Source organism: Toxorhynchites rutilus, chromosome 3 (assembly GCF_029784135.1).
Source record: "Toxorhynchites rutilus septentrionalis strain SRP chromosome 3, ASM2978413v1, whole genome shotgun sequence".
In the NCBI taxonomy this organism is placed as follows: domain Eukaryota; kingdom Metazoa; phylum Arthropoda; class Insecta; order Diptera; family Culicidae; genus Toxorhynchites; species Toxorhynchites rutilus.
In genome coordinates this window covers 27,523,432-27,595,520 of record NC_073746.1, presented here as the reverse complement: position 1 = coordinate 27,595,520, position 72,089 = coordinate 27,523,432, and the positions used below count along the sequence as shown (strand labels likewise).

The 72,089-nt window shown below is 40.3% G+C and overlaps 1 protein-coding gene and 1 pseudogene across 2 annotated transcripts in view; one reads left to right on the top strand and one right to left on the bottom strand.

Annotated features, from left to right (window-relative positions):
• Positions 1-19,092, top strand: part of LOC129776192 (protein bowel) — a 131,363-nt gene extending 112,271 nt beyond the window's left edge. For both annotated transcript variants that reach the window (XM_055781686.1, XM_055781685.1), the window contains one exon: positions 12,770-19,092. In XM_055781686.1, the coding sequence (XP_055637661.1) occupies positions 12,770-14,159 (1,390 nt within the window). In that variant the 3' untranslated portion in view covers positions 14,160-19,092. The remainder of the gene's footprint in view (positions 1-12,769) is intronic.
• Positions 19,093-54,093: 35,001 nt separating this feature from the next.
• Positions 54,094-54,218, bottom strand: LOC129780737 (U4 spliceosomal RNA; annotated as a pseudogene).
• Positions 54,219-72,089: the final 17,871 nt, after the last annotated feature.

The window sequence follows — 72,089 nt, the reverse complement described above, 5'->3', positions numbered from 1 at the left end:
TGAACCTTCTTTCGATATATGTATGATTTTGATGGCTGTAAATTACAAAGCCCGTGCATTTTCATATAATTTTTGTTCAGAATTTAAAAAAAAACATAGTTTTGAAAAAAAAATCAATTTACAAAATAAGTTTGTTTAATTTTTATTTTTTATTTTGATGTTCTTGATTGAAAATCTAAGTAATTCTCTGCATTTCATTATTTGACCAACACCACCAACAAGGTCTTATAGTTTTTGAGTTAAGATTATTCAAATAAAAGTTGTAAAAAACTCAAAATTTAAAAAAAAAATCTCTCAAGCTAAATGAATTGCAAACTGTTTTAAAAAATAAAAATCCATTTTTTTAAATATATTGTTTTAAATTCTAAATAAAACGTACATGAATAGCCCATACAATTACCAACAAGTTACCCATACATCGGAAGAAAGGCACTGCTACTAGGAAAATGTTTTCCTAACCACAACTTTTTTCTAGTTTTCTTTGAAAAATTACTACTAATGTTCAACTCGCAAAATTTTTATTTGTAAATTATCGAAAAAAAAAGAATTTTCCGTGTAAATGTGTCGACTTTCTGATGTGCGAATGTAAATTGTAACGGCTTTCCATATTTTTTTTAAGGATTTAAAAAAAAATTGTTTTGAAAAAAAAAATGGATTTAAATTTTTGAAATAACTTTTCTTTCCGTGTATTTTTTTTCGTATTTTTTCGTATTTTTTTTTTCAAGCAATTCCCTACAATTCATTTCTCGACCAAAATTTTATCGGAAAACTATAATCAGTTAAAAACTATAATCAGTTTTAAATTTTTGTAAAAATTTAAGAAAAAAAGTTTGGTTTTTTTCAAAAGGTAGTCTATTTTTTTATATTTTAAGTATGCAAAGTTGCTCTTCACATTCCAATGTCTTCACATTCAAAACATTTCACTGTAATCTTAGATATTCCTGCCTAATAGATCATTACCAATTTTTTTCGACGTGGAACTACATCTTTCAGTAATGGTGCCAAATCAGAAAACAAGACATGTTTCTATCAGATAGAAATAGCAAATGTAGCGTTCGTTCTACGGACAATGTGCGTGGAGAAATTGTTCCTATTTAAGCACTTGTTTTCAATTTATTGCGTATTAACAAGCTATTCGGGATTTACGATTCATCAGTCATTCAGCTAAAGACCAAACGGCATTGAGGCTTTCCAAATGGCCTTTCTCAAGGCCGAGAGCTTATTTTAGATTCACAAATTGGCCTTCTTCGAGGCCCATTCCAAATGAACTGAGAAATTTTAAAGCCTTTATAATTCAAACCACGATACTCAAGTCACAATCTCGCTCCAGCTAGCAGACAGCGGTTGATACAAAAAAAGAATGGAAAATAGATATTGTTCGCGACCGCATGGCGAAAAAGGAGAAAGTATCCATGAAAATTGCTTTCCTTTTCCATTCCTTTCCTTTTTCCCATCCAAGCCTCTCCCTCCAATCCGAAATGCAGTGTGTGATGCATACCACAAATACAGACAGCAGCATATCCTTATGACGAACAGAAGCCGAACACATACGAGAAAATGTGTACATAATGATGATCACTACCTATGTCATAGTCATTCCGAATCCAACCTTTGTAAGTGAAGCATCGCGAATAAATCTGTTAGCGTTTAGGCGGTTCCCGAAGTGTCTTAATTCTCCACCCAAGTAAAATTCAATTGGGCCTCCATAAGACCAAAGTGCGAAATTGTTCCGAATTCATCTCGCTTAAAGGTGTGATCCACCGGATATCGCGAACAGCGGCGCAATTTTTGAGTGCTTCTGTATTTCTGCACCACATCATTGCTGCATCCGTACAGAAGTGTATGGTAAAAATATCGAAAACGAGAACGTTATGATTGTGGTGCAAGGATTTGAGTGAAACCCTTTTTTTGCTGGCCGAACGAACGATCCCTTTCGAAAGACAAAAGGTGTATGAGTGATGTTTGTTACATACTGACCAAAAAAAAATAGTTTCCATAGCTCAAAAATTGCTTTGAAAAAAACTATCAAAATTTTAAAAAATCTGTAAATATGCTTGAAAAAAATCGAAATCAAGATTGGTCAGCGATTGATGCATGTCGTCGGATGGCCGTGAAAGCACCATAAATATTGTGCTCGCCCTGGTTTTTTTGCTACCGTATTGAACAAACGTGCAAATTTCCCCGCCTCAGAATGCATTCTCAAAATATGAGCAATGTAAGCATAGTGCAAAGCTGACGGGGAGAAACACAGTAGAAGAAAACTATTAAACAGAATGAGGTTTGTTTGTTTCTTTGTTTTTAAGAGGCTTTAAACTTTGCAGTTCATTCGCCTCCAAATACAGAATGAGGTTAGTTTTCAGACCCTTATGTAGAGATTGGTTGTGTATGACTGAATCGCCTGAACGATTTGTTCATTATATGCGTTATCCAATAGATAACGGTACTGGGTGAATAAATATAAAATCACCTCAGGCCGCACTATGTCTAGCACGACGAGAAGAATATTTGCGATGCGTATTAAGTTTGCTACGTGCATTGTCAATAAGAGCACAAATCTTTTGGCTTGTTCCCGCGAGAAAGATATGAATCATGAATCATCTGTCTCCAACTGCTTGTTCAAAACCACACAAACCCATCGGTCCTTTTCATGACTACCAATATATTCGACTCTAGAGTTATTTTAAAAATTTCGATGCATTTCAAAACAATTTCCGAAATAAAGGGTGTGTCACATCAAATTGCATCACGGAAAAAACGCTGTAGAAATTCGCCCAGTAGACCGATCCTTTTGAAAATTTTAGACAGTAAAATAAAAACTATTAAACAACTTTTGGCATTTTCTTTTTATTCATACTTCGAGCCCGAGCCCGTATGCTCGCACCTTCCTCTTTACCCCGTCCATAAGGTTCTGTACAACGTCAGGTTGTAGTTTTGTTTGAACAGAAATCCATTTTCTCTTGAAGTCCGCCTCCGATTTGACAACTTTTGGGTTCTTCCGGAGGGCCTGCTTCATAATCGCCCAATATTTCTCTATTGGGCGAAGCTCCGGCGCGTTGGGCGGGTTCATTTTCTTTGGCACGAAGGTGACCCCGTTGGCTTCGTACCACTCCAACACGTCCTTTGAATAGTGGCACGAAGCGAGATCCGGCCAGAAGATGGTCGGGCCCTCGTGCTGCTTCAATAGTGGTAGTAAGCGCTTCTGTAGGCACTCCTTAAGGTAAACCTGCCCGTTTACCGTGCCGGTCATCACGAAGGGGGCGCTCTGCTTTCCGCAAGAGCAGATCGCTTGCCACACCATGTACTTTTTGGCAAACTTGGATAGTTTCTGCTTGCGAATCTCCTCCGGAACGCAGAATTTGTCCACTGCGGAGAAGAACAACAGGCCCGGCAGCTGACGAAAGTCCGCTTTGACGTAGGTTTCGTCGTCCATTACCAGGCAATGCGACTTCGTCAGCATTTCGGTGTACAGCTTCCGGGCTCGCGTCTTCCCCACCATGTTTTGCCTTTCGTCGCGGTTAGGAGCCTTCTGAACCTTGTATGTACGCAGGCCCTCTCGCTGCATGGTCCGCTGGACGAATGAACTTGACAAATTCAGCTTATTGGCGACATCCCGGACCGAACTTCTCGGATCACGTCTAAACTGCTTAACTACGCGCTTATGATCTTTTTCACTGACGGAGCATCCATTTTTGCCGTTCTTCACCTTCCGGTCGATGGTTAGGTTCTCGAAGTATCGTTTTAGTACTCTGCTGCCGTGGATTGGACGATTCCCAGCATCTTACCGATGTCCCGATGTGACAACTCCGGATTCTCGAAATGAGTGCACAGGATTAATTCACGACGCTCTTTTTCGTTCGTCGACATTTTTCTAAATTTACGAAAAATTGACAGTGAAGCATGGCCAACGTGATCTATACACTCTTATCTGATTTTAAAGCGAAAGCTGAAGATATAATTCCTAAAAATTAAATTTCTACAGCGTTTTTTCCGTGATGCAATTTGATGTGACACACCCTTTATTCAGAAGCAATTTCTGTAATTTTTTGCTGGAGCTTCTGTGAATGTAGAAGTGTGTTCGAACCTATTGGTGTAACGATGATGTTTTGAGTGATAAAGGCTTCCCAAACTCTCAGACTTTCTCAGTCCATTCGCCTCAGACCTATTCTGAAAACTAAACTGTACACTAGGTCTTGAGGAAGGCCATTTGGGAAGCCTCGCTGCCGGTTCCATCTGCTCGCTAGCAGGTTAACTGATAAATCGTGAATGACTAATTGGAGACGTTTTCCGATCGATCAATTAATTTTCGTGAATTCAAGCATTGCTTCCGGGTTAAAAGTGACGTCAGGTGTATGGGGTGCAGTGCAGCGCCATTCAAGCCAGATTCGAAGAAGACCAGCGTTCTTCAGAGGAAAATTGGTGGTGACAATTTGCTCCACAGCAGTTGCTGTTGACACCGAAATCCTAACGCACACCTGATTCGGTCCGGATTTTCTGAATTCTGAGAGTTAGTTTGAAAATCTGCTCAAATTGGATTGTTATTGCTTCGCGAAACGTTCGCGCCTCCCACTCAGTGAAAGCATTCATTTATCGGTTCTTATCAGTGCTACCAGATGTGTTTACCAAAGTGTTCAATTCTTGGAATTCTATAATCTTTGTTTTTCACCGGTCATAATTTCGTAGTACTATGTTAACAATGCGATCGTGTCTGGAACAGGGTGGCCTTTATTATTTGTTGTGACCCGCGACATCATGACTAACACGTATTGGTGGATCCTCTGGAAAAATTGTTCAATATCGCTGGGCTAGAAGGTTTCCTGCATTGATACATAAATTTCATTATGAGAGTGAAGTTGAGTGAGATTGTTGATATCGTAAATAACTCAAAAGAACGTTACATGAGCCTTTATCTACTAAAACATTTTCAAGCACGATGGGTTCTCGAGAAATATTTCTGCAACAGATTCACAGACTCTAGGAACCCAACGTCCAATACATCTTCATGTTGCTCCGATGTTCTAGATTTTTCAAAACATTTTTAAGTTTTGATCTTATGATGTTTTCAATCAAAAACGAAAGTCATTTTCATAAGCGGCAGAACAAGTTGGTAGGCGAATATTTTCTTTAGATCTAACATCTCTGGTTCGCACACATCATATATGTGTATCTGTTTGTTCCAATAAATTCTTCACCGGAACTTTCATTTCAGCAATGAATATCGATGCCCGCTCGATTACAGAGAAATCAAAACGTAACCATTCTCACCGCAAAGAGAAAACAGAGCTCCATCATAAGGAATAATTTGTCGACGGGATGCCAAATTTCTCACCATAATGCCAATAGCCGACCAAAATAAAATTTATTGCGGTTTACTTCCCAGAATGGAATCCTATCTCTGCTAAAATCGTTGGATCACACCTATGCGAGTTTTATTGGGAGTTTCGTACCTCCCTACCAAACCTGCACTGAAAAATTATATGCATTTTTTTTTGTGCTGCATTTCTGATCGGAACGTGGAAATTAAGAACGAAGATCCAACCATCGATACAACGACGAAAAAGTTGGTTCAAAAATATAAGACTGACAGAATCACGCAACACGACGTGGCTTGGGTCGCGGGATCCCAAATCGCCACTAAATCAACCCATCTTCTCCGACAGCGCTGCTGCTGCTGGGAGACTGGGAGGGGAACGCAAAGTCCAAAATATGATTTTCCCTCATCGCAACATCGAGGGAGAAATAGTATTCGTGCGGTAGCTAATAAATGCAAATAACGTTAATAGTTTGTTTCCTGTCATTTTTTAAAAAAGGTTTTGTCATCGTTTTGTCTCGCTCTCGAACCACCTCTATCGAGAGCCAATAGAGGTGGCAACAAGTGTGGGAAAAGCACGGGACGGAAAAATATGTCCGAAATGATATTTGCATAAATGTGCATATATCGGCCTGAGAAGGGGACAATGCCGGCCGACAGACATTTGGGGCCATTCAACAAGAAATACAAATAAACGAGAGAGAAAAAAAAAATAGCGTTGACCTATGTGGATGAGGCGGACACGATCAGGTGCCATCGATGATCGTTGTTTGTTTCTACGAATGTTTTATTTAAATTGGTAATTTGGAAATTTATCTTTTTTTAATTTTCAGACGTGCTGGCTGGTGAAAATGGGATGGGCTTCCTCTGCCGCGGGTTTCTTTTTTTTTGTAATTTGATTCAGCAGATTAGATATAGTGAGGGACAGCGATCTTGTAGCTCTTGGATGATCACATGGAATTGTTAGCGATTTTTAATGAATAAATTGATTAGCTATTAAGATTTTAAAGATATGATATACGCAAATGATTCTATCGAATGTGATATGATGACATCATTAGCTTGCTATCAAGTGATCAAAACTATCAAATCTGCTTCAATAATGCACGGTTTACAATCAGTCCATACCCTCAAAGTTAATTTTTAGCACATGTTATGGCGTCCCGATTTATTACATTAAATGAGCTGAAAAATAACAGAAAATGTTCTACTCCCCAATACATGTATATCATTTGTATAATATATATGCTAGAGCCTATATGAGCGAGCGGAACTGGAGACACATTTAAATGAAAGCATATGAAAGCTTTTCGTATAGTTTGTCAAATACACGGCCCAAACAGAGAAAGATATATTCTCGTTCATGTTCTTTTTTATCCTCTAAGAAAACACTTTCCAACTTCATTTTATGATGAGGTGTAATATTATCACGCTTCTATATAATAGCACTGGCAGCTATTTGGATAGCGTGGTTGTGTGAAACAGCTTTGCATTCCAGCCGGCCTTAGTTCGATCCCCTTTGACGTCGTGTGGACTATTTTTTTTTTTTGACACAAACCCCAAATAAAATGAGAAAAAAAACAGAAATAGATGTCTGCTCGCATACATACAAACCATTTTTAAGCTTTTCAAACAGCTCATTATTTGCGCATTTGACCCTCCAGCACACGAAATGGCATCATTTCTGCCAAAGATGAAATGTTTTCAGCCAACGCTAGTTTGGGTGTAGCGATGGCAATATTCTGAATGATTGTTTTGTAGTCATTTTTTCACAATAAGGTTTCATTTTCATTGAAGAAAACAGCGTGAGCTCCTGCGAGCAAACACTTGACATGAACTTAAGAATTGTACATACACTATACATAAAGTGAATGACAGATCACGTACATACACCACGTTGGTATAGATCAAGCTCAAAGTATTTTGGGCAAGAGCCCCCTTTTCCTGAATGCCGTAAAGTCGTCCCCTGTAGACAAAATGCTATAAAAAAAATTCTTTATTTCATTCGTACAAAATACTAATTCTGAAATTTTGCGGTTAATTAAGTGAGTAAACTTGACATCATTTTCTCATAAATCAATATACTTAAAATTGAGTGAATATAAATTATATTTAATAATTATTAATTCAAACAATAATACTTTCTACTAAAATATTAGTCATTCTTATAAAAAGTTAACTCGCGTAACACTACATATACAGTATCTTGAAAGTTTCAAATAACTTGTTTAATTTGTGTTAATTAATAGGGGTCGATTTTTAGACCTGGTCGACCACCAAAATCAGTTTTCGTTTATGTCGACCCCCGGTAAACCGACATCGACCACATTGAGAACCCCTGGTATAGATCAACGTGATTTGACATATAATACAGGTGGGCTGAATTTTATGTATCGTACACGAAAATTTAAAAAAATTATAATTTTTGTTAATTCAAATCTCCTCCTTTTTTTTCTCTCGCAAAATTGAACTCGAGCAAAACAACTAAATAAAAAGTCACAGAAGGGTTGTGTCCGAGACATGACCGCATAGTTGACGTAGGATTCCGTTAGGCTATCTGTTGAAATGGATATGTTTGAAGAATTACATCGTTAAACTCATTGATAATGATTTGGTGGCCCTGAAAAATGCCGTTTTGTTTGGTTGTTGGGTTATTCACTCCACCAGTGTTTACCGAGTGATGACCATCCTTGCCATCCTTCGTAAACAGTCGTTGGATGGTACGTATCAGATAAAAGATACCAAAGTGGAACGAGATATGATGAAAACCGCCCTCTGTGATCCTAGACGAGATGCCTCCTGTGTTATGTATGAATAAAATAAAGAAAAAAAAACACCAGTACCGAACACAATTATCAATTTTTCTCATCAGTAAAAACATGTTACTTTAATATAGAGAAAACATATTTGAAATGGAAAAAGCAATTTTGTTTTATAATTTTTACTTTCTGAGTGTTTATTCAACCCAATGCGAATTTTAATTGGACCATCAACGTCTAATATAGAGCATATGGGAAAGCACTTTTTCTAATATTTCTTCACTTTTCAAATTTTTCTCGCCATATAAACTTTCTTTGGGTGAAAATGAACACAACAAAACAGACAGCTTGAACCAAACGACCCGTTCTCGAGCGGGAACACACCTTGGTTTTTATTTATGAAAATTTAAATAAATCGTTTCATAGAGCAAGTAATTTTCAACACAACTGCTACCATATACAATTTTACACTTACACTAATTAAATTTAAATAAATTAATAAATTTTTCACAATACACGATCGGTCATTGATATGAATATCCACGAAGCAACATTCCGGTGGGAGCAAAAGCTTCCCCTACTTTCATGTATTTGCAATGACGATTTCCCCCAGGCAGCTTGGTTTTGATGTCTCTGCTAGGGATCCGCCGCATGTGTCGTCGATTTCGACCAATCAGTGGGTATTTCCGTTAGGATAGGGGTTGAAATTTTTCAATTGTTCTATAGTTAGTTTCCTGACATATGTTATTTTCTTCAATATAAAAAAATGTTATGGAGTGCCGAAATCGATTGACGCAAAAATTTCATCAATCCATCATGAAATGACTGAGCAATAAGCGTTTAAAATTGGACAATTTTCACGATATGCTCGATTTTCGATTTTCAATTTGTACCCCAATATGTTCCCGAAAGACGTAATCCTACGTCAAAAGTCATAACTTTTTCCGTGTTTTAGTTAAGAAAGCGAGTGAATTTTGATCATCAAAAATGTCGAGCAAATCCTCCTGGAAAGCAATTAACAAAAAGTTACATGAAAGATTACTACTGATGATTTCCAGGATACTACGAGCCAAGGGACGGAAGACATCTTTTGGAACCTATGCGTTGTTGCAGCTGAACGTTCTTCATCGGATGAATCCGAGGACATAATATGCTGTTGCAATTTATATGTGAATTTCGAGTACATTGTTTTTTTGGTCATATATCGAGTTAGTTCAAACCAAAGTACTTTTCTCAACATAATATGAATGACTTATGATGTTCTGGTGTCGAATAAAAGAGATTAGTGTACATTTAATTTCTACCGCTCTCAAAGATATTTAAGAGCAATACAAAGAGCAACTCAGCAGCTCGAGATTTCTTCTTCAAAAATATACAGTTAATTAACAATCTTTGAGTCTGAAGTACTCACAGTTTGGCTACTTCTGCGTTTCTGCAGATCATTAAACAAACTGCATCTGCTCACAACAATCTAAAAGTTCCCCGTCATTAACATTATAATGTTTCGAGTAATTAAAACAAGAACATCAACCATAAATTGAAGCATAATACCGTTACTTTTTTTCTAAAAGAAAAATACATACAAATACTTTTGACATAGGACTGTGTCTTTTATTTCTATATAGAGGGGTCACTCTACGAGAAATATAACGATTCATTAAGAGTTTTCAAACGCATATTACTCAAAATAGTTATTGCGACATATATTGTGTTATATACCATTAGACAGGAAATTTATCCAGCTTTTTTCTGATTGAAACACGAATAGAAAATATAGTAAACAAATTAAACAATTTGACGATATCTTAGTTGGTGCATTGTATGTTTTCAATCAATTCATGCTCAATTCACATTTTTATCGTGTTGCTACTAACAATTTATGCCATGTTGGTCCAGGATATCATAATATCGAGCATGTTGTTAATGTAGAATGCAATGTAAAAATGCAAATAAAGAATTAAACTGGCTGCGGATTTGGATGTTCGAAAGGGTATATTTAGACTTGTGTTTAAAAATGATAAATGATGACTCCTTGTCTCCTTCTGCAAAATTGAATAAACAGAAGAAAAGGGTAATGATGACTTTGATGGTATTTTTTTGTACATTTTCTGAACGTTCTTGGTTCCAGAATTCTACCACGTTATCTTATCTAACCCGTTTAATGGGTACAAGTTCACACAAGAAACAGTTTTTTAGATATTCCATTTGATGTATCAAAAGAGGAAAAAATACATATTTTGATCAATGAAAAAACTCAATTCAAATGCAATTACTACACACAATACCAGTCTTATGTCAAGATCCCGTCCGTGCCCCTATGCTCAGACCCATTAACTTTTTTGAAGAAATGCCTTCTTCCGTTCATAATTTTCTGTATGTTCGTACTGTGCAGATCATCTGAAAACGATTATCTCGAACGACGATTAACGGCAATTTATGCGTTCTTACAAAACGCACACACCTTGCAAAAACATAACATTTTTATACTTGCGAAAACAGCTGCTCCCGATTCCCAATCGAAAGTTGTTAATTTGTTTACATGTAGCCAAGGAGTGAATATTCTTCTGAAGCATCCATCACAGAAAAATGAGAATGATCATTCTCAACGTCGGATTTATTTCCATGAAAATTCAATACTTGAAATCAGGTCGCAACGATTCCATCTAATGCGATTATTTCGCTAATGGAGCAACAGTAGTACACTGAGAGGAAAATTTAGTAAATATGACGAATTTTTTGGAACATGTTACCAATTCTCTAGTCATTTTCTACCCTACCAATCATTGGTACATGTTACGAAAGAAAAATGGTAGGAAAAAATGTCAAACAAACTGCGATTTGTTGGTCCAACATTGGTGCAATATCAGTGAAAATGTTGCTTCTCATTTGTGATGATTACCTATCTGGGATTATGAAAATATTTTTTAATAATTATTTTTTATTCAAAAAATGTATTTGATTACATTTAACTCCACATACTTAGAATACTTAGTATTATGTATAACTTATTCTATAAACAGTATCAATTATTCTACAATATAAAAATTATCATTGTGAATAATAATAACAGTACCTAATAACATCAATTATTCTATGAGCAGCGTACAAGGGGAAAATTACTATCGCAGCCTCAACCACATCAATTTCATATGCATTTCCACAGTCTCGAGTACTCGAAAAAGTTTCCGTTCCTCTTCCTGCTGCATCGCTCTGGTTTGCATTATTTAGGGACGGGGATAGCTGATTAACAGAGTGTCGGTAGCACAGCACGTTTCATCCGTATTTTGTTTTCTCGTGTCCCCATGAACAAAGGAAAAACATATGTTAATAATATTAAATATGTATACATGTAATGAAACATAACATCAACAAAATGCTCACCTCCGAATATCTTCGTCTCCAAAAGAGAAATGGCAATTGCAAACTGCGCGCTTCACAGATGTTAGGTATGACAAAAAAAAACAAGGTTACTAATGGTATGAAGTAACATTTACGAATCCTTGGTAAGAACGTTCATTGCGTCTGACACCACTTCTACGCGATTTTGGTAATATTTACAAAAAATGTGTATATTTTACCAATGTTTTGGCTACTAAAGATTTGGTAGCTGCTTTTACTAAACTATTTCTCCAGTGTATAATTCAAGTACTGTTCCTCTTTTCCAACTTTCCTTCCTTTCCACAACAATTGCTCCAAAACTTGCACTTCACTTTTCATCTCGCTTAGTTGGCCAGCATCTATGACCGCTCGCCTCCTTCATCGCCCCCCGGCTCCCTCCCCAAAACAGGTTCAATCGAGCGTAATAATAAAAGCACATGAACCTTCGGCAGCAGCAATAAAAGTAAAAAGTGCATTGCTCTCACTCGAAAACTGCGCTTCGTTCGTCCGTTTTTCTTCTCTCTGTATTTTTTTCTTTTTTTGCTACTTGTTGTATAAATCTTTCGATTTCGAAAACAGACCATCCTCCACACGTACTTCCTTCGGCTGGTCACTTGGCGAACTCAATGGAGACGCGGCGCGTCGTCTTGAGGTGTGATTTTTTAAAGCTTCTTGGGATTCACTTTCGTGAATCAAAACCTTTTTAAATAGTTGACTGTAAAGAACTGTAGTTGACCCCCAAAGAAAAAGTCCCCGATTCGGACACCGTCTCGATCGAAAAGGCAGCGCCTGAGCGGAAAGAAACATCCATCTCAATAGTCTCTTGCCGACGACTCTCTTGCCGCTGCATTCGCCCACGGTCCACGGTCCGCCTAAGTGGTCCCGGCAGCATCAAGATTGGTGGAGGAAAGCTTCCTCAGGAGTATAATGATGGGTGTCACGCCATAGAGACGTGGGGGAATTGCAGCGAAAATAAACATCCTATACGATCCGCACCAATCCAAGCAGCGCAAGATAAACGGTCTTCTGCTGTCGTTGGACTCTGTTGTGGTTGGTTGGGACTCCGCATTCCCCAGACAGGAGAAGCTCGGGCGAGAGAGAACCTTCGATAATTGGAACAAAATATTTTGCATGTTGAAAGTCGACCGGGATAGGGAATTGTTTTCCGTGGGGCCGCGGGGACTTGAACTGATTTCATTACAAGGGACGGTTGCCCGCATCCATCCAGGCCCGGGAGTGTGTAACCTGAAAGCACATTCACTGGCTAGTAGTAATTCGATATTTGTTACAACGAGTTTTTTTTTCTTTCTCTGTCTTCTTTCAGATATATTCACTCGAAGGAAAAGCCGTTCAAATGCACCGAATGTGGCAAGGGTTTCTGCCAGTCGCGAACGCTGGCCGTGCACAAGATTCTGCACATGGAGGAATCTCCCCACAAGTGCCCGGTGTGCAATCGGAGCTTCAACCAGCGCTCGAATCTGAAGACGCATTTGCTCACCCATACGGACCACAAACCGTACGAGTGCAACTCGTGTGGAAAGGTATTCCGAAGAAATTGCGACCTCAGGCGTCACGCACTGACCCATACGGTGGGAGACGTGCCGTCAGAGTCGCTCGATGTCGGCGATGATGACCACAATCTTAGCGGCGATGAAGATGAGACTGTTCTGGAAGTTGATTCGCCGGTTCATTCCCCCGCCGGCAGAAACCGATCTCCGTCCCCGCCGCTTGATATGCCCGTTTCGGCCGAACTGGAAGATGGATTCGCGGACGAGAATGGAGACGAGGATGAAACGATCAGCGTTGCAGGTCACGAGCCGGATCCAACACCAGTAGTCCAGTGCCATCACGAGAGACCTACCGGATCCAAGAGTCCGTACACGATGCGTCCGCAGTACGAATACGGAAGCAGATCTTCGACCTCTTCGCAATCCTCCCAGCACTCGACTGCCCAGGGATCCTGTGGAGAGGATTTGACAACCGGTGGATCAGGATCCATCCCACCGCAGCATCCCCACGATATGTTCATCCCGATGTTACACGTTCGAAGGGATCTCCACCACAAGATAGGACTCCTCGGACGAGCGTCAGCTACTATCACAAGCGGGTTGATGGACCCCGGCGGTCAATTCTTCGGTTCCATCCCACTCCGGAAACGAGCTATGGGCCCGGATGGTGAGCCTCATCCAATTATGGGCCGCACGCTAATGCCCGCTCATCTGCCACCTCCAATGATCAATCAAAGACCAATGATGAAACCACCCGACGAGCAGCAGCAGCAGCAACAGCACAAATCAAATGTTCTTCCTCCAGATTCGCCACACGAAGCGATTCCAATGATTTCCCCCACAGTGTCCTCCTCTCCTTCTCTGCTCTCACCACATATTAACTCACCTTCCCTTCCACCGCTCCAACTGCCTCCACCCCCACCAACGCAACTCACCAATCAATCTCTCCCCCTTCCAATCAATCTTGTGAATCTGTCCAACCTCCCGCCCTCGGCTTCCTCCCAGCCAACGCCGCCGAGTGCTTCGGTCCCCCAAGCATCCACTGTCACAACGCAACCACAACCATCGATATCGGCGGGCGGCGGCCCATCATCCCAGCACCCAAACCCGGTGTCCCTTCAACCCCCACAGCAACAACAACTACCACCCCCACCACCACCTCCCCGCAAGACTGGTTTCAGCATAGAGGACATCATGCGCCGCTAGAATCAATCAAGCCGTGGTTAATTAATGCTAACGAATTCTTTGAATGTACAAAAACAACACTGACAACAATGACGACAACGACAACGACGACGGAGACGCCAACACCGGTCAAAGGCGTCGATGTCAGCCTTTCTCGACGCCACATTCGACCGACCGACCGATCGAATGCGCCGCCGATTTATTATTGATGGCTTCCGTTGCGCGCTTCTTCCGAGCGAAATTGCATCTGCTCGTTGGCGGCGGCGGCTGCTGTTGAGATGCCTTTGCGGTTCCAGTGGCACTGCTGGTAATTAAGACGGGTGACGCGTTTTTGCTCAGTGGCGGAGTGCGCGCGGGTGTTGCAAGTAGCTAGCAAGCGCGTTGAGATGAATTGCGGGAGCGAGCGCTTGGTGATAAATGTTGTTCGACCTGTTTGGGTTTGTTTCTAACTATTGTTCAGATGGAAAGCAGAGGCCAGTGATGGGTTTTGTTAGAATGAGTAATTACCAGGTAATTGAATAAGTTTTGTCGATTGATAAGGAAAACACGGTTTTGTGGTTTGAAACACATCTATGTGTTTCTATGCTATTATCCAATGCACTGCCGTTCTACGCATAGTTGTCCCATGTTACTTTTTGACAAATTTCACTCTTCAAAAACGATGTTAGTGCAAAATACAAAAAAATACAAATACACAACCAGTATTTAAAAAACAACATGCAGTTCAATTGTCTTATGTTGATATGCTAGTATTTTTAAACCTAGTATAACTTTTCGGTCTATGTGAATATACAGTGGAACCCCGATTATCCGCGAGCGGATGATGCACGATGCGGATTATTCACAACAGCGAGTTCCGGAATTTGTCAGTGAATGATAACGTCCATCTCCACTAACGATCGGTTCGAGTAGTGGGCCGACGCCAGATCGGCAGCAGGAACGGCAGCCACTTCGTACTTGAATTTTTTTCTGTTCACGGCCAGTCCGGAGCTAAAGAAGAGCGGCTTTGCCCCTTCTCGCTGATTGTCAGCCACAGCAGAAAAAAAGAATGAAATGATATAGTTAAGTCGGTGGAGGGAGATAGCGACTAAACGCCCGACTGTCGTTTTGGGGGAGAAACTGTGTGAAGAAGCCAAAAGTCATTACCAACTGAATACGGATATAGTCAATCAGATAGTCAGCTGACTATCCTCAGTTGACTATGACTATGCAGAGCCCTGTTCCCAGGCATAAACTCGGTTCTCCCAAGTCCTGTTTCAGGACATTGCCCACACGATCGGTCTTAGCCGCATCGCTGCTGCTGATGAGGATGTCATCTACGTAAATTAGCCAGTAATATTTGATTCCATTAGCTATCTTGACGTACAGACATTCATTCGAATCGCTTCCCTTGAACCCCAGGTGTAACAGTATAACATGCAGCCGCTGATTCCAGCATTTGGCTGATTGCTTGAAGTCCCCTTCCCGCCAGGATTTTTTTCAGCCAAGCACAAGAATACTCGCCCCCATCATCTGCACGAAGGCAGTTGGGTGATTTACCAAATTGTGTCTGGATCTATCTTCTCGGTAGCTTCCGACTTGTTGGTCAACAAATATAACACTCAGTAACGACTGAAATAGTCCTCATGTTCATAAAATAACGCTTCCTGCTTGGCGTCGCTTCTTCCCGAGGTCCACACAGGTCGTGGTGGATTAGATCTCCCGTCGCGCTTGACTTTGATCCTGATGCTTTTGGGAACGACGAACGGGCCATTCTCCCCTCATAGCATACTCCACATTCCGGCTCGATAGCACACTCACGCAAGTCTAAACCAACGCCAAAATCGTTATGTATAATCTTCTTCAAACCCTGGAAGTCTATGTGGCGCCGATGCCATATGTGTTATGTAGATGCTACTATGTCCGGTGATCGCCATCAGCGTTCGCTGTACACCAGGTTTCAGGTGATAAAGGTTACCACTACGAAGTCCCGTAATGAAAACTCTACCATTTTTCTTTTTTCAACAACAATTTTTATGGGAAATAGCGCTGCACCCCTCGTCCTTCACACAGCTTTCTCGCTGAAAGTAGGCTTCCCGTCAGCGCAGGAACGTGGTATACCTGTTTCAGCTTGACGACAACAACCTTTCCATCTCCGTTTACCTTATGAAACTTGATGGAACCAAACCCCGCTGCAAATATCTTCTTTCCATTGGTCAGGCCAATGCTCGTGGTTGTCAGACTTACTTCCTCCAGAACCGACGCGATGCTGGTTATATGAAAGTTGGATCATAAGTCGAGGAACCACAACGTAGAACATCCTTGCGGTTCAGGTCCAGTCGTCAAATGTTCCCCATCCGCTTTCTGTTTATCTCCTGCAACAACTCCTAGTGCAGACTGGATAAAATAATCGCTACCAGCCAATTGTCAGTCAGTGGATCGTCCACACTCGAAAGACGTTTCGAGAGCTGAATGATTTCGACGAGATGTTCAGCCACATTTCCGTACTTCGACAGCTGCAACCGGATATGTCTCCGCAAAACAAGAATTTACAATCGCGTTGTATTCGTGGCAAGTTTGGCTATCCTCAATGGGCAATCCGATCAGAGCTTGCGCCTTATCGTATTTGGTTATCCAGGCAGCATCAGGCTCAGTGGGCTTCTCTTTCTCGACAACGTCCTTCAATCATTGCTTCGTCAGCAATAGGTCGACACGAAATTTCACGTTGTTTTATAATTTTCGCGGACACGAATACAACGCGATTTCCACCGACGAGTACATTTTCCGCTCTCGCGACACTGGGCCCATTAACTTTTGGACAAAAACGGATTTTACTAAAAATAATAAACGTGTTTACTACAAGAAAATGTTTATTCACGTCTAACTACATCGAGTGCTTTTTATATTTGAATGAATGCATGAGAGAGAACTAATATTATGAGACATGGGTGATGGTTGGTCCGTGCTGTCAGGTAGCCCAATTCGTGATATTTAGAGCGGAGGAAGGTGATATCACGACACCAATGCCATCTATGTATCAAAACAGGAAACATTCCAGCTCATGTAGACGAACCGACGAACTCAATTGACGAATCTACGCAAAGCTGTTTCAGCTCATGCCACAAAAGTGATGATGTTTGTTTTTTCTACGCACCTAAAAGCAAGGTTCGATCGTGATTATTCCTTTTATTTCAATTTAAATTCATTTCAACCACTAATTATCGACTGTAATTGGTAAGAAAGTCAGATTTTGGTACATTTACAATGGTTTCAACACGCGATTGAACCAATATCATAGATTATCTTCGAAATTTTTGTGTATGATAATGCATATAGGTTATGAGTATTAACTTCCGTACGATTTTCAGAAACTCATGTTGTGGATAATGGTGATCGATATCATATTAAGTTGGTTGATACCATTGGTTACGCAGGGGATTCCGTTTGAACGATACGAGAAGGATCTGCAGTATTTGAAGCATAACAAATGGTGCCCATCGTTAGCCTAGTAAAACAAATGTAAATTACAACACTTATATCAATCCATTCTTCATGTTATTTACGAAACAGTATAAAATTATGATTTTCTAACCATTCAATGTAGAAAGAATCCTAGAAACCGGGAAATTTGAAGAAAAAACAGATTTTTCTTAAAAATTTAACGAATTTCAAACCAAAACATCATCATTTTACTCGCTGCGCCATCTGGTTGAAAATCTAACGTAAATTCGTCAATAACGTCGTCTCTTATCGATCGAAAAAGTTCATTGGACAATCTAAAATCTCCAGTTGAAATTTTTTTCAACACTTTGCCTCAACTTGAAACCGAATCTCGCCCCCTCCCTGTTTTTACGCACCAACAGAAGCTACAGAGGTAATTCACTTCTAACTCATACGCGGCACCCCGCCCATCAAGTCAGGCGGGGAGTTCATTCCATCACCCACCAAAATCGCCGGGGTTCGAATGGTCGAATGTGTGGCACACAGAGACGAAATTCAACACCTCGCGCCGGGTGTTGGCTTACACCGTCCACCGCCGCCGCCGCCAGTCAGATAGCGCGGAAGACCCACAAAGTATCGGTTGGCACAGCCAACGGAAAGACACATACCTGCCCCACCAAAAGGTACCCAAACTTGACACGCACTTGCGAAAAGACAACAAACGGCGCTGAAAGAACTGTTTAAAAATAAGGTTTTTTTTTGGGGGATCTCCAACAGGAAGAGTGACAAGAAATTGGGCCGGAGCAGAATAAAAGAAGAAAAAGAACTCATAAGTTGAGTGCGGCGTAATTGAAGGGAACAAGTTAGTTTTATAAGAGTTTTATTGTGCTGGCAACAGAAAGAGGATGTTATGGGGGGAGGAAGGAAGTGAGTTTGTGAGGAACTCGATAGTTTTAAGCATTACGTCCTGCTCAAAGAGTGGTGTGTTTGCGAGTAGTGCAAGAAGACCATGTTTAAAGTGTAAGATTAGGTTGGAGTAAATCCGAATGATAATTTTTCCGTTGTAGCGTTTTTTGTTTTGTTTTATGATACGTACGTTTGGGGGGAAAGTTCTCCTGCAATCGAATTGTACAGCGAATATTGTTCCGAACAATGAAAGACAGTGTTAGTGATATACAATAAGATTTAAGAAAGCATATAAGGAAGATAACATATTCTCGAGTTGGTTCCGTTAGTTTCTAGATTTCATAGTTTTCCGTTTCTAGCGTAGGACTTTATTACGTTTTCAGTTCTGTTTCACAGTGGCATCGAATCATGTACATTTGCCATCGATAATTTAACACAGTATACTTGATAGGATCACGCAAAAATAAACTCAAAAGTTTACGGTAGATCAAATTAGAGATAATCCCTAGATTCAATCGGTTAAGCATAAGTTATTTGTGATTCATTCAAACGGTCATAATTCATTCCATATGTCTGACAGGAATTCTACGATAAGCGGCCAATTGTACTTTTCAGATGAAAATAAAGAGTATACAATCTATTTTGAATATCAATAACTGGTTTTGTCCGCCACACAGTACGAGAAAAGAATTCCTTCCCGTAGCCTGATTCCATTCCCCGGCGATAGCAATCGCGAGGACCGAGAATGGAAGAACACCAACCAAACAAATAAACCAAACAAAAGTCGACGGAAGAAAAATGACCCAACAATAGCCATTTGGAGACCAAAGTCACTCGGAGCAATATTTCAAATCCCTCTGCAGGAAGACAGAACCACCTTCACGAACAGCGGTATCACCCCTCACTCCTCGCCCACCAGAGCCCTGCTGCACCCTCCCCCTCATCGGACTGCTTCGTTAAACTTTATTGCCTTAATCGGATTATCTGTTTTGGCTTATATCTCGTCTCATTATATCTCCACTCCTCTGCGTCTCTTTAGTCGCGTCGGATAGCCCCTCTAAGATACGATGACAAAATCACACCAAAACTAGACGGACTGTTCGCTGTGGTCGGGTTCGTCGCTTGCATACGATCACGTCTCTTTTCGAAAAAATACCTTAATTTATCGGCAATTAACCCTAATATTGAACTTCTCTTCTTTTCCCGCCTCGAAACGGCCTCTCATCGATCAGCTTTATATTTATAATCCAAAATTGATCCACCATTTCTCGGAAGTCACTCCTCGGGCTTTCTTCAGCTCGAATGGACAAACCATTTGTGTTCTTTTTTTTTGTATTCGTCCCATGCTTGCTCGGAGTGAAGCGATATCCAGTGACACTTTGCACGAACCTTTCATTGGCCTCAACGGACAGTAGTGTATCAGTGTTCGGGAGATCGCACTCTGCCAATGAATTTCAAGTTGAGAAATGCGTGGTGAACAGGTACGAAAAACAAATCGAGATGAATAAAAGTATGGTTCGCACAGCAAAGGTTGGTTAAAGCAACGTGTATTCCAGTCTCGATTATGTAATTATCAAATAATCAAATAAAAAGGAACAATTATGATTCCGAGAAGACATTGAACAATACTAGAGAGTTTTTACAAGCCTCTCAAGTTCCATAGCCACTGGTCAGTAATTTCTCTGTTGTAACCATCCACTATGTCTAGGGATTGTTAACCGGTTTTACCGGTAATACCGGGTCATTTTCCATTACCGAAATACCGGTAAGTTTACAATCATTAACAGGTAATTTCGGTAATTTTTATTTTTACACCATAAATAATATTTGCCTTTATGCCGCTTTGAAATACTGCTCGAGAATCAAATAATTTCGAAAAAAAACAGGAAGTGGGTTATATCTATGATATAACCGCAAGGGTGACGTAGGACTATCGTTGATTTAGAGATCATTTGTTTGAAGTTGAATCTAAATCCATCCTGAATGAATGAATAAATAAATATTTGGGTGACTTCAAAAACGAGAGTGTTACTTTGAAGACTAAAGGTTTTATGCATCCAATATTGGATACAAAAAACCTTGTTCTGAAGAATAATCTTCAGAAGCTTTCCTGTTAACTGCACTTGATTGACAAATCACAAAATCAAATGTATGTGGTCGCAGTATTATATGGATAGAAAACATTAAAATAAACTCGCTTGAATGTAATTTTCAATTCCAAGGGGAACTGGCAGATTATTTTTCAGCAACGATCATTTCTTTCCAGGTTTCCTCTCGATAACCAGCAAACGAAAAGAGTTGCGCGCGTGTATGTGTGTGTGTGTGTGTGGCGGCTGCTTCTATGTCTTCCCGAGGAACCGTATTTCGATGCTGATACTCTCTTGGTCACCTTCTCTTCTCCTTCTGATCGATCGGCTTTTCTGCACTCCCTCACAGTTAAAACAAACTGATTGCATTTCAGGTAAGGTCAAGCCAGGTAATGAATAACTCGATCCCTCGCCGTTCAGCTCGTTCAGTAACGATGTTGTCTTGTCGATGTCCTCAGGCGTCGTGCACAAATTACGTTACGCAAAAATCCGGATTTTGAACCTCCCCCCCTTTCGTAACGCAATTTCCTATCTCTAATAAACAGAAAGTAACGCAACATCTAACCCCTCCCCCCTTATCGCGTTACGTAATTTGTGCACGACGCCTCACGAAAAATGAATGGGTTTCACCACCAGAATATCATTTCAGTATGCTTTTCGTGCGTGATTGAATCGAGAGAAGGTGTGGTTTACGATGGCAATTTGGAAGGCAAACTAGAGGAGAATGAACTCTCTGAGTATGAAAATTTCGGCGACTGAGCAATAATCGATTGAAAATTACGAAACATTTTCCGTTTTTCATGTTATGCACCCATTATTGGATACGAAAATATCCTACTGATGAGAAAGAATAATCTTCAGAAGCTTTCCAGCTAATTACACTTGATTGAAAAATTACGAAATCAAATGTATTTGGTCGCTGTGTTCGCCATATAATTAGAAAACATTAAAATAAACTCTTTCGCATGGATGTATTCTTCAATTCCCAGGGAACTGGCAGATTATTTTTCAGCAACGATTAGATCTTTCCGAAATTTTCTCGATGCTGTATGGCATCCAAACGAAAATTCTCGTTTCAGTTTGGCCTGCAAAAAACTTTTCTGAACTCTAATCCATCAAATTTGGAGCCCTGAAAAGGGCCGTTGATTATATGCAAAGCTAATATAGCACCCTCTCCTTGGATTCGACGGGCCAGCTGAATGTCCTTGGGCATGATGTGACGCGTTTTACGTGGATAGCACACAAATTTGTATCTTCGAATAAGCCTCCTGCAGCGTCATAACCGCGGAACTTTGGAAGCGCAAGTCGGTTTTGAAGTCCTGAGCAATTCCACGATCCAAAAACTGCAAAGGTAGCTTGCGGATCAGCAATTCGGTCGACTTCCGATAGCGATGAATTTCACGCAAAGTTTCCGGTCGATAGCGATGTGGCTTCTTCACCTATCCTGCGGCTGGTGCGCTTATCCGAGCTGCTTTCGTGTGCCTTACCACTGAAAGACTAACCTGCTATCTGCTTGGTCCCAAACAAACGAGTCGTCACGGTGCGAGAGTAGAGTAAGAAATGAACGAAAGCAAAGAAAGCGTCATTTTATAACCTGTTTTCGAAGCTATCATTAAGCTATTGAAACAATTTTCCGACTCAATAAATAGCAATCATATAACTCTTGGACATTTTATCTTTTGTATGAAATGATTATCACTGTTCCGTTGATCCGAAGCAGAATGAATCACGCTTAAAGAAGGAATGGATTTTTTCTTGGAATTTACTCAGCAAAAATAATGCCCTTTCCCAACACTTAAAAACTACAAACGGTAAACAGTTTCATCAAAGTGATTTCTTCGATATGGGGATATATTCACTACATCATGTCATGTATTTCATATTCTTCATTATGAAATCCATATCCATGGCACCTATCGGTATCAAATTATCATCGACACCACGATTTTCGCTAAATGCTCCTTTCAGTTCGGCCTGTAAAAAACTTTTCTGAACTCTAATCCATCAAATTTGGAGCCCTGGAAAGGGCTGTTGATTATATGCTAAGCTAATATAGCACGCTCTCCTCGGATACGATGGGCCAGCTGGATGTCCTTGGGCATGATGTGACGCGTTTTGCATGGATAGCACACAAATTGGTATCTTCGAATAAGCCTCCTGCAGCGTCAGAACCGCGGAACTTTGGAAGCGCAAGTCGGTTTTGAAGTCCTGAGCAATTCCACGAACCAAATGCTGCAAAGGTAGCTTGCGGATCAGCAATTCGGTCGACTTCTGATAGCGACGAATTTCATGCGAAGTTCCCGGTCGATAGCGATGTGGCTTCTTCACGCTTCCTGCGGCTGGTGCGCTTATCCGAGCTGCTTTCGTGGTGCCTTACCACCGAAGGACTAACGAGCTGTCTGCTTAGTCCCGATGAAGCGAGTCCTCACGGTGCGAAATGAACGAAAGCAAGGGAAGTGTCATTTTATAAAACATAAAAGAATCGAATGTAAACCCCACCCTCTTTATTATATAAGCTTACTGTATACTCACGAATATACTAAGGGTGGGATTTAGATTCTATACTTTTATGGTTTATAAAATGACGCTTCCCTTGCTTTCGTTCATTTCTTACTCTACTCTCGCACCGTGAGGACTCGCTTCATCGGGACTAAGCAGACAGCTCGTTAGTCCTTCGGTGGTAAGGCACCACGAAAGCAGCTCGGATAAGCGCACCAGTAGCAGGATAGGTGGAGAAGCCACATCGCTATCGACCGGGAACTTTGCGTGAAATTCATCGCTATCAGAAGTCGACCGAATTGCTGATCCGCAAGCTACCTTTGCAGCATTTGGATCGTGGAATTGCTCAGGACTTCAAAACCGACTTGCGCTTCCAAAGTTCCGCGGCTATGACGCTGCAGGAGGCTTATTCGAAGATACCAATTTGTGTGCTATCCATGCAAAACGCGTCACATCATGCCCAAGGACATCCAGCTGGCCCATCGTATCCGAGGAGAGCGTGCTATATTAGCTTAGCATATAATCAACAGCCCTTTCCAGGGCTCCAAATTTGATGGATTAGAGTTCAGAAAAGTTTTTTACAGGCCGAACTGAAAGGAGCATTTAGCGAAAATCGTGATTTCGATAATAATTCGTTACCGATAGGTACCATGGATATGGATTTCTTAATGAAGAATATGAAATACATGACATGATGTAGTGAATATATCAGAAGAAATCACTTTCGTGAAACTGCATTATAAAATTATTTGTGTACGAATGCCGCAATCGATAGTCGACTCTAATTGGCGCTGGGTAATTTCCTCGGATGACTCGGTTCCGCCTTTGAACATTAATAATCTCTTTCTGGCAAAACGATGTGGAATGAATCACATTATTTGAATGATAGAATGAAGAAGTTTTCTGCCAATTTCTTTCAACCTCCGAACGTATCTTTCTCCCGTTTGTCGTTTGAGAAATTGTTGAGTAAACATTGTTTGCCAGTGCGCGTAGAGCGGGAATTCCTAAAGATTCATTGCACCTCTAATAAATTGCCGAAAGACGTGGTCTTACGTTGATCGCACTTGATTGAAAAAATCCAAAACGAAATGTATTTGGTCGAAGCATTATATGAGTAGAAAGCAAATAATCGCTCGAAAATGACTTGATTTTCGCGATGTGAAACATTTTCCGTTTTTCATGTTATGCATCCAATATTGGATACGAAAATTTCCACTGATGGGGAGAAAAAATATTCAGAAGCTTTCCTGTTAATTGCGATTGATTGAAAAATAACAAAACCAAATGTATTTGGTTGCAGTGTTATATGGATAGAAAACATTAAAATAAACTCTTTCGCATGAATGTATTTTTCAATTCCCAGGGGAACTGGCAGATTATTTTTCAGCAACGATGATAGCAACGAGAATTCGCGCGTGTATGTGTGTGTGTGTGTGTGGCGGCTGCTCCGATGTTTCAAGCGGAACCGTGGCATCACTCTCCTCCTGATGGATTCCCTTTTGGCCTTAAGTGCACAAACAGGCTCTTGGTGACACCGTTCATCAGCGTTTTCATGATAAACGAAATTAGCTTCACAACAACAGCGACAACATGCTCCAATCGCTGTTCAATCATAACTGAGTGAGTTTACGAGCGGCGCTCGCTTATATACCGATTGGTGATTTCAATAGCCTGTTTTGAAAGCAATTTTAAGACTATTGAAACAAGTTTTTGGATCAAAAAGTAACAAGTATATGACGCGTAGACATTTTATCTTTCAAATGAAGTGTTTATCATACCATTTCGTTCAGTTGTTTAAGAGCTATTAACGCTAAAAATCTCGGTCTCCAGCGTAACGCTTTCGTTCTCGAAACTTTGGTTTTACACCCCGGTATAGAAATGAAAGACGTAGTCCCACGTCAAAACCCAACTGGCAGTGTTGCGACGGTTTTACGACCTCCGAACTTGAGTTCGAACATCGCTGCTAGATCTGAAAACGAAACACAAGATAAGCTTCGGCGATGAAGAACTGACAGCGATAAAGGAATTAGTTGATGCCCTCGAACCAGTTCGCTGTTGAACTGCTATTGCTAGGCTGACCAAACGTACCGTTTTTAACGTCGCAGTACCGTATTTTCGACCATTTTGCATTGTCCCGTATTTTTATCAATTTGAACCGAATTTTGAGCATAAAGAAAAAAATATTTGTAATACTGCCATGCTGTACTAATTGTAGTAAAGATAATGGGCCTGATTCTCGAATACACTTCACGGTGAAAACGGAATGAAACGTATCCGCGATGACAACGGTACGGTGTCGACATCTGGATACGAGATTAGTTTCTCACTAAACTTATCATTATAATATCAAATTATCTTCAGATAAAATTTTTGTATGAGATTATTATAGCACATGAAGAAAACAAAGTGTTCCATTCACATTGAACACCAGTTTAATACGAAGAAGTTAATTTTCATTAATGATTTTTATTTGAAAAGTACTCATTCTGCCTGAAAACTAATTATTATCTTCGACACTTCACTAACTCGTAAAACGTAGTTCAATGGCGTGCCGGTACTTTCGTTTCCACCGTGAAGTGTATTCGAGAATCAGGCCCAATGTGTCTCTGCCACTAAAGTTGCTATTAATTTTGATGTTTTTATTAAAATTCTTCACCATAGAAAGGAAGCAGTATTTTTGACTAGTGAGGTGCAAAGTGTTCCAAAAAATATAGAGGCTTATGTTTAAGACAAAACCGCATAGTTGACGCAGGACTGCGGAATTATTTCGCTTGTTTACCACATCGGCCGGGACCCGGTGCTATGCCGCTCTGTTTGTCCCATTTGCAATCACCATAGTAATTTTTTCGGGCGAATATCGGAACTTCTTTATCCACGTCTTTTATGAGAACAAGCGAAGGTCCACGATTGCGAAATAAATATGCTTCAGTCGACATTTTAACATTCCCCGCTCAGTATCGATCCCCTATGCCAGTGGTGGCCAGGTATAGACACGGTGCGGGCCGCATTAGAGTTTTTGTTATATGTTAGGCCGCAATGATTTTTTTCTTACTACTTTTCATAATGAAATGTGAAATATACGTATTTAACTGGTACTTTTTGACGTAGAACTACGTCTTTCATTAAGGGTGTCAAATCAGAAAACAGGTCACGTTTTTATGAAATAAAGTTAGCGTTCATAACTATTTTTGCCGCGAACGGATTTTGGCGATTTACATACTAAACGAATCGGAAATTCCCTAAGATTTGTTTAATATGCCATACAACAGAATCCCCTGGTTAGTAAATGGTTAAAATTCATGAAAACTTTAAGTGTTTCTATTTTCCCATACATTTGTTCTGTCCATTTGTGTGCTTTCCCGAACAGAGCTGTCTATAACGAGCAACTTATCGACGACCAACGGAGGGGAAATCGTAGGATTTAAAGTCTCCGTGAACAAAGGAAAAGAAGAAGAATGAAGGGGAATACTTGCCTAGAGTATAAACAGTGGATCTCGCTGAGGCAAACTTTCATTCGGCATCGGACTGTTAAGCAATCCAGTTCACTTTGCTTTCGCTGCGCTTCGATCTAAGATTGGACCCCACCAGTGGTAATCCAACTTGGATATCGTCGTTTGGTTTTTCTGTTCGTTTTTTGCGTTATTCGTATCGTGTGTTTTTCTTTCCGCGTCATGAATTGGACGCTTCGCGTAGTGTGCGATGAGCAAGAGGAAGAGGAAGACAGGCTCGAGCCCTTCAGAAAACGAACGCATTGCCAGGGGCAATAAAATTTCGAGGTAAGCGTCATCTAATGATGCACGCGGTGTTGGTGCAGTGAAAAGCGCTCGCACTGAACCGAGCCTTCGCAAATGTGACACCGGACCGAACAACCGCGAAGTAGGCGATTTCGGCGCGTCGGTCGAAAATGGAAACGCCCAGGCAGCAACCAAAATCAAACTCCCCCCGCTGGTGGTGAAGGCGGTCGCTCTTGACAAACTCATCAGCGAATTCGCATCGATGGGTGTTACAGCAGAGTACAAGCTGTGTGGCATAATTCAGTCTTTTTCCAAGCAGTTAACATTGTTTATTTTCCGTCTTCATAAGGGCTTCGTTGGTGCCTTTAAGAATGCATCAATGCATTAAATTGACGTTATGGCGAAGCAGACGTTAAAGTTGTGCACCAAAAAATTATTTGGGAATACCAAGCATCTTGAATGTCTCACTGGAATGTTATAAGTTATTTGGGTTCGCGTGCCAGTCGCAAAACTGCCTTCAACTAGGACTGCATTTGCGCTAATATTGATCATAAAGAAGAATTGCTACTGTTTTCGAGGTTGTAATTAACAAAATAAGATAAAAACCCAAAACTTTCATTGAAGGTATAAAAGTATCCAGAATTAACATTTTTGACAAATTTATTCGCTTCTTCACGCAGAGTCGAAACCACTAAGGCCAATCGTCAATCGCTGCAGCTTCTCGATAGAATTCTTCAACGATTGGTAATTCCAATCAGAACATCCACAGACACGTAATTTGGGGAGATGAAGTCTGGCAGGTTTGTTGTCAGTCTCGTTTTTTAACCATTCCAGGATTTTTTTGCATCGTTCCAAACATATTCGCTTCAATCTGGCCGTCAATAAATGCACATCTATGTACGCACCAATTAATTTCGACTGATAGACACTTTTGTTTCCGAAGAGGATTGCGTTGAACGCGTTCATGAAAACGTAGATAACATTGTACAGCCTACCGACCTCGGACTTACCTTTATGGGCCTATCGCCCACAACAGCTGTTTCTTTGTACTGTTGTAGTGTACGGAATAGGGATTGCATTACCGTGTCAAAATTTCAATAACCGGTTATTCGGTAATGAAAATTTCTTTAGTGAAGAGACGTGTTTTTCATGATTTGCGAGGATCAGTGCATCTGCTGTAGGACTATGTTTACCTGCTGGACAGTGTCCGGATTTCATGCCACGGAGAAAATAATGAATAATAACTTCAACATTTACGCCAGCAGAAAGTTAGAGAAGTCATGGTTTTAAGAGCGAAACACTCAGTTTTTGCACTGATCAGTTCTTAGTCCAAATTTGATCCCATTGAAAATATTTAAGAAATCATAGCGAGATGATTAGACATTGATGGACGGTATGTTAGACAATGAAGTACATTTATAATAATTTCTAGCCCAAATATGTGTTTAAATGTATTTGATTCAATCAACTGATTCAATCAACTGTTGGAAAATGAATAAGAAAGCCGTTGAATAGGTGTTACGGCTCAGACGGAAAGCATTGAAAAACAACACATATTATATTTTCCTGAGTTCGCACCTGCAAAATAAGAATAATTAGAAGCTTATTTATTATCCCTCACCTTTTTCATCTGAAACAAAAAGCAGATGAACAATCATAACAATCACAAATAATGACAACCGAGTTGTCAAAGGACAGTACCGGATAGAAACGGATTCCCTATGCATAGAGTAAGCTATTCTTACTTATTCGCTTGGAAATCATTTACATTGACATACAATCGCATGGTGCGAAGATACCACATGGGCTGAAAAGTCCCGGGTATTCTAAAAAATCATTTTTTGGGCAAAGCTGTATCGATTTCTCAACATAGGTTTCTTCGAGGGCAGTACACTTGGTTAAGCGAGTTTCCAACATTTCGATTCCCTTTCCGTAGTACGAAACGTCTAAATCTTCGAAATATGCCTCAGTACCACTCTGCAGACTACCTATTGGACTGAGGAGTGTGGTAATGGATCCACGTTCCATCCATTGTCACAAAACATCGAAAGAAGTCCACTCGATTCCTACGCTTCAACAACCCCAAACCGGCTGGTGAATCATAAACGTGCCGCTGTTTCATCAGCAAACGCGGCTCCCATCGCGTGGATAGCTTTTTCATGTCCAAAATGACGTGCAAAATGCATCCCACTTAGAGATGGGCGAGCGCTCACGAGCCGCTCATTTGAGCCGGTTCGCCAGAACGAGCGTACGATCCACGGGTCTTTACAAAGAGCCGCGGCTCGAAAAAAGCCGCGGCTCGAAAAAAGCCGCGGCTCGAAAAAAGCCGCTTTTCAAAAGAGTCTCGGCTCGGAAAAAGAGCCGCTTTTCGGAAGAGTCTCGGCTCAAAGAAGAGCCGCGGTTAAAAAAAGGGCCGATTTCTGAAGGAGTCTCGGCTAAAAACAGAGCCGCGGTTAAAAAGTGTCTCGGCTCAAAGAAGAGCCGCGGTTCAAAAAAGAGTCGCTTTTCAAAAGAGTCTCGGCTCAAAAAAAAGCCGCGGTTCAAAAAAGAGCCACTAAACGGGCGGCTCTAAGCCGCTCAACGAAATGAACCGTTTTGCCCACCTCTTTTTTGAGGTATGTCAGCACAATAAGCGATCAACGATTACATACGAAGTATGCGTAACACTTTTTTATGTTTTGCAAAGTAGGTGATTCATATGAGGTAAATCAGCGATTTAACTGCTAGTGCCATTGCAGCTCTTCAGCGCTTCATAGCAAGGAGAATCGATGAGAATGATAAATGGAATGACTACCTGTAACAATAATATAGTTCCTACCATAGTCCCTGTACTAGTGTTAGGTAACCGCAAATGATAAAAGTTATACCAGCTTCAATTTTATCATTTTAATTTTTTTCCATTCTAAATTCAATTGACCCTTGCTTGTTCCAAACAAATTGTGCCACAATAATGCCGATGCCGTGTTAAAAATAGAAAAGGAATCCCTTGTTAAAGCCGAGCGCTCAGCTGAGAACGTTTCTGCAATGTCACCGTTTGCGAGCACCGCCATCGCCACCCCTGAGCCGTCATCTCCGAGGAAACGAGTTCTCCAGAAGATATTATCTTATTGCATTCACCATCGTAAATTGGCTGCCCGAAAGCAATGTACCTACTACTGCTGTAAAATGGCATACATGGTGGAGTGACAACACGGAGTAAAAATCCTCTGTCCTCCTCCAATTGCTCCTGGGGCTTCGAGTGGACAATGGGAAGAAACATTTTGCAAATGCATCCACAAACGGCTATTAGTACACGTCACCGAGTTTTCCCCTAAAACTTGCGTCATTTCCAGCGCTCGCTACTTTGGCCCATGTTCATGAGTCTTGTCGGGAAGTAGGAGAACAGCAGCGGCAGCTTATCTGTGCTTGCCTTGAGAATATTTAAATTAATCAACTACTGAATTGTGGCTGCCGTCGAGTTGCTGGCTGCCGTTTGGTTAACTACTTTCGTGGGAAGAATCACGTCTACAGAGCCGCTATCGCTGCTGGCTGATCTTGACGAGGTTTTATGAGCTGTTGGATGGTAGTAAATTATCGCGTTTGCCTTTTTCCACGAAACGCATAATTTCTGCTGGTAATCTAAGCATGATTTACACTAGCAGAAGTGGAATCGGAATGTCGTTTCCCTAATTTGCTTTATCCTGGATCGTTTTTTTTTATCATACAACTGATCAATAAGGAATGTTTCAACCAAACCGTCTGACTTCAGTCTGTCCGGAATTATCTGGACAATTTATGCTCAGGATCAATATTTGCTCCCTTGGCCGAGTGGTTAGTGTCATAACTAACATGCCGGGTGTTCGGGTTCGATTCCCGTTCTGGTCGGGGGAATTTTTCGTCAAAGAAATTTCCTCCGACTTGCACTGTGATCACGCGTATTCTAGAGCTTGCCACTCAGAATGCATTCAAGGCGTGTTATTTGGCATAGAAATCTCAACTAAGTACTAATAAAAATGACGCAAATAATACTACGTTGAGACGGCGAAGTTCCTCTAGGAACGTTAGTGCCATTGAAGAAGAAGAGATCAATATTTGCATTCCAGGCTTAATTAACGTTTCGTGCGACCCATCTGTGCATGTGTGTGAGTGTGAGTGTGTTTGTTAATTTTCATCATTATTTCTGATTAAACAACAATTCCGGCTCATTTTCCGGCTGATTGGAAGGCGCTCACGATCATTTATAATCTTAATCCTCGCCCGTTTCGATATGGCTTCCCAACTTGGCAGCGGAGAAGTGCAACTTAGATCCAGGGTGAGTAGACTCGTGGTAATCCCCTGCCTCATATTAATACCCTTGCGAACCGGGCAGTTACGCGAGTGGAGTCTCCATCGTCTCTCCCCGCTAAGCTTAATTTATGGGTGATTAGATTCGGTACCGATAAAATGATTTAATTCCGGCTGCTGTTGCTGTTGATGCGTCGCATGGGCATAAATTGCCCGATTACGAGAACGATTTTGAAATGTTATCCTTCGGAATGTGAATAAATTTTTGGCCGGGAAGTCGGCAACATTATATCGGCCAGTTTAGGCAACAGCGGAGTGATTTTCCAAGAATCGGTGGATTATGATTTGCACAAATAATATCTTGCATCCTATGCGAGTTTGCATATTTTTGGAATTAAAATTAATAGCTTGTTATTGATAAAATCGAAAATAAAAAATGCTAGAAGACTATAAAATTAGCCGCATCATGTGATTATATTTTAATTTGTTTTAAATGCAAAATTAAGTGCATATGAGGTTACCCCTTGCATCACGTAACTCATCTCAAGTTATACAGGAATAATTTGCACCGGATTGAGAATGACAATTTTTTTCAACAAATTACTTTACATTTACTCTACATTTTTTATAACAGATTACTACAACTCAAGCCATATTAAGTACGATTAGGCAAAACATTATGGTTTTAAAGTTTAGGAGAAAAGCAGAAGGATCTGTGCCTAGACGCACAAACGGCAGCTTGACGTAGGACTGTGATTGTTGGGATCAACTGATTTTGAATTAGGTTTTCTTTTAATATTCCAAATGGTTGTCCTGCAAAGAGCCGTTTGTTATATGAACTGGACATCCTTCATATGGGTTACAAAATCCACACGGTAGAAAGAATCCGAAACCATTAATTATAAATGCTGTCACAGAAGAATACTAAAAGCAGTATTTTCTCCTCCGTTGATTCATTATCCTTTGTTCGGGGCATTGTCGATGAAGGTTCGTAATCGCTTCTATTAATCTTTCCCGACGTGATTCCACAACTATCCACTGTCACAGCTACATAAGAAAATTGCTTTCTCGTGGAAGCAGTAGCCAACTGTGGAATCCGCCATTTTGGTGGTAGCAATCGCCCGAGCATCGCGGAGCTATATGGCGCACGTCCTGCCTGTGCGACTGCTGACGAAAGACCTGACGAGCAAGGGAGATGAAAGGCCTCGTTCGGTTCAGTGCTAACTGTGTGCATTGATGTGAGTGTAAGCACATCACGTGACAACTTACGTGCGCACAGTTGAACTGATAGTAGACCTTCATCGGGTTGTCTTGCCTATGCCCCACATCTTCCCTCTTCTCTAAAAAAAATGGGTTGAACTGAGATGATTCGGTAAATTCTACCAAAAAAGAAAATATGTCAAAGCCACACCAAATAATCGTTCCCCTAAATTCACATGAAATGTAAGTGCCATGGAAAAACGTATTCAAACATTTGAATCGGATTATAAATATCGTACATTAACTCGGAATGCATTGCACTTTGTTCGGATTTATTAATGTACTTGCATAATATATCTGACATATAATGAATTTTGAGTGTATGCTAAAGTAGCTGCAGAAGCCAAAATATTAGAGTATCATTAGATATCAGAATAAAGAATATCAGATACTTATCCATGGGCTGGAACTGCACTGCTTAAATTTTGCGTTGTTTCAGTTTTCCGTGTTTATTCCAATATTACAGTTGTTCTATAGACCGCTAGATGCGCTACTTGTATTCGCGTTATATCATGGACAGACATTTTTCGAATAACTTGGAAGAAGACTGTTTGTTTTGGAAAAAAAGACAACTGTTCAGAAAGGTTAGTTCAAACATACGTCGAAAACATTAATTCGAACATTGAACAAGCAAATAATTCCCGTATCATGAATTCATTTCTGTTCAAACTAAATGCGCCTTCCACAGCCGTGACACTCGCTGTTGGATCCTTGCTATAATTGCGCAATGAGGTACCGAATGTTTTCATTCTCTTGAGAAAACGTGCTGTTTGTACAACTTTTTTCGTTTCTAACAATGTCACCCAACGAAAAATTACACTCCGCTTTTCGGCAACTTATTTACACAATTTCATCAAGTATATTGCAGAGCTTTGCTTATTGCACATGTTGTTACCAAATGTCGAACTGGAATTTAGTTAACAGCGGTTATCCCAACTCGCGCTTTTTTGCTTAATTTCTTCATTCGTGGTTCTCCCAACTCACGTTGCGCTCCAAGTTTGAATGTCATGAAAGTGCGGTTATCCCAACACGCTCTTGTTTTCGTTAAACTATTACATGTGTGGTTATCCCAACTCACACAACGCTGTTGCTAAGTGGGCAAAAACTATTCCTTCTTCCTTTTCTTTTTTCGCTCATATCGTATTGTATGCCGTGTTGTCTAACAATGTGTGGTCATTCCGAGCTCACACGAACGTTGAAAGAAAAAAAGCAATCTGCGGTTATCCCAACACGCAATGAACGCTCTATGGTCAACTCGAACGCACACAAAACTACAACTGTTACACGGCCATCCCAACTCGCTCCCCCCTTTTTTTTTTTTGACTTGTTCCACATCGGCACACCCTGGTTCGATGAGAGAGAGAGAGAGAAAATTTCTGTTTTATTTATATTTTCACTTGCGATAACTTTACTGAAGTACCGGGTGACTCAAAAGACATTAAATTCTTCAAACATAAGGTGACTATCAATACGGCACCCATAGTCAATACTTATACTACCAAACAAGCAGGTGACTACTTTATCTAAATAATCGTTTATCTAAACAAATGCAAACCACCAAACGAGAATTGGTGTGGTTTCAAATCGCGGATGGCTTATTTAAACCAAAAAATGTTGAAAATGGGCAGAAACGAATGTATCAGTTGTTCTTTATTGACAGCTCCGTTCGGGAATGCACACAAAATCGGCACAAATGCAGACCACATCGCCTACATAGATCGGGTTGTGGTTGGCTAGTGTGCAGAAAGTCTAAGTACAAATTTTGTTTGCATCGCAATTTTCATCCAAGGCAGCGCTGAATGCTATATTAGGGTTCTGAAATTTTCTAAATATACTGTTTGAAAAGGAAAACTTATCCCATCGAAAATGGTTTTATAATGCCAAGGACGCGTAACAGTGTTTCTTCCAAGCCACTGCCGTCAAATCAGGTGCAAACTGGGGTTGAAAACAGGCAAAAGATTCGCCAGCCGTGCTCAGATCCTGCTACTATCACCAGTACCAAACACTTTTCCCGGATCACGTACAGCTCCACCTTCTTGTCCGGGGCACTCTACTAGCTGCACCAGCAGCACCGCAAAACGATGATTCCTCCACTTTCTGTAAGCCACTTCCTCTGCTCGCTCTCCTCCGACCCCCTCCAACCCACACAATCCTGCGTGTGAACTCGGCGCCCCGCAAACTTATCAAACCCACCACTGCGGAACATCCAAAATGCACAAAACCAACACCAACAAACAAAAAAAAATCACTTTTCACGCACGGTATTCCGTAAACGGTTTCCAGCAGTTGCAGTCTGACCGTGGAGATTATTTTGTTTCGCTAGAATATCTTTTGCAGTTTGCAGTTCACACTCCGTCGCGACAAACCGCGAAAAAAAAAAAACTTAAGATGGAGAATGCTTTTTTTACTACTGCTGCTGTCGTCGTCGCGGAGACTTTTTGCTTCCTTTCTTTTTGTGTCCACTTTCACAAGAGAAAAAAAATATTACTCCTGGCAGGATCGCCAAATGTGGAATCCGCCATTTTGGTGGTAGCAATCGCCCGAGCATCGCGGAGCTATATGGCGCACGTCCTGCCTGTGCGACTGCTGACGAAAGACCTGACGAGCAAGGGAGATGAAAGGCCTCGTTCGGTTCAGTGCTAACTGTGTGCATTGATGTGAGTGTAAGCACATCACGTGACAACTTACGTGCGCACAGTTGAACTGATAGTAGACCTTCATCGGGTTGTCTTGCCTATGCCCCACACCAACTAAATGTAAACACAATTGTCTATGGCATATGGTCAAAAGTAGTCGAGGAATAGCAACGATCTTACTAACCCACTCCATCATTCAAATCACTTTTATTTCGTAAAAATCCCTTAAACTTTTCGTTACATGATCTACTTTCAATTTCGTAGGTGACCCCTCATATAGAAATCAATGACGTAGTCCAAGTTCATAAAATTTTCCACGACTTCCTTCGTTCTTCTGAGATCCTCCCACCTTCATTTTCCAATGACATCTGGAGCGACTCCTCGAGACATGAAGCCCACTGGATTAGACAGAAGCGTGGTAATGTTTGCACTTTTAATGGAGCAATCTTAGATTTGAAAGAATGAACCGAAGTCCTTCCTCATTTATTTTTTTGCTTCTGATGATACTCACTGATTAAGTGTGTATGATTTCATTCAGAAAAGAAATCTTCATAATTTTTAAAAAAAATTATAAATTTTATTTATTCAACCTCATTTTATCGTCTGTTTTTTTTTTATAATTCGGAGAAAAAACTAACTAAAAAGTGATAACTATTGACGTGTTTTAATTCAGGAAGCGCGTGAGTCTCGTTTCAAATTACATGCTTTGTCCAATCAGCTAGATATTCAATTAGCAACAAACCAAATCGGGTAGAAGTTTGGGTAGAGTGTATTGTTTACACTGTATTTTTACCGTTTTCAGTTTTGGAATTGTAAAAAATGGCGTCACCCGGAAAATCCCCAACTCTTTCATCATCGGCCATCGGAAAACAACTCGGAATCGTGCAGTCAACGGTGAGTCGTATGATTAAACGTTACTACAAAACTCTGAGCATCGAACGAAAGGAGTAATGCGGTCAGAATAGATGTTCTATCAGTGATCAGGATCACAAGCGTGTCGTGAAAGCGTTCAGGCGAAATCCCAATGCTCCTGTCAGGGATGTGGCCAAAAAGGTGAATCTATCCAAGTCTTCCATTTAGAGAGCCAAGGACCGGGAGGGACTGCATATGTACAAAGTGCAAAAGGCTCCAAACCGTGACGAACGGAAAAATACGGTGGGAAAGCAACGGGCCCGGAAACTGTACACCCAGCTGCTGACGTTAAGGCGGACTTACGGCAGCTTTCGGGGCTACTGTTCTTTACCGTCCAGCACAAGTTTGATGTTTCGGAGTACGTAAGGAAGCAGGAACTTTCAAAATTTTCCAAGAAATACATGAATTGGCAAGCGATCTGCTCATGTGGCAAACGGAGTGCGTCGTTCGTGACTACCGGGACTGTAAGCGGGCAGATCTGCCTCAAGGAGTGTCTACAGAAGCGTCTGCTTCCTCTGTTGGAGCAACACGAGTGCCCTACGATCTTCTTGCCGGATCTAGCTTCGTGTCACTATTCAAAGGATGTCCTGGAGTGGTATGAAGCCAACGGGGTTGTGAGTGTGCTCAATATACCCCTCGATAAAAGGGAGCTCATTAAGTACAGGGTTTTCCATTTCGGGCTTCCGAAAGTATACAGTCCTGCGCTGACAACCGTTTGACATAGCTGTCAACCAAAGCGTCATATCGTTAGTTGAAAGTCTGCCATTTTACAATATGGATCGTTTTAGCATCGCACAACGTGTTAATTTTGTTAAATTATGCTATAAAAATTATGAAAAACTGGCAAATGTTTTTCGAGCATTGCGGACGGATTTTGGTCGTCATGGACGGCCTACAGAGCACACAATCGCTAATGTAGTGCGTAAATTCGAACAAACTGGATCCGTAGCGGATATTGTGAAACCTGTGCATCATCGTAATGTGCGTTCGGCCGACAATATTGTTGCTGTTGCTGCCAGTGTGGAGGATGACCCGAATGTTTCGATTCCACGGCGTGCTCAGCAATTGGGATTGTCAAACACATCATTGTGGCGAATTTTGCATTTGGACTTGCACCTACATCCATATAAAGTCCAACTGGTACAAAAATTAGAGCGTGGTGACCACGGAATGCGTCTGGCATACGTCGATTGGGTGAACGAACAACAGCAGCAAAATGCTGAATTTTCGCATCAAATTTTCTTCAGCGATGAGGCACATTTCGAGCTCGGTGGCTATGTGAACACCCAGAATTTCCGTATATGGGGCTCAGAAAATCCACACGTGATTGTTGAGAGGCCATTGCATCCGCCAAAAGTCACTGTTTGGTGCGCATTATGGTCTGGTGGAGTCATCGGGCCGTATTTCTTTGAAAATGAGGACGGCGAGACGGTAACTGTGAATGGTGAGCGCTATGAACATGCGGAACCAATTTTTTTTGCCACAAATTGAAGATATGGATACGGATGACATGTGGTTTCAGCAGGACGGCGCCACGTGCCACACAAAACGCATAATTTCGCGTTTTGGTGATGCCAATTGGCCGTCCAGATCATGCGATTTGAACCCGCTAGACTTTTTTTTGTGGGGTTATGCGAAAGATCGTGTCTATGCCAACTTTCCGCAAACTCTTGAACATTTTAAAGACAACATTCGTGAAGTTATGACCGAGATACCGCCCCATATGTGCCGAAAAGTCATCGAAAATTACCTGTTCGGATCAAGGTGTGCGAGGAAGCCCTAGGTGGACATTTGAATGATGTTGTATTTCACACATAATGGCATAAACCAAACTTTAATTTGAAATAAAAGTTTCATCGAAATTCGAATTCTAAGTGTGTTTTATTTCAATTTACTTTCGGAATTTAAAGTTGGAAAACCCTGTAGTTTCCATCATTTCAAGAAGTGCATTCATAATCGATACTGGCAACACGTCATCGTGGGGAGAAGATCTGTCATGTTGTTACATAGCCCCCTCCTCGATCACAGACCGACCTCGAGGTAAGGCTAGGCGCAAGTTGAGACGCGCATAGCGCGAGTAACTTGCCGCGATATAGCGCCTGTTTTTGTGGCTAATGAAAACAGATAGAACGGCGCAAATTTGCCAGATAACGCGAGATTGTGGAGCGCTCGTGAGACACGACTCGCGTGACGCTGTGGCTGAACCACAGTTTCTCGTGCTGGTCGTACCGGTCGGGTGATTGTGTTAGTAAATAAATATATCGCGCAAAACTGTGTGAATCAGACATTGTATGCGAGTGGCACGTTATTTACACCAAACTGCGACTGAATATGCGCTCCACCACGCTACGTTCGTGGCACGTATGAGTCGTGTTGGTGGTCTCGTGTTCGTTTACGAGCGCTATACGCTTCTCAATTTGCGCCTTGCCTAAGACGTGAAGACGTGCGCAGTGAATAAGCACTCGGATGCACCAGGTGATTTCCGTCTGGAGTTCGTGCCTCACAGGGGTCACTTTCGTATCCAAGGTCATGAACCCCTTCGTATCCAAGGTCATGAACCGGAGTTAGGACCCATCGAAAAATACTGGACTATTATGAAGCAGGCAGTACGGTAACATTCCAAGGAGGTCAAATCTGAGGAAGACATGAAGAAAAAGTAAGCTTCCGAGCAGAAAAAGCTGCAGCCAGATGTTACCTTATGAGAACAGAACCTTATGAGTGAAGTTAAGCTTAATGTTCGGACATACGGTACTGGTATTGAAGTTGAATGAGATAAACATGCCAAAAGCTTACTAATGGATTATAGTTTATTGTCTGAAAGTTTGGGATGTTGTATGCTGGGATTTTCTACAACGTTTTTTCCGTGATGCAATTTGATGTAGGACATCCGTTATGTCCCGTTAGCCTTATTGCATTTCTGGTAACTATCTAGTTAAATTGAGCAATGACAGCTAAATTGACGGTTGACTGAAGAATCATATTATGTCACCCACGGGCTGCGAATGAACGAATGATAGATAAAAATGCTACAAGATTAATAGTCCTTAAATGAACGAATGAAAACAAACAATTGTCCCATGAAAGAACAAAAAGAGATGTTGAAATTATCGTTTTCGAAATAAAAAAGCTAATAAATAGCTGGAAAATTTTAGGGTATGATGGTTCCTCAATTGAATTGTTGGATCGATCCTCATAAGTTCTTGATAGTGTTTTGATCTGGTAAACCTCTGGACCAGTCCAGAATCTGAAGCCCCTATACATCAAACCATGTCATAACTTTCCGGATTTTATGAATAAATGCCAAATTACCCATTTATCACGGTGTTTTTGATGCAAAAACAGAAGTAAATGATTCTGAAGTACTTCATTGCCCTTCTGACTATGCATTCGTGTTGATGAAAAGCTATCTGAACCAGGCCTTTTTGAAAACATATTCCCTTTCCATATAAATGATTTGATAGTTTTAACTTCTATTGTGCTTAATACGTTGAGTCCGGTGTCGGTTCCCACACCCAAAATCGATTTTTAGGTCATGTTTTCTCATCCCGATTTTTTACGTGAATCTGTACTTTTTTTTATCGAAAGTCATGTGGCATACCTTGTATATGCTGCAAACTGATTCAAATTTAGTGATTTTGTGATTGTTTAAGGAAACTTTCAAGTTGAACTTCGCAAAACCTTTTTCAACTTGCCCCGGGTACCAACAGAAGCGTTCTATTTTGATCTTTTGTTTGTATTTGTGTCACCATTCATCCATTTTCGATTGTTTAGGGTGGCTTTACTTAAAACGCTTGGAAAACAAATAATAAAGGGTGGTCGTATGATACTTAAACGCACTGTATATTCGATACACTCATTATTAACCCTCCTGTACTCACGTGCAAAATCATAACACGTATACTCGCGCACGGTGTCACAGACCGAAAATTGAACTTCTCTGTAATGTTGCCATTGGGTATTTTTCAGACTTTATTAGCATTTATTTGAAGGAGAGGGTACGATTGAATGAAAAAACTCCAAAAAAAAATATGTTTTCTTCATCTTTATTATGTTTTAATAGTCATCTAATTCAGCCTCCTCAAAACAGAGTAATTTTTGATACTCCAACACAAATAACGAAATTCGAATTTTTCACTCTTATAAATTAAAAGTTAGCAACTGAATATAGTTCATGGAGGTATAAAGAGCTATAAAATATCGATTGTGGTTTCATTGGAGTAAGAATCAGAACATAGCATAACTGCATGCTCGAAACAAACATGTTTTTTACATTTCATGCAGTTGTTGTGTATTTTCGGGTCTTTTATCAAAGAGAAGAATGTATATCGACCTTCTATATAATTACCAGATGATAAACGTGCTGGAATATAAATTTTGCATATTTCTAATATTGTTTGTCTCTGTATTCTTGGTAAACTAAGAATTAATGCTTTTTTTAGATGGGGCATGAAAAATGATATAAAAGGATTTCTAGGAACTTCCTTTTCTTTTTCTTGTTTTCTTGTCGATATTGTCCTTTATAAAACAATATCCCCGAAACTGTAACTGTTAATAATTAGCATAAGCCACCGATTAGTTTATAGTTTACTGTTTACACTCATTCCACAAGTGAAATTCTTTCACAAGTGTGTATATGTATGATCATTAGATTTAGCGAATAACTATACGAAAGTCAAACATTAATATTTTGCTTTTGAATGTATGAATCTAACGACGAATATATCGACGAATAATTAATATATGGATCCGTTCAATCCAGTTACAAAAAGGACTGGAATCAAATAAGAATAGTCCGGTGATGATCTTATGCATTATATGCAATAAATATTCCACGGCACTAACATTAATTTATACGTTTCATTCAACAATATTCTAGAATATGAAAAAAGGCACCTGTCAAAAAAAGTTACTCCTATACTCGCGTCGGTGTGTCAGACCGAAAGTGTTAAAAAAGTGGCACACGTCCCCATTGTACCAACACATGCGATACGCTAAACGATGACGAACGACGAATAACGAAGCTGGAGAGAATCACAAAGTCGTTGTGTTGATTTTTTTTTTTTCCAAAATATATATTTTTATAAAGGCTCATATGGCGTTAGCCTCACGGGGCCGGGAGTTCAATACAATTGTTCTTATTATCTATGTTAGTAATATGTAACCGATTACTCGCGGTTGGCTCGAGGTTAGTATTACAAGTGTTTTCGTAATTGGGATGTTGCTGTCTCCAATGCTCTGTACGTGTGCCCGACACGGGATACTTCCTATTGGGATGCAGCTGACCATTAATCAGCAACGCCCCCCTAGTCTGTACCTCATATCTAGCGTGGTGCGTCTTCCTCGACTCGAGGAATCCAGGATAGAATGGTCACTAGCCGGCGCAATCATCAGTTCGTGTAGAGTTGTCATGATCGGTACAACCTATGGCTCTTGTTGAATGATCAGTGGACTGCACAACCTTTGGCCCGTGTGTCTGTAAAGAGTGTGTGTATGTATTGCCGCGACTAAGTAAAAGTTTATCGATCGGATAGGAGGGATATGAAACGGGGACACAACGAAGGAAACATCATTAAACGTTGACATCGGCGTTTCTGAGGAACAGGTATAGATGAAGCAGAAGATCAGGATCACGGCTACCTAAGATATCCCGGACGGGGATATCCGATTGTCTGCCTTGTGCTCTTAGTGCTCTAGAGAGCTGAGAGCGAGCAGCATGGAACCGGATACACGACCAGACAACATGCTCGATGTCGTGGTAGCCATCGCCACAATCACAAAGATTGTTTGCTGCGAGCCCAATGCGATAGAGATGCGCGTTTAGGTTGTAGTGATTGGACATAAGCCGAGATATCACGCGAATGAAATCACGACCTACATTCAATCCCTTGAACCATGCCCTCGTCGAGACCTTAGGGATAATCGTGTGTAACCAACGACCGAACTCATCTTCACTCCACATGCGCTGCCAACTAACGAGTGTGTCCTGACGAGGAATGTGAAAAAATTCATTATAGGCAATTTGCCTTTCAAAAAGTGTGCCTTCTGAAACGCCCACCTTAGCTAGCGAGTCCGCTTTCTCATTCCCCGGAATCGAGCAATGAGAGGGAACCCATGCTAAGGTAATCTTGAATAATTTTTCGACCAAAACACTCAATAGTAGTCTTATTCTTGTTAGGAAATAAGATGAGCGTTTATCAACCTTCATTGAGCGGATTGCCTCTAATGAGCTGAGACTGTCTGAAAAAATAAAATAGTGGTCGATGGGCAATGTTTCAATGATCCCCAGTGCGTAGTATATCGCACCCAGTTCAGCAACATACACGGAACAAGGATCTTTGAGTTTGAAAGAGGCACTGGAATTTTCATTGAAGATGCCAAAGCCAGTGGACCCGTTTATGAATGAACCGTCAGTAAAGAACATTTTATCAGATCTAACTATGCCCCAAAATTCTGCCGAAAATATCGGCGGAATAGAATCTGAGCGTAGATGATCTGGGATTCCATGGATTTTTTGTCGCATGGACAGATCAAAAATGACAGAGGAATTGCAAAAGTATGGGAAGCAAACTTGGTTGGAGATGCCTGGTGAAGGGTGCACGTCGTGGGTAAGGTACTCATGGTATAAAGACATAAAACTTGACTGAGGAGTCAGTTGGAGTAGATTTTCGAAGTTATCAATCACCAATGGATTCATGATCTTGCAACGGATGAGAAATCTGGAGGATAATTCTGTGAACCGAAGAGTAAGCGGGGGTACTCCTGCCAAAACTTCGAGACTCATCGTATGTGTCGAATGCAAACACCCCATGGCTATACGCAAGCAACGATATTGTATTCTCTCCAGCTTGAGAATATGAATCCTGGCAGCTGATCGGAAGCAAAAACTGCCATATTCTAACACTGATAATATCGTTGTTTTGTACAACTGAATGAGGTCTCCTGGATGGGCACCCCACCATGTTCCGGTTATTGTTTGGAGAAAATTGATTCTTTGCTGGCATTTCTGTTTCAAATACGCAATGTGTATTCCCCAGGTACATTTAGAGTCAAAATATACTCCAAGGTATTTGAAAAACATCGAGTGCTTGATCGTTTTGCCGGATAGGTGAAGCTGGAATTGGGCGGGTTCGTGCTTCCTAGAAAAAACGACCATTTCAGTTTTCTCCGTAGAGAATTCGATACCCAGCTTAAGAGCCCACGTGAACAGATTGTTCAGGGTATCTTGCAAGGATTTTTGCAGAACGGCGGGATTAGTACCCGTGATGGTAATAACTCCATCGTCTGCAAGTTGTCTCAGCGTGCAGTCTCTAGTTAGACAATCATCTATATCATTGACGTAAAAACTGTACAAGAGGGGGCTTAGGCAGGAGCCTTGTGGTAGGCCCATAAAACTGTATCGAGAAGATTTCAAGCTGCCATGATTGAAAAACATGTGCTTTTCTGACAGTAAATTGTACAGGAAATTATTCAGAATTGGTGAAAGTCCACGATTATGAAGTTTATCTGAGAGAATTTCCATGGAAACTGAATCAAATGCCCCTTTGATATCGAGAAAAACGAAAGCCATTTGTTCTTTGCGAGCAAATGCGATTTGGATTTCAGAAGATAGCAGCGCGAGACAATCATTCGTCCCTTTACCTCGGCGGAAGCCAAACTGCGTATTTGATCGGGACAAACCTTCCTTGCAAATTTGAAAATCCAACGGTCAGAGTATTCCTCACTTTCATTGGTATGGTTCCAGCCACGCATTCTCCTAGCCGTATTCCAAAGAGTACTCATAGCGGTCTCCCTTGACAAACCATTGACGAATTTCCGCCAATATCCACGCTTTTTTGCTTTAATCAGACCTTTTAGTTTGGCTTCTAGAGCTTGGTGCTTTCGAAACCATTCCACTAGTCCAGTTTTCCGGAATTTTTTGAAAGCGGATGATTTTTCAAGGTAGACCTTTGAACATTCCTTGTCCCACCAAAGTGATGGAGGACGACGTCGTAAAGTGGTAGCAGGAACACGTTTCTTTTGAGCTTGAAGTGCGCTTTCGTAAATCAAACTCGATATAAAATTATATTCTTCGAGTGGAGGAAGTTCATGCATTGAAACAAGTGCTTCAGATATTATTTCTGCAAATTTTCTCCAGTCAATATTTTTCGTGAGGTCATACGCAATATCGACTGACTCACGAGAACCTGATTCATTGGCGATCGATAAAATTATTGGCAGGTGGTCACTACCGTGGGGATCTTGGATTACCTTCCACGTGCAATCCAGGGATAACGAAGAAGAGCAAAGTGATATATCTAGCATGCTTGCCCGTGCAGGAGGGTTGGCTATTCTAGTTGCTTCCCCAGTATTCAAAACTGTCAATTTGAAGTTGTCACACAGATCATGAATCAAAGTGGCACGGTTGTCATCGTAGAGTGAACCCCATGCTGTTCCATGGGAGTTGAGGTCACCTAAGATTAGCCGCGGCTCCGGCAGTGCCTCGATGATATCAAAAAACTGATGGCGGCCAACCATAGTTCTTGGAGGAATATATATCGAGGCAATGGCAACTTCAATGCCTGTCATCGATGGGAGAGTGACTCTATAGAAGGAGTGGCATTTTTTGATCCCCAATAGTACGCCACCAAACGAGTCATTTCGATCGAGGCGAATAATGTTGAAATCGTGGAAATTCAGTTCGTCGGCTGAAGAAAGCCATGTTTCACAGAGGGAAAATACATCACAGTTAGAACTATGAATTAAAAATTTAAATTGATCTAGTTTAGGGATGATGCTTCTGCAATTCCACTGCATTACAGTGTGTGGAGTCGGCCGTTTGCCACTGGCAAACGTCCGAGCATCACGGAGCCGTTGAAAGCACGTCTTACCTGTAGAACTGCTGATGAAAAGAAGGCAGAGCCAGAACGATGCAAGGGAGATGTAAGGCGTCGTTCGGTTGTATGCTGCCTCGAGCATTGGTGTGTGTCAACTGACGTGCACACAGTTGAACTCATGGTAGACCCTCGTCGAGTTGTCTTGCTTAAACCCCACCCCGGGAAGTGCTGAGGACCCCTGGTGCGTAGAAGAACCGCTTAAACCAGGAGGTACTTGCTTCGGTTTATTCTCAGCACGTTCAATTCGAGTTTTCATTCCAACTTGGGAAGTTTCGGTCGTCTTTCTGGGGAGTGATGGAAAAGAAGTAATTTTTCTTTTCCTGACGGCACCCTGCGATGTACCGGAACTTCCTGCATTGGGAGCGTCTGCAACAGGCTCGTCGTTCTGCAGAATGGAGTAGGGATTGTCCTGAGTCGTTGGGGCGGTACTCTTAAGCATTTCTGCATAAGTCCGCTTGGAACGTTCCTTTAAAGAACGCTTGAGTTTTTCCCCTCGTTGTATGTACACCGGGCATTGAGTAAGATCATGGGGGGCCCCGTCGCAATGAAGACACTTGCGCTCTTTTGCGCAAGAAGTCCCATCATGACTCTCTCCACAATCTGCGCAACGTTGTTTATTGCAACAATAGGCGGCCGTGTGACCGAGTTGCATACATTTGTTGCATTTCATTACCCGGGGTACAAACAACCGAACAGGTAAACGAAGAGCACCTATTGCAACGTAGTTTGGAAGAGCGGAACCCTCAAATGTCACTCGAAAAGAGTTTGTCCGATTGAGAACTCGTTTGTCATTTTTAAGTGACACAGACTTCAGTCGATCGCATTCAAGAATCTTCACACTTTTAAGTGAGGAATTCTTGAAGCGACCGACACCATCGAGTATCTCTTTTCGAGTCAAACCCTTTTCGTTTATTACACCGTCTATTTCAACGTTGCAACAGGGTACGTATACGCGATACTCAATCGCAAAGAGATCAAAGCGCGTTATTGCATTCGCTTGGGTCCTGCAAAAGACGACAACTCGTAATTTGTCTGGCCCCATCCGAGTAATTTCAGTAACTTTTGAAAATTTCTGCGTTAGTTCTTTTGAGATGCGAATGACATTAAGAGGTTTTGATTTTCGTCTAAAGTATACAATGAATGGACCTTTGAATCCCTCTAATCCCTTTTTCTGCCTTTTCTGAGAAATGAACGAATTATTGATTTCTCGGTCTGACAGACTAATGCGCGAGTATAGGAGTGTTAAAATTTTTTTTTTCCACATCAAATAGATTTTATAATTCTTCATTGGAAATTCAATCCCAATTCCTTCGGATGGCTTTCAAAATTTCATTGGATCCAAGGTAAATGGTATAAATCTAGATTTATTGTATGAAGCTTCCTCCCTACAGTTCGCCTACAAAACAGATTCAATTTTCAGGGAAGGTGACAGTACAGAATCCATTGAATAGCTCTCACGGCATCAATCAATCGCAGCAGATTATTACCCTGTTCATCGTTGCTTTTCCTGGCTACCAATCGAATGGCAGTCATCTCCAGGTAGTAAATCTGTGGCTCTCCCCAACCGATCGGTATGTACATTGCACCGTTGTTCGAATAGTAATTTCCAGCAGTCGTAAATTATGCAATAAATCAGCGTAAGCTTCCGAACCGTACGAACCGAGGCAAATGGACACTATTCGCACACACAAACACGCAGAGGGTACGACACATTCCGGTGGGTGGAACCAACAGGCTTTAACAGGCGATTGAGGTGGAGGATCGTCAGCTGTTGGTCGTGTTGGCCCCAGCTGTGTCTACCTTCGGTCTAATTAGCCATAAAACGCCAACACGCGTTCCACGGCTACCATGAATAGCCCACCGGAGACAGGAAGATTTTTTCCACGTTCGCACTCAAAACAATCGTGCCATAAAACAGTGGACGCAACATTAAATTTAATGAAAATGTAAAGAAGTAATGATTGTTTCTTCCATTTCGGTGACAGTCTCGTGTGTGCTGCGCCAACGACGAGATCTTAAATCCGCTGAACCGACTTAGGTTCAAGCTGCTCTCTTTCACCTTCTACCCACGCGCGGCCGTAACAAAATTGAACCAATTCAACCCTCAACCAGTGAGACACGTCCGTACCATCATTATTCTCGAGAAGTTATTGGCCTCTTGCAGCCATCCGTATCTGGGCAGCAGCAGCAGGTAGTGAAAGAAAGTGTGCTGCAATTGCCGTACAAATCACAAAACATAATCCTCTTCTTGCTGTTGCTTTCGATTCGCTCCGCCGGAAGATCCCCGGCGACAAATGGAGGTTTGGCCACGTCCGCGAAGCTGTGTATCTTAAACGATGATGTCTTCTTTATATCGCTCGTTGCGCCCACGCTTCGGTCACGAGATTCGAATCGGTGGTTTGAAGTAGTTCTGGAATATCTGACGAATTGGCAGCGAAATGCAATTGAAAAGGGTGGCCCACGCAGTCGACCGAAAAAAAAATCGCTTCAACATTTGCCAAGTTGGTTATTCAAGCTAAAGGGTTCCTGGCATGATGTATTTAAATGTAACGGTTATTCTGTCGACGGTGTCATGTTTGTGTCTCACATATTTCAGCCTTTCTTAGTATGAGAATAGTTGAAAACATTGCAACAAGTCTGTTTGCCACTAAGTCGCCAATTATCGGACCCATTTATCGCCAGCGGACGTAATGAGCGAGAAAAAGATCCGATCGGTTCCCACCGCAAGCAAACTCTATAATCGTATATCACTTGGAGCAATCAATTAAGCCATAATGATAAATGAACCTGTGCCCTGTTTCGAGTGGCCCCCGTTCGGGACCGGAAAACCTGTTACCGTTCAAATCTTTAAATTGGCATTAAGGCGATAAGAGCGATCACTTTGGAAAGGTACACCCGAGCGTGTATCGAGGGTAGCAGCAAACCACTGTGAGTGAGTGTCATGCCAAAGAAAAAAATAACGTCATCTCTGCCAGATTATCTTGTTTCTCATTAAAATACGGTTTTAAAAAAAGAAAAAAAAAAGCAGAAACAAGCAGATATGCGAGAGAAACGGGGGCGAATGCTAGCTTGACAATATTTAATACTGCGAGGGAAGTAATAAATACACCATTTTCTGCAACTGGTTTTTGCGTTGCTGTCACATACTTACATCCGTTGCTGACACGAACCATCAGAATGCCACCGCTGGAGGCTAGAGTTGCAGCTTTCTGCAGGATTGCAACAGAGTATGGAATCAATCAAAATGATTGGGTTGCCCGCAAAGTATTTGCTTACTTTACGAATGATATAAACTTTTTCATACAAAAAATGAACGCATAAAGATGTGAATTTGAAAACAAAAATTGTTTTTTATTGTGTCGGGGAAAAAGAAAAGTCGTATATTGTCAATATATGGCAACACTTAAACATATCTTGTGTTGTACTTATCGCATCGGGTCATACTATACCTAGGTAGTGCGGACTGAATCAAAACGGCTGTCAATAAAGATCCAATTGAAATGTCAAAAGAAATCCAACGATCAGGAGTGTTATTTTTCTTATGATAATCAACACTATAAAAAAGGTATTGTTATCGAAGGCAAAAATAATTAAACTTATAAAATAAACGAACTTCATTTTTCCGCCAATTGTTTAGTTGGCCATTGCATCTCTGAAAGAGAATCTCATATTCCAAGGTATCAGAACCTGACCGAATATCAACAAACTACAAATAACGCTTAGTTCACTCCAAGATTTTTTTGTGGGAGCGAAATTCGACATTGGCGAATTTTGATACGTACATATATAGTAAAAGTGAAATGTTGTGGGGACGTTTTTTTCTAACGTCGGTGAAAACAGTTTTGCTAGTGAAGCTGGCCGAATGAAATCCGCGTAATTACGATCCGCTAGTACTGGTTATGAATATAACGGTAAAGCAATCTGCGCTTCGTGTTGATGATGGACGTAATCTTCTGAGTCAACTACCGGCTTAATTGTGGAGAAGGCATTACGGTTTCTCACGAGGTTTCTTATTCGGTTGAAATGTAACGATGTATCTCTATCAAAATTGTACAGTCGCAAGCGCACTGAAGAGAGAACAGATGCATGCGATGCAATCCCTCGACGCCAGACCCTAAAGTGCAATCCACAGCTCTCCTGCAAAAGAATCGAACATGCTCCGCCAACGGATTGGATGATAGTTTTTGCTGTACAAGGACAGCACACCAGTTCGATTAAAGACAGCAGAGTGGTTGCGTACACTGCAAATTTGAAGCAGAATTTAAGAAGAAATTTAAGTGCTTGTATAATTCATTACTCTTCATAATTTCATGTATATTTCTATAGTATTATGTAAAATACAATGTACATTGTTATAGTTTAAGCGTGTGTTGTGTTTTGTCTCCGATGAAACGAGTCCCTCAATCTGCCACAGTGATGTGAAATTCCATGCGAATGGAAAATCCCCGCTGCATCACTGCAATGAAGGCAGTCTGCATCGCGCCCACGGAGGGAATTTTGTTTCTCACGCTGGACAATCCGCATAAAGGCTGCTTTGGTATCGCGCAGCGGGAATAAGTAGCAGTTTTTACAGTCCACTGCATTAAGACGCTATAAAAATAATCCTGAAAATGTGTATGAGAGGTTTGCTACACTTTTGGTTTTCAATAATTCAAACATCGTACTTACTCCACAGATACGCGAATCCTTATTCGGAACTACTTTGTCGTCTCCGCAAAAATCGGCCCAGCGCGTCTGTAAATACGTTTCCGAAGGAATACGATAAAAGCTAACGCGAACATTTTCACTCGTATTCGGGCACTCTTTCACTGAGCAACGCATTTTTGATGTCCACTTTCCCTGATATAATATTTCCCCGAATGAAATAAAAACAAACGAAGTCACAGTCACGTAAATGTTTACTCCTGCGATTTGAAAACATTCGATGAAAAGTGGAACGAAGAGTTGCCAGATGATTTTAAAAAAAAGTCTGTAAAAGTATGTGAAAATCTGTTAAAAATGTGGAAATGTCTGTAAAAGTGTGTGGATCTGTAGAAATCTCTTTTAACGTTAATTTTTCCAGATTCATTGATACTTTGTACATCGCGATGCACGTGAGATTGTCTTTTGTATATTATTGTATATTTTGTATATATACATCTTTTATATATACAGCCATTTCATGCCAAACCGACATAGTGGTTCTCAGATTTCGATGAAAAGTGGTAGTTTTGTTCTTTATCGCAAAACATTAGACCCTTTTTTATTTTTTCGTTAGGGTGATCATATAAATATTGAATGGACTTATCATGATGTAATTTTCGGTCATATGGGAATTCATTTTTCCGAATTTCCGACATTCCTTCTGAGTTTTCCGGAAACTTTCCGATTTTGCTCTCCACTATATTGACCTACGAGAAGAGACGAATACAACAAAATAAAGAAGGATAAAATCGGATCATCCCTTTTTCGAGGCCCGTTTACGAACAGATCTATATTTTCATTTGTATAGATAGATATAGGCTAACAGTGCGAGGTTGAAGGGATGCTCAAGGGCTGGGATAAAACGGTCTCTGTTTTCGCTCGGATGTATTCAATCTTAATATTACTCAAAGATGTTCAATTAACCTTTTCATTACGGCAGTGAGCTCCGTTGAAGTGCTATTCCTGTATGAAGCACTGCGCCGAAAAGTATGCACATCGCGCTGATGTGATCGAAGAGCAGTATGAATTTTATGTCGTCTAAAAACGACGCTCGTACACACAGCTCGTCGCGCGGATGTCGTCTATAGACTACGCTCGTAACGAAAGGGTTAAGGCTTTGAGAATCAACTCATTGTCGTTTGCTCAAAAGATATCCCTCTAGGAGTCATTTTAAAGGAAATTAGCGACGCACATGTTGCACCGTACGTTTGCTAAAAAATGATTCGCTTGGCGGCGGCAGCGCTAATTCGGTTTACTTGGTTTGTCGTCGGCTGTTCTTGATATTCTCGGGAAATTACAATCTGTTAAGTTTTACCAATCTCATCGATAGTTCTCATAAGTTCTCGACTCTGTTCCTTCACTGTCATGAAATTTTGAAGTATAGTATAGATACATTTAATGAAATTTTTCATTCATCGTGAAGAATCGTATTGTCTGTTTCGTCTGAAATGATTTCAGGGCAAAAGTACTTATGCAATCATGAAAAACGCTGACGTATACAATTTATTGTTACCAAACAAAACACCAACAGAATGCAAAAGATACTGAAATACTGTCGTCGGCTACTGAGCGATACCATGCTCACGACATCACTGCAATGCGACCTATTTTGCCTCGTAATCACTGTGGTGACACCGGCAGTTAGGCGCTAGTTTGCGCACATAACCACTGTGGTTACGCCGAACGACAAAGTGTTAATGAATTACTCAAAAAATAGGTCTAACGTCATGTGTATTGATATAAACTAAATATAAAAACTTTTTATGTATTAAAACTATGGAAAAATGTAATACGATGATAAAAAAATATTTTTGATGTGATAAATAGAGATCTCATTTTTCAAAAACCTGTGAAATATTGTTGTATCCAAAAAGTCTGCAACAAAAATTAAAAGTAATTTACAGATATGTCTGTAAATTTACAAACATATCTGTTAATCTGGCATCTCTGGTGGTCTGAGAATTTATTGCAAGAAATCGCTTGAAAAAATCCATAAATTTGCTTGAAAATGAAGTAGATTGAGTCCGCACCACTTAGTACTATACGGCTATTTAAAGACGACAATCTGCGCTACAAGTGTTGTTTTGATAGTTGTTGGCAACACTTGCCTGAACGCACCTTCCAATTAGATCAGACTTTGGCCAACACGTACTTTTAGTGACGGGTAGACCAATACGTCACTGGTTGAGTAGAAGGAAACGTAAAAAACAATAACACAGATCAACAATTGAATACATCGCTTATGCATTGCTCGTGGAAATCTTATGAACTCGTCCAATAGGTAAGGCTGATGTCACATTAGGCGGATTCGCCGCCGCGGATATCGCGACGGTTTTTTTCTCGATATGAATTCGCTTTCAAAACCGCCCCGCTCTGCGTGACATGGCTCATTCACAAAACACTGTAGATCCTCCGCTGCGGTTTTACTCGCGGAATCGGCGGCGGCGAATCCGCCTAATGTGACGTCAGCCTAAGAGATGAGATTTGTACTAAAAGGTACCTAAACCTAAACTTAAACTAACTAGGACTCGGACTTATTACATAATTACAAACTACGACTACGGACTACGACTAGAAACTACGATTAGAGACTACGACTAGGGCATACGACTAAACCTACTGAAGATTTAACGCTCGGGAACTCATTAAATTTGGAAAAGGGAAAACTAAACGTAAGTCTAAATCTACTAATTACCTTCCTTTTGTACCTACTTGATGAACAAAATAGTTAATAATAAATATTGTAATAGGAAATTATATTCTCGCAAAATTGGATCACACGACTTTCATTCACTTCCAAGAATTCGAGAATTATAAATTCGGAAACTTCCCGTTGAAATTCATTTCAACAACAGTGTTGTGATTGTCCTTTTCAGTCTCAAGTTATAGCGCGTCAAAGATGGAGTCCACCAAGCAAGAAACTCGCCATATTTTTCGTGTTTACTACCTGCGAGGTAAACTGCAACGAGGGGGGCCGAAAAAAATCGTGTAGTTTATGGACCCGATACTGTAACGATTCGCACAGCAAAGCGTTGGTTTGATCGATTTCGTTCTATTGTAGTGGCTGTCGAAGATACACCCCGTACTGGTAGGCCAATCGTCGTGGAAACCGATAAAATCGTTGAAATCATCCAAATAGATCGGCATGTGAGCACTCGCTCGATTGGCCAGTAACTGGGTATAGACCATAAAACCTAATAAATTTGCAGAAGATTGGATTCCAAAAAAAAGCAGGATGTATGGGTGCCACACGAGTTGACACAAAAAAAATCTTTTAGACCGAAGCCTGCGATGCACTGCTGAAACGGAACGAACTCGACCCATTTTTGAAGAAGATGGTGACTGGTGATGAAAAGTGGATCACGTACGACTACCTAAAGCGAAAAAAGTCGTGGTCGAAACGCGGTGAGCCGGCCCAAACCATCGTCAAGCCCGGATTGACGGCCAGGAAGGTTTTGATGTGTGTTTGGTGAGATTGGAAGGGAATCACTATGAGCTGCTCAACTATGGCCAGACCCTCAACTCGGTTCTCAACTGTGAGCAGCTTGACCGTTTGAAGCAGGCAATTGACCAGAAGCGGCCAGAAATGATCAATAGGAATGGTGTTGTTTTCCACCAGGACAACGCTCGGCCTCACACAGCTACGGGAGCTCGGATGGGATATCCTATTGCACCCACTGTATAGTCCGGACCTGGCTCCAAGTGATTATCATCTCTTCCGGTCCATGCAAAACGCTCTTGGTGATACTAAGTTGGCCTCAAAAGAGGCTTACGAAAACTGGCTGTCTGAGTTTCTTTGCAAATAAGGTGAGGGGTTTTATAAGGGGGGGATAATGAAGTTGTCTTCTAAATGGCAACAAGTTTACGAACAAGACGACGCATATTCGACTTAAATTGGATAATTTTAAGTATGTTAAATAAAGCGTCAAATTTCGATCAGAAATACGACATTTCTTTTTCCTCAACCCTATATTAACATAAGATAAATTATAATACAATAGGATATAAACATCATTCACACGTGATTAAAAATAATGTGTGATTACTGATATGTCAAATTGTTATTGAATTTGAATGATTATCAACTCATATTATCAAAGATTTATTCAGCTCCATCGCTTTCGTTTCGTTTAACGTTGAAGACTGCTATGAGTTATTATTCTCAGAAGATTCGTCTTAAGATATTTTTGTAAGATAATTTTGATTTTAATGATTTTTGGTCTGTCTGTTTACGTTTCGAGAACACCTAAATCTGACCTGAGCCTCAGGTCTAAGAAGGTTGCAATCAGATAATTTTGATCTTCTTGTAAGTAATTAAAACGACCTCTCCAGCGATTGAAGATATTCTCATACGAAGTAAGTTCGGTGTTCTTTGTGCAGTCTCGTCTTATACAAATACTTTTTTGATGCAGGAACATGTGGAATTACCTCGAATATATAAAAACCCAACGCCAAGCCTAACAATGGTTGAGTCTTCAAATTAGTGATTTTTTCGCCGATCATAGTAATTTGGATTTGTAGTGAAGTGAGTGTACCCCCTCTCAGACTAGCTCTTTGTTCTTAGTCTCTATGAAAATAATTGATTGCTGATTGCATGTAACTCTTGCTCTTACTCGGCCAGTATTTGAATTATCTCAATACACTCACAAAAAATTATTTATGATAGCATAAAACCATTATCAGATTAAAACCGGTCTAAATTCATTGTAGAAAACATGATAAACTATTAAATACGATTTTTTTCAATTAGCAATAATCGCATCTCGGTTTAACCTCATTGGTTACGATATCGCCACTGCGCAGAGCTAAATTGAATACTCATTCTAAACGAAACATTTAATTTTCGCTCAAAATTTTTATTCAAAAATGTGTTTATTTCTTTCTTACATTAAACACTTTATTTGCCGTTTCTCTCAATTTTGTATTTACTTACCGGCCGCCGGCCAAACTTCAACCGTTTCATCACTAATTTTTATATACCACTGCGAATAACGCGTGCGTAAATCGCTCGCTCAAAATCCAAATGTAACGCTCGTTCGTTCGGACACTGTAGAGAGAGGAGATATTGCAGATTAGCCCCGCCCGTTTATAACTTATTGGGTATCAATAAACAGTTCACGATTTCCAATGATCGCTTTCTAGTCTCGCGCCAACTAGCAAACAGTTTGTAATCTCTCCTAATGCTGATGTCGCAAACAATGGTATTGCTTGATACATTGTTCAAAAGCAAAACCACTTCAGAAGATTGAAAAAAAAGTAGTTTAAAACAATCGCTCAATGATGCGACAGAGAGCGTTTTGTCGTCATTTTAACAATCCACGCGCAGAATCGCACTCAGTTGCTAAAACGGTTAAAAATCTGTATACTGTAACCTTAGGAGAGTGTAAATATAGTACTTTGGGTTCCCTTTGATTGGTAATACACCCAATAGCGAAAGTTCTACTTGTTTGCAACCCCACGCCTATGGAAACGATTCTCTCCATTACACGTGAAAGCCCATGTAGAGCGATTGTCTGAAGCATTTCTTCACAATTCCTTTCGCGACATATATGATAACGTACATTTAATGCCTATGTTAAAATGATTTTGTTGATATTGCACTTTAAATCGAAACGAAACAACAATATACTTGTGCACAAACCGTCTCCGTGACTGCTCAATTGAAACTCTTACTCTTACATTTTCAGGAGTTTTTGAACCCCTATACCTTCCAATTTTGTCCCTTAGAGTTATGCTTCGTGTGGGTCAACCATGTTCGCATTACTTTGGCATAGGGGGCCGATTCTGAGCGGGGAATGTTAAAATGTCGACTGAAGCATCTTTACTTCGCAATCACGGACCTTCGCTTGTTCTCATAAAAGACGTGGATGAAGAAGTTCCGATATTCGCCCGACCAAATTACTATGGTGATTGCAAATGGGACAAACAGAGCGGCATAGCACCGGGTCCCTTCCGATGTGGTAAACAAGCGAAATAGTGTAAATGTAGTATTTGTAGTAAATAAATGAGTATTGTTTTCATACTAATAAAATTGATTGTTCTCTACAACGAATATTGTCGATGGTAGTGATTTTTAGTACAGATTTTTGGAATAAAAAGTTCAGATGAGAAAGATTTTTAACCCCTCTGGGACAGATTTAAATGTGGCAACACTGCATGTATGCCTGAAGGTAGCAACAGAGTTACCATATCTACAGAATAATCTGTATTTATACAGATTTTTCAGTCTTTTCGAAACCAAGAATCTGTAGATACAGATTACAGATTTTTTCAGGTTTCCATACAGATTTACAGATTTTCCAAAATAACGATCCAATATTTGTTAGGCTTAATCAAAATAGTATTTTTCCCAACTCATCAATTTTATTCCTATAGCATTCGAATCAGTCTGAATGAGAGCCATTTTGGCATTCATGTGCACCGTGTAATACTGCTCAATCTAAGAAGAAAGTCTGCGTCATCAGCTAGTTTTACAATAGATAGATATCACTGTTTATCTTTTTACTACTAAAGCACAGTAAATGCGAATTTTTACGTGGATACCATCAACATCGTCAAATTCATAATAAATATGCCAACCAAAGCTAAGATTATGCTTCAAAACGTAACGTACCTATAACTTATCACCACAAGAGAACGGCTGATCAGATTTGAGTCGTCTATATATTGTTATGTCTGTCTCCACTCAAATTAGAATGATAGAATGCTTCGAAGAATATTTTAAAAAAGGAAAATTTAAAAAAAATGACCTACGCATATGTACTGCAATGAAAAGTGAAATCGAAAAAAATGATTACGCATTTGTTCTACAATGATAAGTTTGTCCGATTGGAGTTAATTTATTTTGTTAATTTATTAATTTTAAAAATATAATTGATTTTGACGATATTGATGTTTATGTTTCGCCATTTTTTAAATAATCATGGATTTTCAGGTGGAAAATGAAAAATGAATCGCCAAAATGTGGTTATCAAATTCGAGTAAAGATTGTCCGATTTGAGCTGAGATACCTTCGTAGATCGATGTAACGGTGAGAAAAATTGTTTTTTTTTTGTAAAATTTAGAAGGAAAAAGGAAAAAATCGGAAAAAAAACTGAGCAATTTGAAACTGCTCTCGAGCTTGGTAATCAGATAGAGTTAATTGCAAATTATAGATTGATATTTATTTTCTATTATAGAATTTTAGACTTTCAAATTCATTCGTGCCTAGAACTAGCACATGCCAATTGAAAGATTTATCAATCAATTTTCTGGAATTCAAGCCACGAACGTGAACGTGAAGTATTCATATTCATACAAAAAAATCAATTTTGGGCACGACAAAGTTAGCCGGGTCAGCTAAATGAACTTATAAACTTAACTCTTTGCGGTGGTCTTAAGATTCGACATGTATGTCGTACTGATCGCAATTATTTTTACTTGAAGAAGCAGTGATGTATAACTTTGTAAGATGAACAAGATTTCTTTTGTTTCTGTAAAGTTCTGATGAGTATTTAGAAAGAATGAATGTTTTTATGTTCTTATGTTCATAATTAAAAAATATTTGGTATAATTCTTTTGCGCGTGATATCTGTCGCATGTATCACCGAAAAAATAAGTTTGTCGCTTTTCGCCTTCTATCTCTCTTTTTGAACATACAAAACAATACCCTTTACATCTGTACAGTGCCGCAATACATGGAGTTTTCCATTAAACCTTTCCGCGAGCACGAATGACAACTTTTGTTTATACTGAATACTGTTATCTATTATTCATAGTAGCACCATTTTGGTTCGTGAATAAGTTCACAAGACATCAAAAGTCGTTTAGAAAAAGTGTGAACTGAAACAATGTTGCATAAATTTTAATATTAGTATACTTCTTTGCTGTGGTGGTTGAGAGCAGACTAATGATCGCAAAGAGTTAATACAGATTTCGATACAGATTTTCTGAGAAAAAACACAGATAAAAAGATTTTTTGAGACCAAAAACACAGATTTTATTATGGCAACCCTGGGTAGCAATCGTGACTAGAGATGGGCAAATCAGCTCATCATGATGAGCGGCTCAGAGCCGTTCAGCTCATACAAGTGAGCTGTTCATTTGGAACAGCTCTTCAGCTCAGTTGAATTTTGCAGTTGTCCACACAATTGCATATGAAACGTAATCACAATGGGACATTGCATAGTGTGCATTTTCTTAATAGACGGAAAGCAAAAAATAAACGAATTTAATTTGTAATATACAACAAATACTGAATGCTGAAATCCAACATAGAAGATGCTTAGAATATGCTGAACTTGAACAACAGAAAAACCAGCAGTAGCCAAATAAAATGCCTCCAGGAATATTGGCCGAGACAACGTTTTTTGAAAAAAACCATCGAGATTTTTTTTTGCATCCGAGGATATAAAAATAAATCACAAAGGTAACAAAAAAGGACCAATATCAATCACCAACATTTATGCCGGGTGGTTTTTTGAATTGTTTTGATTCTGCACGCGGAAATAAATGTATGTGTTTCCACAGTAATGTTTAAATAACAATGTAATATATCAAATTTTTTTACAAGCATATAATAATGTTTATTATTTTGTTTGGCCATATAAGAAAAATTTAATGAAGTAACGATCGATTAAATATCTTCAAAACAAAAACCTTTCTTCCTATCTGGCATCTCTGCTAAAGCTAAAGTACGAAGAGGGATACACGAAAACAAACTGACGTCATGCCATGAAGCGCGGGAGACGAAAAATCCTTTCGCGTCTCGCAATTCACTCTCTGCAGCTTTTGCGCTCCACAGCTATGCAGCTCAACAGCTCAACAGCTCAACAGCTCAACAGCTCTTCAGCTCAACAGCTCAGCAGCTCATCAGCTCAACAGCTCAACAGCTCAACAGCTCATCAGCTCAACAGCTCAACAGCTCATCAGCTCCAGCTCCGTAATGAGCTGATGAGCTGCGTTTTTTTGATTGCGAGTCGATCCGAAACCGCTCACTATGATGAAGCGATTCGAATGAACAGCTCATGAGTGGATGGCACATCTCTAATCGTGACTGGTTTTGGCTAATATAATAGGAATTGTGCCTCTTCAGCCACATACATTGGAATCGACTCGTCAGAGGTTCGTTGGGCATCAACCTGATGGTCCAAATCTGACACCAAGTGATCACAACCCGTGTCTATCCATTATGAATGATTTTGCTGGTGAAAAAATCGCCCTAATAGATGTTCGTTCAAATTTACTTCCCCTTATTTTGGTTAATAAATTCTACAATAATTTCATTCAAAAATCTTCTAATAAAAATTTTTCTAATGAGAAGATTTCTAATGGAATTATCTTTAAAATGACAACAAATCATCTAGTCCTAAATCGGATTATTCCATCTAAGCTAAACAAAGCTTTTAATTTTGCGTAAAGAAATCGATTTTTTCGTGTGCTCATGGTGGCCCATAAACTACCTCACCTTATCAAATGCGAACGGTAGCTCATCAAAATTAAACGTTACTAGTGTTGCTGAATAATTGGACATAAACTAACTTACGGACAGTTGTCGAGAGTCTCTTCGCTCTCCCGACGAAGTTTGATCTAATCAATTTGATGACGATCGTATCGGTTAGGTTTTGTTTTCCCTCTCAAACAAATTTCCGACACCGATAGTAACCACGCATGTACGCATCGTAAAATTCGATGAAATAACCAACCACATTCGGTACATTTCCAGGTCGCGCCAATCTCACACCCCGTGTCGCTCATGACATTCGTTACGACTATTTTGATGAGTTTCGATGATATTCTATTAAATTTGCATAATTTTATGTGGATTCCTTTATGAACCCCCGTATCGTGCTGGCTCATGAGGGTATCACCTAGGAGCGCCCCCCCTCGACGGCTCGACGACTCTGTCCCGAATCTGGTTTTGCTCCGCATATCTCAAGCGAAAATGACGAGTTTTTTCTTCTCTTATTTCTGAAGAAGAAATGACCGAGCAGCGGGAGGGAGAAGCCTCTATCAGCAACGGCGGCGCAACACAAGACCAAGCAGGTCGGTCAAAAGCTACGACGGCCCGTTCGAAGATTATTTATGAAGTCTTAAATTTGATTTATGGAGTATTTAAAGCGAAGTGAAAGGCGACTTCCAGCTGATTATTAATTCATAGGATTTTTTGCTGCCATTGACTGCCGTCGTCAGCGTCGCCCCCGCCGCCAACGAGTTTTGCTGCGAGAGATTTGGGACGGTTTCGTGGGCTGAAACAGGGAATGAATTCATTGGCCCTGGGAAGCTGGAGAAATGATGCTGTCGCTGTAATGGAAAACACTTTCGAAGATGGACCTTTTCGTTTTGATTATTATTATTATCGAAATATGGCTACCAATTGTCTATCATGATCCGTTTCGATATAACAGAGAGATAAAAACCTGTCGCTGAAAGAGATGGAAGAAAAAGGATTGTAATGATACAATATAATAAAGTCAATATAATTGATGGTAGCATTCCACGATTAAGACAATGATTGATTACATTGAATTGTAGGAAATTTCTTCCCTGTTTTGTGTGATCCCTTCGAAGTCTAGCTTACCGCATATTTATTGACGCGAGAGCACACATCCATGAGGTAACGCAGGAAATCGATTCCATTCGTTAAGCTGATTAATGTGAGTATCGGATATCAAATATATTCTAATACCGTTTCGGTATTCGTATCTGGTGCGACCATCCAGGAACAAACGGAAATTTAATCACTCACTCTGTGACGATGTGAGCCATTTCTCCGCAATTACACCTGTAGTTTCCACCAAATATCACATCGTCGTCGGATGAGCAGAATATATTGAACCAGTTTCACCTTCCTGTGATGCTGTTGAATCTGCGAGCAGAGGTGAAGCGTTGCAATCTAGCCGTGATTGCCTAATTTGAATCTGGTGCGAAGATGATGGGACCGGGTGGAACACGTGAAAATATTCTCCTCAACGCTTGAGAGAAAAGCTGTAGAAAATGGGACCATGGAAGTTGCATATTATTACTCCCATGGTTCAGTATCATCCTTTTGGAAACTGGTGGATAATATAATGTTAGTATTGCATTTTACTTGAAATTTGCATGGCAAAATACAGCTAACAACAGTACATTCATGATTAATATTCAAAATCAAACTCGAACATGATTTGGTTTGTGCAAAATAATTGTTTGTCTATGGGCAATATTGGAAGGTTGTGAAATATATTGTGTTATTTTCAAAATTTTGAAAATATATTGGACAAACGGAATAATATTGTGTCGTTTGTTGGCAATATTGTTCAATATCCTGTCAGTTGGTTACTAGCGGTCTTTTGAACTAAACATCTCATGCGCGCGTTATCATCATGAGCACGCATAGGGAATTTATATACACCCAGATTTTTTTACGCGGTTTTTTTCCCCCGGTTTTTTTTCCGCGGTTTTTTTTACGAGGTTTTTTTTACGAGGATTTTCCAATTAACGCGGATTTTCGAATAAACGCGGTTTTTTACGCGGATTTTCTAATTAACGCGGTTTTTTTTACGAGGTACGTATCCCCCGCGTAAAAAAAAACCTGGGTGTATTGGCACACAGTAAATATTAGCGCCACACATGCCCGAGTCGCAAATGCAATTTGCGACCAACGTCAATCGCAATAACTGCCAAAGTCTCAAACAGGTGTAAATCAAGGCGCTTAGTATACTACCAGATGAGTCAAAATTGCAAAACCAATCTGCAGCCATCTTAAAATTACACAACAGTAAATCATTACGACTGTGCACAGTTTGTGAACTACAGGGAAACTTCGATATAACGTACCCTCGTTATAACGTACCCTCGATATAACGTCACTCGATATAACGTACATTTTACCTCGATATAACGTACACATTTCCAAAGTGCGAAGGAAATTTTTTTTCAATGCTTTTTTTCTGATAGAACAATGAATTATCCGTATTGTGATGCTAAAACAAGTTTTGTGCCTTCAATCAATTCCGAAATACAGCTGGTTTTGTGATTTCGGATTCTAAATGAATCAAGCTTTAATCAACAGTACAAAGGGAAACATCATGAGAAAGGCTGGCTTCGTCTTCTGATTGAAGTTATTTATTAACTTTACTAAAACAGCAACACAATAATGTATTATAGACTACGTTTGTGAGTACCTTATTATGCTTCGATATAACGTACAATTCGATACAACGCACAATTTTGAAAGTGAAATGTACGTTATATCGATGTTTACCTGTATATTGATACTTTATCAGCAATTCCAAATGAAATCGTCCTAAAAATGCAGATTTTAAAAACTTGTATTTTTGATTCCAATGAAAGTGTGTATTCCGTTTGGTTTGGAGGAACTATGAGTTTTTCACAGCAATTGAGAATTTTTTGACTTAAACGTAACTTTTGAAAAGGGCGTATCGATTTGAGTAAGAGAAATCTTTGATAATTTATATCTCAAAAACTATGAGTCGTACCGAAATAGTGTCTTAGAAAGAGTTATTTATTTATTTATTTATTTATTTATTTATTTATTTATTTAAATCTGATTCATCTGACATCTGTGGTCTTAATGAATAAATATATAAAAATATAGTACAATTATTTATACAATCGACGAACTAGTTAATCTTTTTTTAAAGCGGTTGGATGTCTCGCCGAAATCAAATAGATCCTCCACTAATGTGGAAGTTCGAATCATCGACGACAGCGGTTCGTTGTATCCGAATAAAGTACGATGAAATCTGTTCTGTAGCAAATATCGCTGTCGGAGAGGTCGTTGAGCATCACGAAGGTCCAGTAATGAAAGTAGCCGAGGAGAATCAACTTCCCCATTGAACAGCTTTGATACGAAAATTGCCTGTTGTATTCTGCGTCTTCTCTCAAGGGTGTCCAAGCTTAAAAGTCTGCATCGATCCGGGTAAGCAGGAAGATTCAATGGATCGCGCCAAGGTAGATGACGCAAGGCCAACCGGATGAATCTTCGCTGTACACGCTCAATCCTTAAATTCCAGAAAATCACATTTGGAGTCCAAACAACGGCTGCAGTTTCGAGAATTGGTCGTACTAAAGCGCAATATAAGGACTTCAAGCAGTATGGGTCAGTGAAATCCTTCGCAATCTTCGAAATAAATCCGAGCTGTCGGTTTGCCTTAGCAATGATTGAGGTGTAATGAGCGTTGAAGTTCAATTTCTGATCCAGCACTACTCCAAGGTCAGTAACTTTTTCAACTCTTTCAAGCAAAGCATCGTCGATGCAGTAATCAAACTGTAACGGACTTTTGGAACGATGGAACGTCATAACGGAGCACTTCGGTACGCTGATAATCAGTTTGTTTAGATGGCACCAGTCAACAAACACATTCAGCAAATGTTGCAAGCGTTGGCAGTCTTCAGCTGAACGGATCATGCAGAATATTTTCAAATCATCAACATAAATGAATTTGCAGTTCAACCCTAATTTCGCAGCAATGTCATTAAAAAATAATATGAACAACAAAGGGCCTAAGTTGCTTTCTTGAGGGACTCCAGAAGAATTTCAGAAGCACGAGGAAACGCAGCCATGAATTTGAACGCGCAGTTTTCTTTCCGTCAGGTATGATCTCATCCACGACACGAGTTTTGCAGATGATCCGAGACGTGATAGTTTAGCCAAAAGTATGTTGTGGTCGATCCTATCGAAAGCCGCCTTCAGATCGGTATAGATGACATCGAGCCTTGTCCTCCATAGCAGTAATGCAGGTGTTGGTGAAGTTCAACAGATTCGTGGTGACCGACCTGCCGGGCATGAAGCCGTGCTGATCGGTAGAGATGTAACGCTTGGATTGAGTGAGAATAACTTCACTGACGATGATCTCAAATAGCTTGGACGCAGCCGACAAACTTATTATTCCACGATAGTTCCTGACGTTTCGCTTATCACCGTTTTTGAAGACAGGAAACATGAAAGACTCCTTCCAAATTTCAGGGAATACTCCATCATTGAGTGATCGGGTAAAGATGACAGAAAGTGGCTCGGCTAGATCAGCAGCGCAGCGGCAGAACAATACCGATGGTATGCCGTCAGGACCCGGCGAAAGCGAACTTTTTAATTTTTTTGCAGCGGAGATCACCATGGCAGGAGTGACCACGAACGTCGTCAAACTTATGACGTCCGAAAGAACACCAAAGGAGGCAAACTTAACTTGAGCTTCACTGGCTGGTATATGGTCAAACACGGATGTAAAGAACTTGGCGAAAAGCTCACAGCATTCAGTATGAGTACTCGCTTCGACGTCGTCATAGAGCACGTTGCTTGGGAGAGTTGAGTTTTTCCTCTTACTGTTGACGAATTTCCAAAAGTTTCTCGGATTTTGTCGCAGTTTGGTTTAGTTTCGTTATAGAGTATTGATGGTTGAATATGAAAAAATGTACACTTAGAAAAAAAAATTAGTACTCTTTTTTTTATTTACAAAATAAAAATTAAATTTGCAATATCCGAAATACATATTTTTAATTTTTTTTTAATTTTTCCATACAAAATAGAAGTCATGCAGAAAATTTAAAAAATGGGCCCAAGATGGTAAAACTATTTTTGATGAACTTTGTGGAACATCGAATTTTTAGGAATTTTCGAAACTTCGAATATTTGTATGTTTGCAATCATTTTTAGCCACAAATTATGAATCCTGATGTGATTTAAAACAAAAAAGGTTATTATCAATCTCCTTCTAAATGTAGCCATCCTCGAAATATTTTAAAAAATATTTCTAATTTATTGTCTTTTTTTATAGTAAATAATCCCTTTTAATATGTTTGTAGTGGTATACCGTCATGATCATGAAATTTTATGAATTTGCTTATAATTTCCACCAACTTTTCCAAATACATCATCACGGTTCATTTTTTGACTCAAGCGTAACTTTTGAAAAGGGCGTATCGATTTGAGTAAGAGAAATCTTTGATAATTAATATCTCAAAAAATTTGAGTCGTATCGAAATAGTGTGTTAGAAAGAGTTATAGAATATTGTTGGCTTAATTTGAAAAAAATATACACTAAGAAGAAAAATTAGTACTCTTTTTTTATTCACAAAATAAAATTTTAATTTGCGATATAAAAAAATATGTATTCCTTAATATTTTTTTCAATGTTTTCATATAAAATAGAAGTCATGTAGAAAATTTAAAAAATGGGCCCAAGATGGTAAAACTGTTTTTGACGAACTTTGTGGAACATCGAATTCTTAGGAATTTTCGAAACTTCGAGTTTTTGTATGCTAGCAGTCATTTTTAATCACAAATTATGAATCCTGATGTGATTTAAAACAAAAAAGGTTATTATCAATCTCCTTCTAAATGTAGCCATTCTCGAGATATTTAAAAAAATATTTGTAATTAATTGTCTTTTGACGTAGGACTACGTCTAACCGGAAGATATAGGGGGTGAAATGGAAATCTAGGCACTGAACAAGTAGGAAAAAATGCAAGATTTGGAACGTTTATAACTCGAGCATTTCTCAATAGATCGCAAAGGTTTCTGCATCAATTGATAGGAAATATATCTACGCATCTATCATAACGAATAACATTTCATTTTTCTTGAGATAAATAATTGAATAATTGTGAAATATCAAGCATTGTCAAAATGCACTATGTGCCCATTTTTGATTGGTCCATTTTGTGCTCCTCAAATCGTACCGCCCAAAACGGGCAACCAGAGCAGCAGCGAAATAGAATGAAGCACGATTGGAAAGGAAAAAGAGAAAAATGAACGAAACATTGGTCGCAGTCTCACACATGCGTAATTCTCGAGCCAGCCAGTCAGCTTAAAAATCCCCGCTCCGCTGCCGTAACGATCATTCTCATTCAAACCGTACACCACATCAGTTCGCATCACAACACATCAACAAACCAAACCAAGCAGCCAAATCTGGACATGGCAAAGGAGGAAAAATTAAGGGAAAGGCAAAACCCGCTCGAATCGTGTCGGTCTGGAGTTCCCCGCAAGGGTAGCTAGGCCGAGCGCATTAGTACCAGTGCACCAGTCCACCAAGCCGGCGTTATATAGTTTCGGCCACCGAAGTGATCGAGTTAGCTGCCAAAGCTGCTCGCGCCGAAAACAAAACCCGCATTCGGAACAGAACACATTCGGTTCGGTGGACATCAAGTCAACAGGCAGTTGCAGCGAGTGGTGAGTGGCAAACGCAATCGCAAAACGGCAGCTGGTAGCAGAAGAAAATAGTTTGTTCTTTATACAATCTGCTTTGGTGGCAAATCCAGAACAAGGCGGCATCGAGGGCGTTCGAAATGGTTTTTGACGTAGGACTACGTCTTTCATTTCTATACCGGGGTGTAAAACCAAAGTTTCGAGAACGAAAGCGTTACGCTGGAGACCGAGATTTTGAGCGTTAATAGCTCTTAAACAACTGAACGAAATGGTATGATAAACACTTCATTTGAAAGATAAAATGTCTACGCGTCATATACTTGTTACTTTTTCATCCAAAAACTTGTTTCAATAGTCTTAAAATTGCTTTCAAAACAGGCTATTGAAATCACCAATCGGTATATAAGCGAGCGCCGCTCGTAAACCCACTCAGTTATGATTGAACAGCGATTGGAGCATGTTGTCGCTGTTGTTGTGAAGCTAATTTCGTTTATCATGAAAACGCTGATGAACGGTGTCACCAAGAGCCTGTTTGTGTACCTAAGGCCAAAAGGGAATCCATCAGGAGGAGAGTGATGCCACGGTTCCGTTTGAAACATCGGAGCAGCCGCCACACACACATACACGCGCGGAATTCTCGTTGCTATCATCGTTGCTGAAAAATAATCTGCCAGTTCCCCTGGGAATTGAAAAATACATTCATGCGAAATAGTTTATTTTAATGTTTTCTATCCATATAACACTGCAACCAAATACATTTGGTTTTGTTATTTTTCAATCAATCGCAATTAACAGGAAAGCTTCTGAATATTTTTTTCCCCATCAGTGGAAATTTTCGTATCCAATATTGGATGCATAACATGAAAAACGGAAAATGTTTCACATCGCGAAAATCAAGTCATTTTCGAGCGATTATTTGTTTTCTACTCATATAATGCTTCGACCAAATACATTTCGTTTTGGATTTTTTCAATCAAGTGCGATCAACGTAAGACCACGTCTTTCGGCAATTTATTAGAGGTGCAATGAATCTTTAGGAATTCCCGCTCTACGCGCACTGGCAAACAATGTTTACTCAACAATTTCTCAAACTAGAAATGGGTGTTGTGAGAAAGGATTAGCGAACGCGAAAACGACAAACGGGAGAAAGATACGTTTGGAGGTTGAAGGAAATTGGCAGAAAACTTCTTCATTCTATCATTCAAATAATGTGATTCATAGCACATCGTTTTGCCAGAAAGAGATTATTAATGCTCAAAGGAGGAATCGAGTCCTCCGAGGAAATTACCCAGCGCAAATTAGAGTCGACTATCGATTGCGGCATTCGTACACAAATAATTTTATAATGCAGTTTCACCAAAGTGATTTCTTCGGATATATTCACTACATCATGTCATGTATTTCATATTCTTCATAAGGAAATCCATATCCATGGCACCTATCGGTAACGAATTATTATCGAAACCACGATTTTCGCTAAATGCTCCTTTCAGTTCGGCCTGTAAAAAACTTTTCTGTACTCTAATCCATCAAATTTGGAGCCCTGAAAAGGGCTGTTGATTATATGCTAAGCTAATATAGCACGCTCTCCTCGGATACGATGGGCCAGCTGGATGTCCTTGGGCATGATGTGACGCGTTTTGCATGGATAGCACACAAATTGGTATCTTCAAATAAGCCTCCTGCAGCGTCATAACCGCGGAACTTTGGAAGCGCAAGTTGGTTTTGAAGTCCTGAGCAATTCCACGAACCAAATGCTGCAAAGGTAGCTTGCGGATCAGCAATTCGGTCGATATCTGATAGCGACGAATTTCATGCGAAGTTCCCGGTCGATAGCGATGTGGCTTCTCCACCTATCCTGCTACTGGTGCGCTTATCCGAGCTGACTTCGTGTGCCTTACCACCGAATGACTAACGAGCTGTCTGCGAAAGACTAACGAGCTCGAGTCCTCATGGTGCGAGAGTAGAGTAAGAAATGAACGAAAGCAAAGGAAGCGTCATTTTATAAACCATAAAAGTATAGAATCTAAATCCCACCCTTATTATATTCGTGAGTATACAGTAAGCTTATACAATAAAGAGGGTGGGGTTTACATTCGATTCTTTTATGTTTTATAAAATGACACTTCCCTTGCTTTCGTTCATTTCTTACTCTACTCTCGCACCGTGAGGACTCGTTTCATCGGGACTAAGCAGACAGCTCGTTAGTCTTTCGGTGGTAAGGCACCACGAAAGCAGCTCGGATAAGCGCATCAGCCGCAGGAAGCGTGAAGAAGCCACATCGCTATCGACCGGGAACTTCGCATGAAATTCGTCGCTATCAGAAGTCGACCGAATTGCTGATCCGCAAGCTACCTTTGCAGCATTTGGTTCGTGGAATTGCTCAGGACTTCAAAACCGACTTGCGCTTCCAAAGTTCCGCGGTTATGACGCTGCAGGAGGCTTATTAGAAGATACCAATTTGTGAGCTATCCATGCAAAACGCGTCACATAATGCCCAAGGACATCCAGCTGGCCCATCGTATCCGAGGAGAGCGTGCTGTATTAGCTTAGCATATAATCAACAGCCCTTTTCAGGGCTCCAAATTTGATGGATTAGAGTTCAGAAAAGTTTTTTACAGGCCGAACTGAAAGGAGCATTTAGCGAAAATCGTGGTGTCGATGATAATTCGATACCGATAGGTGCCATGGATATGGATTTCATAATGAAAAATATGAAATATATGACATGATGTAGTGAATATATCCCCATATCGAAGAAATCACTTTGATGAAACTGTTTACCGTTTGTCGTTTTTAATTGTTGGGAAAGGGCATTATTTCTGCTGACTAAATTCCAAGAAAAAATCCATTCTATCTTTAAGCGTGATTCATTCTGCTTCGGATCAACGGAACAGTATGATAATCATTTCATACAAAAGATAAAATGTCCAAGAGTTATATGATTGCTATTTATTGAATCGAAAAATTGTTTCAATAGCTTAATGATAGCTTCGAAAACAGGTTATTGAAATCATTCGTATCCGTATGTAGCGCGCCCACTTGGAAACTCATAATTCTTATTGGAATGTGAGATGGGGAAGCTCATACTTACGTCTATGCATTATGCTGTACACTACAGACTTTTTTTCTCCGTACTGATTAAGAAGCCGACCGAACTATCGGTCGACAAGTCAGTCTGCAGTCGGCGGGGGCTCTTAATTTCGTTTTTGCAGGTCGAACCGAAAAAATTTCAGTCGAGTTAACTCTTTTTTACAGTAATGCTTTTGAATCCGGACACTTTGCATTACATTCAATATCATACCACAGCCATAACATTTTTTTCATGTTGAATTTATGCGATTAATAGTTGCTAACATAGTTACTGATAGTTTCTTGATAGTTACTTATCAATCGCATTAATTCAACATGCAGAAAATGTTGTGGCTGCGGTATGGTATTAAATGTAACGCAAAGTGTCCGGATTCAAATACATTACTGTATACTTACTTCGATGTTATTCGTTTCTCTCTCAGGGTAAGCAACGAATATAATAAGGGTAGGGTTTAGATTCTATACTTTTATGGTTTATAAAATGACGCTTCCTTTGCTTTCGTTCATTTCTTACTCTACTCTCGCACCGTGACGACTCGTTTGTTTGGGACCAAGCAGATAGCTAGTTAGTCTTTCAGTGGTAAGGCACACGAAAGCAGCTCGGATAAGCGCACCAGCCGCAGGATAGGTGAAGAAGCCACATCGCTATCGACCGGGAACTTTGCGTGAAATTCATCGCTATCGGAAGTCGACCGAATTGCTGATCCGCAAGCTACCTTTGCAGCTTTTGGATCGTGGAATTGCTCAGGACTTCAAAACCGACTTGCGCTTCCAAAGTTCCGCGGTTATGACGCTGCAGGAGGCTTATTCGAAGATACAAATTTGTGTGCTATCCACGCAAAACGCGTCACATCATGCCCAAGGACATTCAGCTGGCCCATCGAATCCAAGGAGAGGGTGCTATTTTAGCTTAGCATATAATCATCGGCCCTTTTCAGGGCTCCAGATTTGATGGATTAGAGTTTAGAAAAGTTTTTTGCAGGCCAAACTGAAACGAGAATTTTCGTTTGGATGCCATACAGCATCGAGAAAATTCCGGAAAGATCTAATCGTTGCTGAAAAATAATCTGCCAGTTCCCTGGGAATTGAAGAACACATCCATGCGAAAGAGTTTATTTTAATGTTTTCTAATTATATGGCGAAAACAGCGACCAACTACATTTGATTTCGTAATTTTTCAATCAAGTGTAATTAGCTGGAAAGCTTCTGAAGATTATTCTTTCCCATCAGTAGGATATTTTCGTATCCAATATTGGATGCATAACATGAAAAACGGAAAATGTTTCGTATCGCGAAAATTATATAATTTTCAATCGATTATTGCTCAGTCGCCGAAATTTTCATACTCAGAGAGTTCATTCTCCTCTAGTTTGCCTTCCAAATTGCCATCGTAAACCACACCTTCTCTCGATTCAATCACGCACGAAAAGCATACTGAAATGATATTCTGGTGGTGAAACCCATTCATTTTTCGTGAGGCGTCGTGCACAAATTACGTAACGCGATAAGGGGGGAGGGGGTAGATGTTGCGTTACTTTCTGTTTATTAGAGATAGGAAATTGCGTTACGAAAGGGGGGGGGGAGAGGTGGTTCAAAATTCGGATTTTTAGCGTTACGTAATTTGTGCACGACGCCTGAGGACTTCGACAAGACAACATCGTTACTGAACGAGCTGAACGGCGAGGGATCGAGGTATTCATTACCTGGCCTGACCTGACCTGAAATGCAATCAGTTTGTTTTAACTGTGAGGGAGCGCAGAAAAGCCGATGCTGATACTCTCGTGACCAAGAGAGTATCAGCATCGAAATACGGTTCCTCGGGAAGACATAGAAGCAGCCGCCACACACACACATACACGCGCGCAACTCTTTTCGTTTGCTGGTTATCGAGAGGAAACCTGGAAAGAAATGATCGTTGCTGAAAAATAATCTGCCAGTTCCCCTTGGAATTGAAAATTACATTCAAGCGAGTTTATTTTAATGTTTTCTATCCATATAATACTGCGACCACATACATTTGGTTTTGTGATTTGTCAATCAAGTGCAGTTAGCAGGAAAGCTTCTGAAGATTACTCTTCAGAACAAGGTTTTTTGTATCCAATATTGGATGCATAAAACCTTGAGTCTCCAACGTAACACTCTCGTTTTTGAAGTCACCCAAATATTTATTTATTCATTCATTCAGGATGGATTTAGATTCAACTCCAAACAAATGATCTCTAAATCAACGATAGTCCTACGTCACTCTTGCGGTTATACCATAGATATAACCCACTTCCTGTTTTTTCAAAACCACGAGTACAAAGTTTTCTAAATTGGAACCATTTCATAAAACAAGGCGCTTATCAGGGCCATTAAACCTTTCAAAAAAGAGTTTACGAAATATAGTTCAATGCTTTCTAAAATAATATCCAAAATAATAATAAAAAACAATTTGATTTTTTCATAATTTGTTTGCCAGGATCTGCTGAGTATGTGAATTTGGCAGTTGTTCTGAGCTTATTGATAGTTGGGGACTTTTCTGATTATTCAATTTACACCAATTCTTAAATTGTTTCCAGATTGAAAGTACAGTAATTTACAATTAGTTCGACATTTAGCTAATTGGACGGACATGTAATGCGACTTATTTAGTTGGACATTTTTGTAAACATAGAGATCCAAATTATGACCCCACATTGAAAGTCGATACTGTACCACTGTCATCGCAAATGTTCAATTACAGGTTAAAATCGTTTCCAATGCGACACTGAGTGGTGCTTCGGCACGTCGCATTGAATGTAATTTACTGTACAACATGTCACAAAGCTGGAGGGGAAGAAATTTTCCAACTGTGAAAGCTGTGGCGAGTGGCAACAAATCGCTAAACAGGAAGGTTTAGCCGAACAAGATGGGGATATCGAGTGATAACAAAACAATAAACTCTTTAGAATGAAGATAATTTTGTGATCCTGAAAAGGACCCTTTTTAGCCTGCATGTGAATCCAACGAGCGAACAAATCATAATGAATGTATTTTTTTGCCATCGCTGCCTTTTAACGCTCATTCGTTCGTCTCGTTGGACTCGTCCCTTTGGCTGAGTCTGCCGATTTGTCTCTATCCTGTGAGCGTGTACCGCTAGAGTATAAAGCGCGCGGATCCAAAAAAAATATCTCATTTTCTTTCAAACCGTAAACCAGTGTGGTTGTACGGCATCGTTTAGCATCGCATCGCATCACATCATAAAAAGAAAACAAGCAGCAACGTGGACGTGTTGACGTAACAAAGGAGGACAAGTTAAGGGAAAGGCAAAGTCTCACTCGAACCGTGCATGTTTCCAGTTCCCTGTTGGTCGCATTCATTGATTGCTCCGCAAGGGTAACTAGGCCGAACGGATTGGTGGCGGAGCACCAGTATACCTAACAGCGGTTATAGAGTTTCGACCGTCGGAGTGCTCGAGTTGGCTTGCAAAGCTGCTC